Source organism: Cajanus cajan, chromosome 5 (assembly GCF_000230855.2).
Source record: "Cajanus cajan strain Asha chromosome 5, NIPB_CcT2T_4, whole genome shotgun sequence".
Taxonomy (NCBI): Eukaryota; Viridiplantae; Streptophyta; class Magnoliopsida; order Fabales; family Fabaceae; genus Cajanus; species Cajanus cajan.
Window position 1 is genome coordinate 55,995,129 of NC_138521.1, and position 72,089 is coordinate 56,067,217.

The window sequence follows — 72,089 nt, forward strand, 5'->3', positions numbered from 1 at the left end:
CAAAAATAGAGTTTAAAAAATAATAAAGTTGTGTTACAAGTGTCTTGATTGCTAAAGAGAAAAAACCAAAAAATAAAAAGGGAGGTATACAAAGAATGATTAGAAAAGAATAAAGTAGCGAAAAAAATGAGTGGAGGAAGAGAGGTAAAGAAAGAAGATTAGTTTTTGAAAATATTTTTTTAATGAAAAAATCAACTAAAAGGATATTTAAGTAAACTTTTGAAAAAAAAAAATAATAAGAAAGGAGGTGTATCTATTAAGGGGGTGTATATAACATTAGCTTTTCACAAAATTCTTATGATTATAACGAATTTTTTGGCTTAGATCATAAAACTCGCAAACTTTATGGTCTTAATCTGTAGAGACATTTTATGTTAATTATTTTTTACATTTTATGTCGACTTGGGATACGACATAAATTCTGACGACATAAAATATTCATATATTTTATGACGAGCGTTTACCATGCGACATAAGATATTACACTTTCCATATTGGTGGTTAATGTCTGTCATAATATGGGTACCAAATGTGATGATTTATATCACATTGACACCGACATTTTGACACCCACATTTTATGACGAATGTGATTACATGTAATATAGAAAGTACATATTTTATGGTGGATTTGATCATACCTATCATAGAATGTGTTTTTTTGTTTAATATCCTGTCCATTCTTTTTTATTTAAATTTCCATGCTTGTACAACAGATAATACAAATCCAAACAGCTTAATACAACATATATTGTTGTTTAGTTCAATAGAAATCTATATAAGATACAATACCTATCATTTAAATTAAAATAATATACAAATTAAACTATATAACAATGCAAGAAAGATAATAATAAAGTTAAAGTTAACAATAATTATCATTAATTAATAACAATGTACACAAATATCTACCAAGAAGATAAAACTAAAACATAAATATCTAACCAATGTACACAAATAAAACTAAAAAATGTACAAAAACATAAATCAACTTTCAAATTGACTCAAGAAAAGCAGATGTCCATCTTTTGTGGATATCTACCAAGTCTTCATGGGAAAATGGAGTAGGATTTTGAATACTTACAAAAAATTCAAAATAGAGATAAGTTAAATATTAGTCAATCATTAAATAATTAAATAATCATTTAAAGTAATTATTTTGATATGAAAATATATTACCTCTTTCAATGAGTCCCTAATGTTGCCAATAACAATTGTGAGCATGTGCTTGATCACACAATAGTCTCACTCATGGTTACCCAATTAAATCATATAATTAAATTAAATAAATATTGTGTAAGGTTACCTAAAATAATATAAGTTTATACGAGTACCAAAATTAATCTAAATATATGAATAACTAAGATAATATAAATTTATGGGTACTTAAAATAATTTAAATTAATGAATATATACATAACTTAATATAAATTTATCGGCACATGAAATAAATATTTCTATGTTAAATAAATCCAAATTATGTTATTGATTTATTTAATTATGTACATTATGTACATATATAACATTTTAAAATTTTATTAAGTTACTCAAACATACTCTAAAAGAGCAATATAAAAGTGCATTATATCTACTAAATAGTCTCTCAAATGAGTCCCAAAATAGCTCATTACTTAGCACCAAAACAACCACACCAATTACCAAAACAACTATATTATAAGCACAAAAAAAAACCCACAACTACTCCACAATAGTCACAAGCCAACCCCCACAACAGAGTAGAATTAATACACATATCACTTTTAAACCATCCCCAAAATTAGATAGAACCAACCAAAAATAAAACTTTAAAAAGCGTGCAAACAACGAAGGTTAGATAATAAAGGTTATTACATAGGAGATGGTGGCAAATAATGAGCAAGATGGTGTCAAACATTACCTTGGAGCATTGTCAGAAGTTGTTGGCGTAAGAGCAAATGCATCACACCTTGGTCGTTGCAGAGAATGAAGAAAATAGTGCTTTGTTCTCAGAGAGATGAACAATGTGACTTGGGCGTTGACAACATTATTAACAAGTTTTTTTTATGATGATTGTGGCTCTACCCATCATAGCAATAACACATTCTATGATGAGTGTAGTTATACCTATCACAAAAAGGTTGGGGTCAACTTGTTAACAACTTATGCATCTTATATATTTATGAAGTCTAAGGAGGACTCATGTGCAAAAAATAAATATATGCAGTAATATTTTTCATAGGACAAATAACCAAAAGGTGTCAATGAGTATTGCATCGGGAAAATTAGTGAAAGCTTAATTTAAAACTTATAATGAATTATATAGTTGTATACATTTCTAAATGGTACTAGGTTAAGTAAACTTATTTATTTGACTATGCATCCAAATTTAGATGTAAATTTAGGTTTTTATGACGACCTTGTTCTCGCTCCTTTGTATGGATCCAAATTCCAAAAATCCATATACGTTAGAATTCCTACTCACACATAATTCATTGACTTTTTACATTGAAAGGGTCATTGTATAGTACTTTGACACCACACAAGCACTCATAGAAACCTGTTTTTTTTCTTTCTTGACAATATGTGCTATGTTGGAGGCAAATATGTCTATTTTTCCTTAGATTGTAGATTCAATTGATCTTGTATGCCCATGAGTTGTAAATCTAGATGATAATTGAGACCATCTTTGTCTTGCCTTGAATTTTGAGAAGCATGCTAATTACACTGTTACATATATTTTTCTCAACATGCATGACATCAATTCAATGTCTAATAATAACATCAATTATTTTCCAGTACGGTAAATCAAATAATAACAACCTCTTATTCCATATGTTTCTCTCTTTGGGTTATTTTTCAATTTTTTCAAGTTTCACAATATTTAAGTTCATTCGTTCATAAATTTGCTCACTAATAGGAACAATGTCATATTCCTAACATCCATTAAAAACTTTCTTAACCTTCAACGTGGATGGTTAGATTTAAGAAGTATTTGATGACTAAGGTAAACTATCTTATTCCAATTATATAGTTGATGGTAACAAGAGCCTCTTCACATATAAGGCAAGCTTTTTGCCCATTAACAATATACCCACACAAGTTTCCATATGCTAAAAAGTGATTGTGTAGGACAATATGGTATGCACCTTTAAAGACTCACCTGAATACTCATCAAACACATCAATTCCCTCCTCCTAACACATCTTTAAGTCTTCAACTAATGGATTTAGATAGACATCAATGTCATTTCCTTGTTGCCTTGGATCAAAAATCATCATAGATAACATGTATTTGCACTTCATGCATAACCAAGCAAGTAAGTTCTAAATAACCAACAAAACAATTATGAACTATGCTTAGAACTTAAGTTACCAAATTAATTAATTCCATTAGTAGCTACTCCAAGCCCAATATTTCTCGACTTGTTGCCAAAATTAAGAAACATGAAATCAATTATTTTTCATTACAACACTACAAGAAAATTGTCATATAGTAACACATGTCCTATAGTGGCACAATACGTTTTACTAAAAAGTACTTTTACCCACACACTAAATATAATTTATGTTGGTATATTGTTAAAATGTGTTGGTATAAGCTATAGTAATATATAAAATATGCTGTTAAATTACATTCAAAATCAACACTTAAATTGTGTATGACTATATGTCAAATAGATATATATTTACATATATTATACCTATAATAACACTTTTTATATGTCACTAAATGCTACATTTTTTAGTGTAAGTAATATGTCTGATGCTTGAGTTGTCCATCACACTTCCTCTCATCTTTCTACCATCTCATCATCTTTGCATTATCTACATTAACAAACAAACACTTCAATCTTAGAAAAATTGGCAAAGACCATAAAACTTTGTCGGAGGACCCTTAGTGCTCACAACACAATCAAAATCACCATATTTTCTTTTATATTGTGACACCCCACACCTTGGACACTGATACAACCCTTCAAACTCACCTTGATATAACATACAATCATTTGGGTTTGCATGTATCTTCTTATACTCCAAACCAATGGGACAAAATACATGTTTTTCCTTGTAGTTACAACTTGGCAACGTGTTACCTTCTAGAAGTATTTATTTCAACAACTCTAAGAATTATGTGAAGCTTTTATCATTCCACCAATTTCTTACCTTCATATTGAACAATGTCAATAGTGTTGAAAATCTTGTGAATTTTGTGTGATTTGGATATAAGGTTTCTTTGAATCATTTTAGAGTTTCATACATATATACTAGCTTGAAAGATTCAAGATCCACATCATGAATCATCTCCTCAAGTCAATCATCCATATCCACCTCTTGTGCAAAAGTTTGGCTTTGAATTTCAATCAACACACTTGGAATGTCAACATTTTCACCATGCCATATCCAACGTGTATAATTCTTAAGAAACTCATCTCATAAAAGATGTTCCCTTATAACATCAAGTTTTAGTCAAGTCTCATTCAAACAATTAACACAAGAACAAAAAAAACTTTTCATCCATATCATTAACATTCCTAATTACATATGTAATAAAACATTCCACTCTATTTTCATACTTTTCACTTATGTGTGTTGCATATATCCAACTTCACTGATATTATTTAAAGTTTTAAAAATATAATTTATTATAAAATATATTTATAATTAAAAATATATTTATCTTATATAATGTACATGTTAAGACTAAAAGTTAAGATGTTAGTAAAGAATAATAATAAATGTAACGATGCTTTTCTATTGATAATAAACAATACAGCGTAACAATAAATTCAATGAAAAATGTGATAGTGTAAAACTATAATATTCAATTAATGTAATAAAATGTATAAATTAATTTTTAATGAAACTTTGTGTTTTCTTTTTTAATGTAATGTATGCATACATTTTAGAATATTCATATATAGCGAACTTTATTTATTGTTTTGATTTAAGCCCATAGACTAGGAGGACTTGTGTGGCTCACCATTTTAACACTCATTGTTGCATTTGTTGCACAAGGAACTCTCAATCTCTTTTCTTGTTGGTTCATAGTATACTACAAAAAATGTTATTTAGTGACCAACCAAATTTGTTGTTATTTTATCCATGTCGATCGCTATTAGTCTTAGTGACTGAAAACATTCAATCTTTAAAAGCCTTGTCACTAATGCTATCAAAGTACGAATTTGTATTTATCGTTACATAACGATCGAATGAGTGCGTCACTAAGGAGGAACTTTTAGTCACTAAAATATTTATATAGACAATTTTTGGTGTGTGCGTGAATTTGGTGTGTGTGATTTTTTTTTGATAAGTGACATTTGCTTTAATCTTGAAGTATAAATTGAAGCACTTATCTTATTTTTCTTTAACTTGAGACATTGATTTGATCAAAATTTATCTTAATTTGTAGCTAGAAAGTTAACTATAGTCACTCATGGTTTTAGGTAATTTACAAGCTTTTTTTTATGTTATTTTGTAGTTGAGAAGGAAAATGATGAAAAATATTGAAAGAAGTGAATGGAAACCTTGGTGAAACATCAAGAGAGAAAAAAAATATTTGGCTAAGTTTTCGTACTAAGCATGGAAACTCACATTGAGCTTCAACCTTCTGAAGACAAATTCAAATTTTCATGCTAAGCATGAGATCCACACTTAACGCCATAACTCTAAAGGTCTGTTTTTTTGTTGTTTCTTATCTCACGCTAAATGTGAAAATCTACACTTAGCATCAGATGTGCTAACATGTCATTATTGAGAAGAGACAAAAGGGTTTGTGACCTAAACTGGGAGATCTTGAGATATATCATTGGAGAATATTTCTTGGAGTGTGTCTAGTAGCTAGAAAGCTCTCATGGATTCAATATCAAACTTCTTCCTTCTTCATCATTTTTGTTGTGTGTCATGTCAATGTGTAGCTAATTTCTCTCTTGTTAAGGTTTGATGTAACCATATATATTCTCATGTTAACATTCTAAGTTATTAATTTCAGTTGTTATTCAATATTATTCCTCTATCTTCTTTGTTTAATGCTTGTTATGGTTTGATCTCTCTTAACTTGATTTTGTGGGTTTAAAATGATTGAAAAATGCTTATGAACCTTTGAATTGAAGTAGAGCAGTTAATGACACTTATCTCTAATAATAAAGTAAATATTATTAGTCATTCATAAACTCTTGTTCTTAAAGTTGGATTTTTGGTTAAGTTATGCAAGAAATTGATAACTTAATCAAGAAACTTAGACTCCATTTTGTAAGGAATTAAAGTTTGAGTATTTTTGTGAGTTGAATGATAATTTCTCAACTTATAACTAACTGTATTGAAGCTTGTTTGTAAGTATGAGAAGATAATTTGGTAAAATTAAATCCCAACATATTTCTTTATTGTGTTAAAATTAGTTTTTACACTCCAAGTATTTGTAAAAATACCCAAATATTTTTTTTTATAAAATTTATCTTTATTTAAGCACTTTATCTTCAACAATCAATCAATATTTTCATTCTCAATAATTTAGTTTAGTATAATTAGATATTTTTGCCAAATATTACGAAAGTTCTTTAAGGGATAAGAATGTCAAAATGCATCGAATCATATAAATACTCGCAAATACATGCATGTAAGACGGGTAAATACCCACTTATATAAAAATGAGTATGGGACGGGTAAATACTCGCTTATATAAGTGCAAGTATGGATATACCCAGATATTTAGCTATTTTAGAAACATTTTACATTAGTTAAACTTGTAATCAATATCAAAGGTACGTGACACTTTTCTACATCAGTTATAATTTTAATAAAAGTAGAAAGTGTTCATTATTTTATATAAGTGAGATTAGTTAAGATCAATATGTACAATATCTTTGTTATACGAAAGAGATTAGTATGTACAATATGTTATTATATCAAAATAAAAATTTCAAAAAATAAATAAGGTAAGGAAGGAAAAATGGTACCAGAAGGGTCGCGTATGGATCGTGTTTCTTTATTCAATTCAACGGCTTCTGACATGCATTAATTGGATTGACAATGAAGAACCAGACAGAATCCCCACGTGTCATAGCTTGGATTTTTAATTTTTGAAATATTAAAACATGTATCTAAACAAGATATATGCTCCCTCCCAATTATTCAAAAGATTGAAAAAGGAAAAGAGAGAAAGAGAGAGGTGACCAACCAATAGCAGAAGGAAAGCGACGGGGTGTCCGGAAGAAAGATGTCGGCCATTTGTGTCGCCACTGACAGTATTGTAGTCAAAATCTTTTGCTTCTAAATTTCAAAGTTTGCAGCACACACAACACTCCAATTGATTTCCTTACACAGACAAAAATCCCACCACCATATATGTATCATGAACGTGGCCTACCAAATATTGATAGTTGATGTGCTTCGACACTTATATTATCCAATTTGATTTTACTCATTGACATCAAGTTATTACCGAAAATACTGTGATATTTCTATATAAGTCGATTTGATAAGAAAAAATTCTACTACCTATTATCAAACTAAAAAAAAATTATACATGGCCCCATTCGCTTTTCCATCAATGAAGTCACTCACACGCTTTAACAAGCAGCACACATTCAAATCAACTCCTTTTATTTCAGGACCGACATGTTCAATCTTTTTGTTCATCCTCCTGCATCGATCTTATGACTGTTGACTCATAAACACTGGACCAGTAGGTACACACTTCCACTAGTTGTGTGTTCTTATTTAATTTAATTACTGATACCATGAGCAGCGTAAGATAAATATTTAGACCAACTTTAGTGCATCAGATGTATCTCCTATTTGTTAGAAGAAATAAATTGAGATCGTAAGATAATTTCATCAAAAAATGTAATAAGTATAATGTATATCATTAGCTATATATACTATATAGTATCTCTTATGATAGTTTTACTAAAATGTTAACATGAATGCACCAAGACCAAGTACAGGATCCAAAGCTTTCCCTCCAGGCATATCTTGAATCGAGTCCTTTTAATTTTGTATACAAAATTTTTGTTCTATTTATTCTTGTATATAATTTGACATTATCGAAACTTTCTGTACATACTGCCAACCTAACTACCTAAGTTATACGTTCTACAGTATGAAATGATATGATATGTGAAGAATAGCATATCATAAAGTTAAGAAGATACAAGTAATGATATGATATGTGAAGAATATGGTAAGCGAAAAGCATTTTCCTATTTTTATCAACTCAACAAGAATATATATATATATATATATATATATACGCCCAATATATCATATATGTTCTATGCATGCTTTAAAGTTTCCTTTGGGAATTTTGAGGGATATTCTGTCGGAAGATTACTGGCCCTACCTCCATTCCCTTTTGCGTGTAAGAGAGAGATTGAGAAAACGTGTGTATATTTTTAAAATTTTCAGCCAACAACACCTTATTATAAAATAAAGGAAGTGGGAAATAAAATGAAGAACAAATAACAATTATAAAAAATAATAAGTTAATTTTAGTTTTGACTTGATCAAGCCAAAACTTATAAATAAAATCCGTCAAAACATCACACATATATAATTATTATAAAAAAATATTATATACAATAACATATAAAAAAATATCATTATAAATATAATATATATATATATATATATATATATATGCAAGGACGGATACACTTGTATCCTAGTGGGGGCACTTCACTAACATTTTTCTATATTTTATTAATTTTAATATATATATATATATATATATATATTATATTAAGATTTAAATGTGTTTTTATTCTCTTAATTATAAAATTATTGTTTTTAATTTCTATAATTTTTTTAAAAAAAAATTTAGTCTCTCAAGTCATCAATAACATATATAAAAATGACATATCAAGATAGTAATGTAGTTTCAATTGGATTTGATATGATGTTTTTACGGATAAAGATATCAATAGATAGATTTTAGACAATATTTGATAGATTCCTTGACAAAATTTGAGTATAAAAATTGAAACAAGATTTTCTAAAATTTACAAGGATTAAAAAGACCAATTTTTAATTTGAGGGACTAAAGACAAATTTACCTTAAATTTAAGATATTAAAAACATATTTAAGTCTATTATAAATTTATAATAATGTACTCACACTTGTCATGTTAAAAACTAAGTGCTCTCACTCTTTTCTATATTTTTATTTTGTTAAAAAAGTCAAAGTTAATATATTAAGTTTTTGAAAAAAATAAATCTTAAAATAAGTGTCATGTTAGTTTTTCAATATAATATTAATTATCTTTTATTTTTCATTTATACCCTTCATAATATTTTTTAGAAAGTGAATATTGTATTGTATTATTTATAATAAAAAAGATTAATTATAAGTTTTTTATTTCTAGTTTGTATGAAACAATCTAAAATGATACTTATTATAAAATAAAGGGAGTACTAGTTATAGTTAAATCAAGCCAGTAAAGGAATTAAGGAGTGATAATTGATCTAAATTCATATTATACTATTTTTAAAATGAAAAAAGGTTAAAATTTTGATACGAGATATAGAAAGAGATATTTTTGAAAGTTTTAAAAATGAGAAAATCATTCAATGTTTTTAAAATATAAAATCTCATAGAAAATAATTTAATGTATATTTATATTTCAAAAAAAAATGTAAAATTATATATTTAATACTATAAATTTATGTATTAATATTGCCCTACTATTTAAAATTTCTGGATCCGTCACTGTATATATGTATATATATTTGATATATAATTATATAAAAATTTAATATTAATTTTAAATAAAATTTAACATATTTTATATGTTAATATAACATATATTTACACTTTTTTTAATAATATATTAATATATATAATATTTATTATATAGATAAAAATAATTTTTAGTAATAATTTTTGTCTCATCATAGACTACGTATCACTACAATTTTCTTGTCGTGAGTGTTGGTGAATTTCTTATTGTTTTCATATGTGATGTTAACTGTATTTTCTAATTAAATTATAATATTTTATTTCTAGTGTTTGACCGATACATTACTAAAAGCGGGATTAATTTATATTTCAATGTCCTAAGGAGGACAATATACGTGGGTGCGGGTGAAATTTCTTTTTGTTTTCATTTTTGATGTTAGCTTTATTTGTTTAATTAGATTATAACATTTTATTTTTAGTGTTTGATTTTTGTTATACAAGAACACCTTTTAAACCAGCGACAGTCAAAGGTCTAAGAGCTTCCAAAAATTTACAATTTTTAATTTATATATATATATATATATATATATATATATATATATATATATTATGTTTTCAACAAACTAATTTATAAGATAATTTTATCAAATTTATTCTTTCACTCAAGTTATTATGTTTTCAACAAACTAATTTATAAGATAATTTTATCAAATTTATTCTTTCACTCAAGTTTGACGTGATAACGAGATATTTGAATAATATATATATATATATATATATATATATATATATATATATATATATATATATATATATTATGTTTTCAACAAACTAATTTATAAGATAATTTTATCAAATTTATTCTTTCACTCAAGTTTGACGTGATAACGAGATATTTGAATAATATACCATTCTAATTTTGTTATCATTGAACACCAAAAAAGAATTTTTCACTTTCACTTTTTGTTGTTTTTCCTATTTCTCTTTTATTTATTCTATCTAATATCTAATATATCCTATTTTGGAGGTAGACGTTAATGGATACTATTACCCTTGATTTAGTAGTAGTCACTTGAAAGAAAGAGAGACAGAGAGAGAGGAGTGGGGTGGCCACCTACCATGATTGCAACTTCAAAAACTAAACAGTGGACATGTTTAATCAAGTAAAAATCCTATGTGGTAGATGATGACTCAAATTGTAAATTACATTATTATTTCTTCCCACCGGTTATTATATATAATGGAACCACTGGTCTTTTGGTCTGATTATAGTCTTTTTTTTTTGTTCGTCCTTGGAGTATCCAGGGCCGACAGCAGTGACTAATCTCCTCGCTACGTTGGAGGCACCTCAAAAGGTGGGATAGTTTGAGGTGGGATAGCTGGCCCCAAGATTTAACGCGGCTGCATACACAAGACAGGATTCGAACCCCTGACCTTACTTAAACGTGGATCAACCCCTACCGCTGAACTCCTGACCTTGCTTAAGCTGGCCCCAAGATTTAACGGGTCTGATTATAGTCTTAAATTTCGCAATAGATAAATAAAGAATAAAGATTAGCAGATATATACTTTTACTTTAGATAATTTTTAGTATTATTTGTTTGAGTATATTTTAAAAAGAGAAAAGTAAGTGAGAAAAAATTGTGAGAATAATAAAAAATTTAATTGTTTAGTAAAAGAGAAAAGTAGGAGAAGAAAGAAAAAAATTATAAGACCATATTTAAATATAATTTCTTTACTAATCAAATAAAATAAAATCTCTAAAAGGTAAAATGATATACTATCTTTTTATTTAAATTATTTAAATATAGTATTAGAGGTAAATATATTTTTAAACACACTTGCCTTTTTCTTTTTATTTTTTCATATCTGTCTCTTAAATTAAATAACCTAAAAACTTACAGTTATTTTTCATTGATCTATTCTATTTTTTTTACTACACTTCTTTCCTCTAAGATTCTTTTACCACCCAGAGAAAACATTAGTAAAAGAAAATCAGTTTGATAAGTAATATTTTTAAAATATAATAGATATTAATGAAACTTTAGAGTGCAGAAAACAGTGTGCGATAAAATAAATTTTAAGCTTGGTGGAGTCGGCATTTCCTGCTGCTATATTATTCCATTAAAGCACGATGAGATACATGACTACGCGCTTTCCAACTTTTAGGTCGCAACAGAGAGATCTTCTTTTTCATGTCTCAACCTACTTTATGTCTCCTTCTTGACTCTTGTTGCTAGTTTTGGTTCCCTTGAACAACAGTATAATCATGCGTATACTATTAATAGAATACGCAAAAAAGAAAAGCTAGCAAGCAAAGCTTTGATACAAACACTCTCACATCACAAAAGTAAAAAAGGTAAATAAAACATAAAGAAACTTCCGATGGGAATGCGCCCAGTGCAGTGCAGGACGAATTCTCACTCACAAGTCACAAAGTTTATCCAAATGCATACATACTAAAACACACATATATAGATATAGACACATGGTCTCATAACAAAGTAGCCCTATATATCAGGTCGTTCTCAATTTAACTAATTTTCATTAATTATCCAGATTCTAACTACTTATGTCTGATGCGAACCCCATTTCCTAATCCATTATATTACTTTAATTAATATTATAATAATTATTTAGAGTACGTCCATAAACTTCTCCTTATAAGTTTATAAGTACTCTCGTATTAACTTCTCCAATACATAACTATAATTTACGAAGAATTTATTTTTCTTTTTCTTTTGTTATGAATTTATAGAGGATCAAAAGTTCCACAAATTTTCTCCAGCACAATATTCGAAGGAGTCATCGAAGTGTGGAGTCATTCTGGGAGGGGATAGCAGCATTCCCTCAGCCATGTCATGCAGCAAACTTGGCATGGAGAATATGGCTTCCTCGTCCAGAAACTGAGTTTCAAACGAAGGAACAGACTCAACTGCTGCGTTAGTTGTGGATGCATTAACATTGTTGTGGTTGCTGGCTTCAGGCTTCATGAGTTCGGCTGCAGCAATGGCAGCGGTGCGGATGTCCTCAGGGGATTTGGAGGCGGGAACCGGGTACCTGCCAACCCAGTCAGGGAAGTTGAGAACTGCTTCGCCGCCTTTCAGAGCCAGCGCCGCCACGTCGTAGGCCGCAGCCGCCATCTCCGGCGTCCGGAACGTCCCCAGCCATATGCGGTTTGTCTTACGTGGCTCACGGATTTCGGTTACCCATTTTCCTCCGCGGCACCGGATTCCGTGGTACATTGGGTGCCTCTTCGACGATGACGATGATGATGCCATGCGATCAGAACAAGGCTTTTGGCACGTGGGGAAATGAAAATGGGAAAAAGAAAAGGAAGCACTAGGCAAAGTAGGCGGGTCTAGCTAGGAAAGGAATGGAATTTGGATTTGTTGCTTCCTAGTTTAATTGAGACTTGAGAGTAATAGGGTCAACTATATTTATAGTATCACATACATTATATCCACATCATGAGACAGTTTGGTGGTATGTTTTAAGATGACTATCTAACTTGATTCTGTTCTTGTTTAAATACATGGAGAAATTAAGGAAGAGGTAAGCATAAGACAATGTTGTAGGATGCAGTGAAACCGTGGGAATTTCGCGGGGTAACTGAGTAGTAATGATTTTCTTCGTACTTGAAAACGGTGGCGCATAGCTGGGCTCCATTTTTAAGGTTTTGGAGAAAAGGCAGTGGGAAGCAAGAATTATGTAGTTAGCTAGAAAGAATGACAATGACTATTTGACAACCCAATAACAGGAAATGTGAATTTTTGTGGCACATATAAAGCACTAGTGTAGATGATGCGCACGACACACTGGATAGCCGCAGCTAGCAATGCTAGTTATTTAATTTCATCAAGACCTTAATGTCACATCTTTATTTATTTCATTTTCCCCAATATATAACTCGTGTCATTCACTCGGTCGGCTAGCTGTATGTATATGTAGGGTTCCTCTCACCTCACCTGTCTTAATTTGTAAATCAGCAGGAAAATCAATATTCACATATGTCATGACTGATTGCTATTGTCACCCAAATAAGTACTCACTAAAGTCTGTTGATAAGCGGGGGTTTAGGTTCTAACTATGTTTATTACTTTAGTAAAAGAATATCACTAAAGAAAATAAAGTATTATTGACAACTTATTTCTTAACCGAAGCCATTGAAATATTATTCACCTTCTAAGATTGAAATACAAAAAAATTAACAGAATTTGGTTAGAAATAATTGTAACACTATACTATGACTTAGTGTTGTATGTTGGGTGAGTTTTAGAGGGACTCTTACTTGAGATTTAGTTGACTCTAAGGAAAGAAAATATATAAGTTTTTTTCTAAATATTGAGCTTGATAAACTCAACTTCCTAGGGAGATAAGAGAGAAAATAGAATGAGAAACTCTATAATTTTGAAACTTTTTTTCTTTCTTATAGATTTCCTGGAGGCGTGAGAGGTTTCTTTGATCCTTAGTGTAGTGATTCAGACATTCGAAGGCTGAGAATCTTAGTTTGGGTGGTTGCGAAGTTTGTGGAAACTTGAAATTCTTCCTCCTCCTCTTCTTTAGTTTTGGTTGGCTTTGAGTTGAGGTAAGAGAAGCTAGGAACTTTGATTTTTTGTGAATTGATGATCTATATGTTGATTGATTTCACATGGAAACGTTGCTGGGCCGGTGTGATCCAGATTAAATGATTGGGGTTAGGGTTTATTACTTGTAAAGCATGTTTGAGATGAAATTGTTGAATGGACCAAATTGGTGGTTATATGTTGGATTATGGTGCAAAATGAGTTATGGATGATGCATATATGTTATTTAATGCCTTGCATGTTGGTATTTCCTGTGTTTCAAGTGGATTGAAGCAAATTTTGAAGTTTGCAATAATAAATTTCTAATGTCGCATCGGACATAGTTCTAATCAAAGATCTCTGTCTCAATCACTCCAAGCATAGGATCGATGGAACTAGGCGTGATGAGAGAGACTTGTTTCGGGTAAGGATGGTGTCGGGTGTGATTTGAATGACACTAAATGTGAGAGCATTAGAAAGTCTTTGACTTGGTAATGTTAGGCCCCAAATTGGTTGGCTCTAAACATGAACAAGGTAGAGACTCTCTACCTAAACGACATTGGACGCAAGTGAGGTGACGTTGGGTGTCAGTCAGATAGAGACTCTTTGCTAGATGTGAGGTCGAACATGGATTTTACGGCGCCAAGCATGAGGTCCTAAGGGTTCCTACCTTAGTCACACCAAGCACAGGTTGATTGACATTGAGCGTGGACGAGATAAAGAGCTCGCTACCTCAATGGCACTGAGCGCAAGGTGAGTTGTGTCAGGTGTGGATTTTGTTGATGATACGTGTTTTTTGAGGGGTGATTTGGTGAACATGAATATAATACTTATGTCTATTGGATGTTGTATGATGTAGGGTGATGATAATAAGCGTTGATATGTTATTTATGATTTATGTTATAAATTGCATGGTTAAAGTGTTGAACAAGCATTGATATGTTATTATTGAATGAATTGTTAAGCATTAATATGCTATACTTGGATGTATTGTTAAGCATTGATATGCTATTCTTAGTTTAGGTGTTAAACCTTGGTATGTTATACATGATTGGTGTGATTTGATCTTTATATGCATTAACCTGGGTAATGTATATGATGTATATATGTTGAGATGTTGATGCTAAAAATGTTGTGGGCATTAAAGTATATATGTTGATTGACTTAGGATTAAAGGAGAGGATATTGTTTAGAAAGTTGAAAGGCCCATATAGGAAATATTGTTTTGGGGCTCTAGGAGTCCAATTGTTGAAAACTCTCCTTGAGTGTATACGAAAATCTTGGACTAGATTTTGTTAAGTCTCCTCTTAATCCTTAATCAATGTGGAGTAAAGTATTAAGTCAAGGACTATTACCCTTAACTGGTTACTCGAAAGCTTGTGTCGTTCCATACAAATAGTTAGTGGGTTAACTCCATAAGTAACTTGGTAATACATGTCAAGGTCATGATATGCCTATATTCAGCTATACTAATTTTGACGATGGATCCAGATTTTCCTGGTGTAACTGTTGACACTTGAGAAATCATAGGTAAGGATTGGTATCCCATTTTAGTAGTCGATCCAACATGTGCATTGGACATGAAAGTGATCTGGTTGATTCGGTAGGATCAAGCCAATTAGACTACTCACGTGCATTAGGAGATCTCCATAAATGAATACATGATGACACATTAGATATGTTTGCATATGATGTGGGATAATGCTCATATGCATGGTGTGAATACATTGATGTGTGGTATTATTGTGATGAATGTTGAATTTTCTTGGGCATTTAACTTTTAAACATGTTGGTGTTGTGTTGTTTGGAGAATGTTGTAGACTATGCGGTGTGTTTTGGGTTGGTTTACATATTGATGAGTAGTATAAATATTCCTTCATATACTTGTATGTTTTTGAAATCTAACTTACCTTTGTATATTTTTCATGTGGTTTGAACTGCGATGATCATGATTTTTCATAGGAATAGGACAAGGTTAGCTGGAGAGAGCTTTTGGAATTGTAGTGAGGATTGTTATTGGCGATGTAGTTGACGACTACTTTTGTTGGTCTGTATAGACATTGCTTAACTGAAAATTTAAGGTTTTATATTTTGTACTTACTTGATTATACTGTACATATACCTATATAGTTATTTTAGTTATATCTACATATATACCTTTTGTGTACATATCCTGATATTGTGAGTATATAATCTTAAGTGGTAGTTGTAATTTCGTTACTTGTAGTTGTGATCCGTAATTTGATAATCATGATGAGTCGTTACAATAATAATGTTTTGTTTAAGAGAAATATCTTTAAAAAAAGTTTAAGAGAAATATAAACTAAATAAACAATAAAATAAAGAATAAATAAAAATCTTTGTAAAATCAAATTTTAAATAAATAATCAAATTTTTTATTTAATCAATTAAATCAAAATTTAATCGATCAATTAATTAATAAAAATAAACGATTTTCATTATGTGTATGCATAGGCACTTGCACTTCTTGACTAATGAATTTTTATATATTTTGAGTATAGTTTAAATATGACAGATTAACATAAATGTGTGCTCACATGTTTAACATAAATTAAATCTCGTATTTGATCATTTTTGTGTGCAAAAATTCTTTAAACCAATAATAATCATTATATCATAAGTGCAATTAGTCACTAATTCAGTAAATTAAATTTACTCGTTACTATAGAACAAGAAATAAAGTTTTCTTCTATGAAATAACTAATAACCAATTGTGTTCCATTCATAATTGATTATAGTGCTATATATGAAACGTGATTACTGTGCAATTTTTGCACATATCAACGATGAAATAATATATATATATATATATATATATATATATATATATATATATATATATATATATATATATATGAGGGGAGTTATAATTACACCGTGTAACTTTTACTAAGTATTACACCACTCAATAACTTTATATTAATTGTGAATTTTGTAAATCCAACCGTTAGATTGAAAGTTCATATTATTTTATTCGCGTATATCAAATTTTGTTAAAATTGAAGAACAACTTGAAGATAATCAAAATATTTATATTTTAGTGTATTTTAAAATAAATATATTACGTCAATTTTGTTTTATAAAAATGAAGTATCAAATAATTTTGGATTAATATAAATTTTTGTATATATGATCTAAGAGATGTAAACTTCCAATCTAACGGTTAGATTTACAAAATTCACATTTAATATAAAGTTATTAAACGGTGTAATACTTAGTAAAAGTTATACCAGTATTATTATAACTCCCTCTATATATATGCCCTCATATTTTTATTTTGTTATTATTTTTTTAATAATTATAACATTAATATAAAATATTCACTATCAGAAATAATGACTAATTTAACGTGTATTCTTATCTATTTCGACTCAATTGAATAACCTAACTTTTTTTATATCTATTTATTCTTCTCTCCTATTTCTTTGCTATTATTCTTCTAACAAACAAGTAATACAAGAAACGAGAGGGTACAGCAAAAAAATTTATCACTAAAAGAAAATAAATGATCATTGACAATTTATCTTTTGACTGAAGCCGTTCAAATTTTGAAATATTTTTAGTTTCAAACCGTCAGAATGGATACAAATAGAGAATAAAGAGGAACTATTAAAACAGTCAGAATGGATTGTGGTTAGACTTTTGCCACCACTTATACTCGTCGCTACTACAGACATTAAAATTTTAAACAAGTTTGAATTTTTAGCCCACTATATCAAGCGGGCAGGACGGATTAATTCACCTACTTTTCTGTAGCTCAGGAGCGAGTTGACCTACTTTTTAACCCCTACAAATCACCGCTAAACATTTAAAATTTCATCGCAATGGATAAATATTCTTTGTTAAAATGAATGTCCTTAAATAATTTGTAAGGGAATATCAATTCCATAAAAAAAATTAGGGACATGGTGGATTCTATAACATTTTGTGACGTGGCACTGAATTAAAGCATCTTCAATAGAAACAACTTATTTGAGTTGTTTTATGCATTAAAAAATGAAAAAAGTGATTTCTAGTATGTCATGTTAACATTAAGCAACTCAAACACAAATTTACTCTAATAGTAAAAAATTTTAAGAAATTCAACTTTTAAATTTTTTTTCCTAATCATTTATGAACCAAATTTAAATTTTTATTAAAAAGGACAATTGTACTATAATGAAAAAAATAAATTATGAAAAAAAATACACAATAAGTAGATATTAAAAATAAAATAAAGCAATAGTAAATACATAAATATTATATGAAATTAATTTTCATCATTATTATTTCTGAAATGTTCTCAAATATGTTCAATAAGATCTACTTGAAGTTGGCGGTGTATTCATTTGTCATGAACGTCTGCTCTCCTTTGAATGTATGTTGTTCTAAAATTGGGATGAACACCTATAAATATTTCAGATCTTGACATGTCATCATCTATATCATCATAATCAATATAATTTTGATAGGTGTCTCACTCGTCCTTGACAATAATGTTATGCAATATGATATATGCATAAATTATATTTTTCATTATTGTGGCATCCCAAAAACGTGTCAAACCTTGTATGATTGCGAATCGAGATTGAAGCACTCCAAATGAACATTCTACATCCTTTCTCATTAATTCTTGTCGTTGGGCAAATAATTTCCTTTTTTCCCCTTGTGGCATGGAGATGATCTTGACAAATGTAGCAAAGTCTAGATATATGCCATCTAGAAACATATAGTATTGTGGTGCTGACCAATAAGGTGGTAGATTTTGAGAATTTTCAGTAAAATAAGATGGTGGATACATAACATATTGCGGAAGAATTTGAGAATTTGCACTCGTTGGTGGTGGTTGGTTTTGGAAAGAATTTAAATTTTTTTTTATAATTGTATTGGTTAGGATCCATTTTTAAGAGCAAAACAAGCAAGATAAAATCAAGAAAGAGAATAAAAGAAGTAGAAGAGAGTTAAAGAGGTCCAAATTTTTTAATTGAGTTGATGAATATTTATAGTGATATTTTTCTTTTTTAAAAAATAAAAAATACCCGGCGGCTACTTCAAAGTTCCAACGGTACTTTTATTTTATTTTATTTATTTATTTTTCTTTAACCCCAACGTCTCTTTTTCTTCCAACGGTGCTTTTTCCTTTTTCTTCAAACGATTCTTTTTCCTTTTTCCTTCGTTGTTGTATCTTCTCTCCAACGCAGGGAACTTGGACCCCTCCATCACCATGGTGTCGATGTTCATCACGCCGAGGAACCTCCCGGACAGTCGCCAGATCTAGAAGGCGCTAAAGCACAGCGCGGCAAGGTCGGCGGAGGAGTGCATGTTGCTGATGAGGAACCTCACGGTGCCGACGAGGTGGTCGCGGAAGGTGCTGACGAGGTGGTCACGGTGACTCCGCAAATCTCTTTCCCACCAAAATCTGGTAAAGAACAGTTGTTTGAGGAAACAACTCTCTATATCCTTCAAGTAACTCTTGTTGCCACGTTAGAGTCCTCCAATAATAAGAAACGGGTGCTTAAAACAAACAATGGGAGAAGCAACTCTCATTGGAGTTACTCTAACTAACAATAAATGTGAAAAGATTCAATTTTAAGGAAATATTATTTACTTTAATCATAAAAGTGTAATTTTTTGTGATACCTAATGAAATAATGTACTTAACAATCACATTTAATATAAACAACTTTTTATTTTTCAAATGTAATTGCTAAAATATTTCATACATGAAAAAAATATATTGAATTAATGACACTACAACTATAAAAAATATTACATATAGTGATATACAAAAATATCATTATAGTTATAATATATGTAGATATATATCTATTTGACATAGAGTTGCACACAATTTTAATATTGATTTTAAATGAGATTTAACAACATATTTTATGTGTCACTATAACTTCTATCCACAATTTTTAATAATATATTAACATATATTATATTTATTATATGAGTATAAATATATAGTTTTTAGTGACAAGTATTGTCATTGTAGAGTATGTCGTTACATGAAAATTTTCTTATAATATATAACCTATAATCAAAACATGAAAAATATCAAAATTAAAGTGCTCCAAAATAACATAATACATGCATCTCATGAATTCAAGTGTTGGAGAAGAAATGAAAAAATATAATCCAAAAGAGGAATATGGGAGGGTCATAAGACATCAAAACATCTTCTAGCTATTGGTCATGACTTTAGCCCTATAACTACTATACGAAGAGGCTTCCAAAGGGTCTTTCTTCTTTGAACTAAAGATGCAAATGTCTAGTTGACGTTAGGGGTCCTTCATGAGTAAGAAAAGACATTATGCGATTCCTGGGTGTATATAGAAAGTTGCTTTCTACATTTCTTCGATAGGCATATCAAGTTCCCTAAACATGTTCAGGATATAGTCTTGCCAGAAAAAAGAAGAAAGAAAGATGCCAAGAATTATGGAAAGAATTTTATGATGATAAAATCTTTATACTAGGCTGAGTAATTAAGAAAAGCACATTTAACAAGTTCTGTTGAGTTTGATGTGTTCCTCTAGAGAAAGATGGACATAACAAATACAATCAAAAGTGCAAAAATTAAGATTAGAATAAGTAGGTTTGTGACTAAATACCTAGAGAAAGGAGAATCATTATTTAATGATAGAAAAGACAAACATCGGAGGTAAATAATAGTAGAGAGAGCTTCACCCTAAAATTGAGCTAGTACGAAAGATTTATATATATATATATATATATATATATATATATATATATATATATATATATATATATATATATATATATAGAGGAGAGATCTATTTACTCCAACAATAAATTTATATAAATTTACTATATTCAATAATTCATATTTTAAAATATAATAGATAGATATATAAATAAATAAAAATAGATTTATTTATTTCAAGAATAAATTTTAATTTAAGGTTTAAGATTTTATAAATAGTAAACTTACTGTACTTAATAACTTATGTTTTATATCAAATTTTAATAAGTCAATCATTGAATTAAAAGTTTTCTAATATATAAATCAAGTCTACAATTTCTTTTAAAATTTGAAAATCATATAATACTTTATTATATAGATTCAAATCAACGTATAAAATATTTTCTGATTATGTGTTAATTTGAATTAATAAAATGAAATATCAAATGATTTTTAAATTTTTTAATAAATTTTGCAAATTTATGTGTTTTTGACACTAACTAATTTCTTATGTACATCAATTCTATCTAATTATAATTAATCATATTATTTTTCATGAGAAATTCAATTAATGCTCACCAAAGCAGCAAAATTTTGATTTATAATTGAATTAATATTAAGAGTTTTCAAAAAAAAATTATAAATTTTTTTACTAATTAAATTTTAGATTTAATTAACATTTCCACTAATAAACTATTCAAAACAATTTAATTAATCGAGTAGAAAAATTAAGTGTTTCACTAACATTTTTGGAAGGTTAGCAAAAGCTCGTGGCTTTTAATTAGGGAGGATGAAAAGGTGTCAACACTAACTGAAGAATGGCAAGTTCCTTAAATTGGATGGACAAAGTTAAATTGTGATACGGCTTTCTCATCGAATGGGCCTCCATGCCACATGCGGCGGAGTACTGGGAGACACTATGAGAAATTACGTAATGAGTTTTATTGAAAATTGGGCTTTACATATAAAACATGGATCGTGGATTCAAAAACTGTTGTTTCATCATATATACACCTCTTTTTTTCTATAAGTACACCTCCTTTTAAAAAAAAATTAAAATTTTAAAATATTCTTAATTTTTTGGTTTAAATTTTTTAATTTTACATCCACAACATTTAATTTAGTACTTTTTTTTCACACATTTTTCCTCTCTTTTTTAATTTTTACATGCACCCCCTTATTTTTCCTTCATCCCACCTATTTTGGTAACATGTAAAAATTGAAAGAGAAAAAAAAAGTGTGTGAATAAAAAGAAGAAAGTAACAAATTGAAAGTTGAAAGTGTAAAATTAAATTTATTTTAAAAAAATTATAATTTTATAATTTTTTGTTAAAAAGGAAGTGTACTTATAAGAAAAAAGGAGGTGTATATATCATGAGCCAAAAATGTTAGAATCCCAAACTACAACTGTAGCCTATTAGCCTAAACAATCTCAGGTTAAGGAACGGATGAATATCAACTTAATTGTTGATTATATATTTTTTATGATTTAAATATATTTTTAATCCATATAAAATAGGTGAGTTTTGATTTTGATATTATAATTTTTTTTTATTTTTCAACCTCCTAAAATTTATAAATATTGTTTTTGATTATTATAAAATGAGTAAATTTTGATTTTGATTTTAATAAAATATTTTTCTTTGATTTTTATTTTTCTAAAATTTAAATTTACTATTTTTAATCTATAATAGTTATTTTAAGTTAGATAAATAACATCTATTTTAAGGATTTATAAATTCTTTGAGATATCAAATATTGTACAATATATTGTAGGTAACATTTAAGATAGTTACTTAACCTTTTAATAAATAAAAATAGTCAAAAATTGATCACATAAAAATTAGGAACTAAAAACAATAATTTTAATTTTATAGAGATAAAAAAAATATATTTACGTCTTTTTGATTAACTAGTAGTGAAGTATTAAAGTAATATGTACAAAATTTTAGATTTAAACTTCGATATTATCATTATAATTTTGATAAATAAAAAATATTTAAATAACTATAATTAAAAGATATTGTACCGTCCCGACCTATTTCCGATACGATTCATAGGAGTGGTTGCTTAAGCCCTTTCGCCTTTCAGGTTCAGGGCTGGAAGACTAGTGTACCGTCTAGGTAAAAACCCGACTAGTGTACCGTCTAGGTGAAAACCCGACTAGTATACCGTCTAGGTAAAAACCCGACTAGTATACCGTCTAGGTAAAATCCCGACTAGACCCTCTACTCGTCTAATACCCGACTGGACCGTCACAGGGTGTGGCAACTCGGTTCTAACCCCAATTACATGCACCCGCGAGGGGATTCGCCATTTTCCCGACAGGTCCCCTTGTAAAGGCATTCTCGGTAAAATACCGACTTGACTAACAACCACTCACCCCCATGGCTTCAGGATAAGAGCGGTTAAGGAGAATCCCGAAAATCGCGGGGCCCACGAAGCCCATAAACACAAAAGTATAAAACCCAAAACCCTAGAGCTAGGACGACAGATTTACACTTTTGAATGCTCTGACTTTGCGGTTTGACCTAGGAAAAAACCCTAGTGCACCCCGTGGTCGGAACATTTTGGCGCCCACCGTGGGGCTACGGTGAAACTTTCCCTACGCCCCAAGAAATACAAAAAACCTACGCCCTACTATGGCAAGAGGCGGAGCACTCAACCAATCGTCAAACCTCTCCGATGACAGACAGTTCCACTTCCAACCTCCAAACCCAACGGAAACGGCGCGCCCGCCACCAACGCCAACGCCGGCCCCGTCAAGTCCCAACTCTACAACCCCAACCATCAAGTTTACCAGCCGCAATCGCGCTACCACGGCCGGTGCCGCTCCCACTGCAACCTCTGTTGCTGTTGCCGCTTCTGGACCATCCTGATGGTGCTCGGCGTGGTGCTCCTCGCCGCCATTGTCAGCGCCGCACTGTACGTACTGTACCGTCCCCACCGCCCTGAATTCTCCGTGACGAACCTCCGCATTGCGAGGATGAACCTGACGACGCCGTCGGACTCGCCCTCGCACCTCAACACGCTCTTCAACCTCACACTCATCGCCAAGAACCCCAACAACCACATCGTCTTCTTCTACGACCCATTCTCCGTAACAGTGTTCTCGAACCCCGTCCCCGTGGAAAACGGCTCCATGACGGCGTTCTCCTCGGGCAAGAACTACCAGACGAGCCTCCGCGCGGTGCTCTCGGGGTCGCAGGATCTGGACACTGACTCCTTGAGTAGTGTGAGATCGGGTCTGAAGATGAAGAAGGGTTTCCCCGTTCAGATTCAGACGGACACCAAGGTGAAGATGAAGATGGACTCGCTCAACAGCAAGAAGGTCGGAATCAGAGTCACCTGCAACGGAATCAGAGGCACCGTTCCCGCCGACAATCACGAGGTTGCATCCGTCGTCGACTCCGAGTGGAGTACGAGGAACTGTTGGAGGGCATGCGCGAGCATTGATCAGCGACTTGAAAGAGAAGGCGTGGTCAAAGTTTTTAATGAGGTCCAAATATAAGTCAAACTAAAAAGTCAAAACTTCTAAACACAAGCACGTGCGGAGGGGCTTTGCTGGAAATCCGTCTCGATCTTAGAATTGGATTCGGTGATGAAAGCTCAGATGAAAGAAGAAAATGTAGAGATTGGGACAAGGTTTTGAGTCTGAGACTCGCAGAATTTAACACCAACATCAGACGCGACCATTAGACTAAAAATTCGATCCTTCTTTGCTCTGTAATGAGGTACCATCAAATAATAAAAATCATTATTTTCAAATTGATTCTGACTTGTAGGCAAACTCGTGATTGATCGGTTAAATTCCGACTGGGCGAGTATAAATAACTCGAAGAACTCGTGATTGTCGGCAATAGTCCGGCTGGGCGAGTATAAATAACTCGATTGATGAAACTCGTGATTGTCGGCAATAGTTCGGCTGGGCGAGTATAAATAACTCGAAGAACTCGTGATTGTCGGCAATAGTTCGGCTGGGCGAGTATAAATAACTCGATTGATGAAACTCGTGATTGATCGGTTAAACACCGACTGGGCGAGTATAAATAACTCGAAGAACTCGTGATTGTCGGCAATAGTTCGTCTAGGTGAAAACCCGACTAGTGTACCGTCTAGGTGAAAACCCGACTAGTATACCGTCTAGGTAAAAACCCGACTAGTATACCGTCTAGGTAAAATCCCGACTAGACCCTCTACTCGTCTAATACCCGACTGGACCGTCACAGGGTGTGGCAACTCGGTTCTAACCCAAATTACATGCACCCGCGAGGGGATTCGCCGTTTTCCCGATAGGTCCCCTTGTAAAGGCATTCTCGGTAAAATACCGACTTGACTAACAACCACTCACCCCCATGGCTTCAGGATAAGAGCGGTTAAGGAGAATCCCGAAAATCGCGGGGCCCACGAAGCCCATAAATACAAAAGTATAAAACCCAAAACCCTAGAGCTAGGACGACAGATTTACACTTTTGAATGATCTGGCTTTGCGGTTTGACCTAGGAAAAAACCCTAGTGCACCCCGTGGCCGGAACAGATATATATTTTTTAAATGGTCATGTAATCACCCATTAACTTTCAATATTTATCATTTATGTTTGGTTCAAATTTATTGTTTTCATTATTATTCATAAAACCAATAGTTTTCTTACATATGCGTAAGCATTTGTAAGCAACTATATTAACCAAGAAGTTTTTTTATTTATTGTTATAACTAGATTAGTTACCTGTCACAGGTCTATATTATTTAATAATATTGTGATTTAATATGTAAACTTTTTTTTTTTTATCATGATAGTTGTTATAAAAGTTTTATTAATTTTTATAGTGTATAAGTTAATGAAATCATGTTTGATTAAATAAACAATAATTTTTTTCCCTTTTACAATAACCTCAAATACATTTTTTAAAGAATATTTTGATTTTACTTTTTTCTCAATTTCATGAAAGAAGTCATTAAGAACAAAATAAATGAGACTTGATTTTTTTACACACAAAAACCAATTAGGTTAAAGTAATATAGCCCAATAATGAAAATATGGATAATAAAAAATAATACAAATTTAAATTTTAACTCCCATACACATTCAGGAAAAAATTTGTTACTTTTAATGACTTATGTTATGAATTTTTAAGATATATATATATATATATATATATATATATATATATTCAATTTTAAATATTTTATGTAAATATTTGTTAATGTTACGTTATAAAAACTTTATAAAAAATATTTAACAAAACATTATTATTGTGAGTCTTTTAGAACTGTTAATGTTTTTAAATTATATATTGTTGGGGTTGTTAAGTTGTTTAGTATTGAGAAACTTTGGGATTGAGTAATTCTTCATGAGTTTTGTGTTAGAAAAGAAATGTCTCTAAGAATATGTCAAGTTAGACTTATAGGAGAAAAGTATTTAAAACCTTTCTTAATTAGAAATGAGGTTCATTACCTCATTACCTCATTTCTTCATAGGAGTTAGAGAGAGTATTGAGAAGAGCTCTAAGAATTTTGAAACTATTCTTTCTTCTTCACAAATTCTTAAGTAGAGATTCAGACTTGAAGAGTGAGAAATTTGTTTTGAGTGTTATTGTGGAAACTTTGTGAAGTTTCCTTTTTCTTCTTATTCTTTTTTTTCCTTCTTCCCTTTGGACTCTTGGATCGTGAGACTGTAAGTGAAACTAGAACTCAACTTCTAATTGATCTATGTTGTGCATGTTGCTTATTATTATTATTTTTTTAATTTTCATGGCTATGTATTTCTGAGACAAAAGATTTGGTAGTTTTGGAAGGGGGGGGGGGGGCGTTGGTGAAATATTAAGAATTTGACAATCTATTTGGTGTGTTATTGTTGTTGCATGTATATATCTTTTTATTCGTTTTCTAAGTTGCATGTTGTTACAATTGGAAGATTCTGAGGTTAAAAGCATATATTATTGTATAAGTTGAGAAAATTTTAGAGATTGGGTGGTGTTCATTAATATTGGGTTGTTCTTCAATTATGGAGGAGTTTCTAGGTTTGTGAGGCCAAGCATCAGTTTCATGCTTAACATGACGACTTGGGTGTGTTTCTGAAAGCTTGAGGCTAAGTGTGAGCTTTATGCTTAGCGTGAAGACTTGGGTGTGCCTCTGGAAGATTGAGGCTAAGCGTGGGTTTTATGCTTAGTGTTAGAAATTGCAAATTTCTTATATGACTCTCTAGGAACTTGAGGCTTAGCGTGATATGTATGATAAACACTTGTTGTTTGAGTTATTTTATGACTAAATGATGATGAATAGGTTGTATGGACGATGTTGTATGATAATAAAATCTATCTGTTGAAAAGTGATATGTTATATACTGATGATTATATTGTAAGTTGCTAATTGAAAGTTGAGTTCAGTTGAGTTGTAGGTTGTGAAATTGTGTAGTTGTGTTAAATATGTTATATGCAAGATGTTGTTGAGTTGCTGGGATGATGAATATTGCAAATGTTTTTGGCATTTAGGCATAATATTGTTGAGTTGTGTTTATCAACCTAGGATTAGAGGAGAAATCATTTTAAATTTACATATCTCATTGTGTGGATATTGGATTGTGGTGCTCTAAGAGTCCAATTTATTGAAAATCATTTTTAGAAAGTTGCTTGAAGAAAATAATTGAGTCTCCCCCTTATAACCTTAGTTGATATTGTGTGTGGTAAGGTCGAGACATGTGTATAAAGCAATCACAGTACAATTAATAACTTTTAAAATATTGCAATGCATTCAACTAAACTAAAAAAAATCCAAATATATCAAAATTTGTCATACTAAAATTAAAACAAAATATTCAAATATATTTTATTTTTAAAATTCTAAATAAAACCTTTAATTACTAATTATTTACAATATACTTATTAAAAATGTTATCCTCTTTAGGGCAAATAATATTGCAGAAATATAGTAATGATTAGTGTTCTTACCGGGGATCTGATGTAGAGATGATCCGCTGGGTAAGATCGGTGAGTCTTGTGAGACCCGTGGCTGATACATATACACACTTCCCCTCACAACTCTCACTAGGAATTCTCTCTTCCCCTCTCAAGGCTCTCACTTCTCCTTTTCTTTCTCTTACTTGTGGTGATACTTGGAATCTGAAGGTGCTGATCAAGCTTAGTCAAGGACTAGCTGAAGATTTCCTCCTTTCTTCATTCAAGTTTCCCTTCTTCTCCGTTCTCCGCAGTCCCGAAGCTCGGATTCTTCACCGAGGTAAGGGAAGCTAGTCCTTTGACTTGTTTGGCTGAAAACGAATTCTAGGAACTCTTTGATTGTTTGATGTTTGATGATTTTGAGCTGAGATTGAAGGACATGGGGTTTTCGGGGTTTTGATCACAAATTTGGGATTTTTGATGATTCGTGGTTGCATGTTGAAAAAGAAGGGGTTTTTGTGTTGATTGACGAAAGTATAGTTCTTTGGAGGGTTTGCATGTGTTTGGGCTGTTGGATTGTTGCAGGTTGTTGTTCAAAAATGGTGGAGGGTTTGTGGTTGCTGTCACTAACGGCTGAGCCGTTTTGAACGGCTGAGCCCCTTGGGAGTTTCGTGACAGGGGAGGGTTTCTGGAACCAAACCGCTGAGCGGTTTTAAGGCGCTGAGCGCTTTGGGGGCAGAGAGCTCCCTGGAACCGAACTGCTGAGCGGATTTAAAGCGCTGAGCGCATTGGGGGCAGAGAGCTAGAGGAGAATTTCTGGAGGCAAAGCGCTGAGCGCTTTGGAGGCGCTGAGCGCCTTTGTACTTTCAGAATTAGACCTTGTAGTCTTCAGGAAAGTTGTAGCCTTGGATGTTAGCTTTCCAATGGCGCTGAAATCACTCAAAAAGGAGTTTTAGAACTCTAGATATGGCTGTTTTAGTGAAGAGAGGTTGAGCTGTCACCTTTTTTTATAGCTGTTGCGGTTTTCATCATTTTTAACAAGGTAGATGAAGGAATTTGGACTTGGTGTCTTAATGAGAGTTGTAGGAAATTTGATTATCTTTCATATGAGATAAGGATGAGCATGGTAGGAGTAGTATAACTCCCGATGCGCTGTTTGTTGTGATGGTCGTCATTTCACATTTGGTGATTTTGGTTAAGTTAAAAGTTGTTTTAGGTGCTTAGGTGTACTCTTGTTGTTTGGGTGAGTAATTTGTCAAGATAGATGAGTTGTAAATAAGATGGTTGGGTCGTATTAGGTGTTGATCATGTTGTTTTAAGCTGTTAGTGACAAATGATTATTGAGCTGTATGATAATGTTGATGTGCTGCGCTGAGCGCGACCCTTGTCGCGCTGGGCGTAAGACTCCTTGGGAGTCTCTGCCTTGTGGGCGCTGGGCGCAATTGGTATTGCGCCAGGCGTGAGTGAGCCTTGGGCTCTCTGGCTGGGTCCCGCCGGGCACGGGCATGCTTGCGCTGGGCGCGCTGGCCCCCCCTGGTGCTCTCTGGTTGCACTGCGCTGGGCGAAACCACGAGTGCGCCGGGCGCGGAGATGAGAAATTTCTATATGTTGGTTGATGTTGTTTTATGCTTAGTTGAGTTGAAATAGATGAATATAATGTGATGACTAATGGATGTTGTTGGTTGATTGATGTTGAGTTGTAAAGTTGAGTTGTGTTGCAAGTTGTGTTGAGTTGTAAAGTTGAGTTGTGTTGCAAGTTGAGGTTGAGTTGTACAGTTGAGATGTGTTGCAATTTGATATTGAGTTGTACAGTTGTATTGTGTTGCAAGTTGATATGTTGAGTTGCAAAAGTTGTGTTGTGTTGAATGTTGATACGAATTGCTGTAGGCCATAAAGGCTGAGTTGTTGTAGGCCATAATGGCTGAGTTGTTGTAGGCCGAAAGGCTGAGTTGTTGTAGGCCGAAAGGCTGAGTTGTTGTAGGCCATAATGGCTGAGTTGCTGTAGGAGATCTCCGAGTTGATATGCGTGACGACGCATTAATTGCCAATTGATGGTTTGTTGTACAATCGATGAAATGTTGACTGGTGATGTGTTGATAGTTGTAGTTGTTTATATTACTTAAATTTTGTTGCATGTTGATCTTTTTATACTAGCTTACCCTTTGTGTTTCCATGTGGTTGGACTGCTATGATCGTATTATGTACGGGAGCAGAGCAGGGATAGGATGGGTGGCTAGTGGCGAGTCTGCAGCTGGCAGGCAGTGTTGACCTTTGTGGATGTTTTGTTGATTTTAGCTACTTGGTGTTGCCATTGATAATGTATTTTGTTTTTGTACACTCTAACTCTAGTCGGATAGGGACTTTGTATATATTTATATTCTAGATCCTATATTTATATACTTGTCCTTTCTGTCTGGCGTTTCCGGTGTATAGTGGTGTGTGTAGTGACCAGCCGGGTCGTTACAAGTCTCCTTTGCTGGTACGTTGGTTGCTCCAAGATGGGGGTGGTACCTGCAAAAGAGACTCTGATGCTCAAGTTTGTGTTTGTGGGCGTATGAGTCTCGTATAAGTAATGCACGTACCTTTGTGTGAATTAGGGTTTCGTTGGGCCTTGGGCCCGAGATCAGTTATGACCTATTCGGGTAACAGATCTCGTCTTAACCGAGGTCTCCCAGCGCGTGTCCGAGGTACGTATCCGAGGTCGTTCTGCGCTGTGATGCCGAGCTGAAGCTCGGCTTCGCGGTACGGATACAATTAGTAATTATTAAAATATTTTTTATCTAAATTTTACCTTTTATTTTAATATATTTGTTTAGTAAAAAATTATTTTATAATATTGTGGAAATCTATGATGATTAATAATTTATTTTATAATATTTTCTTTGACATATTTATTTTTTAATTATTTTCAGTAGTAGTTTATTTTATAATATTGCAAAAATTTAATAATAATTAGTAATTATTAAAATATTTTTATCCAAATTTTTCCTTCTATTTTGATATATTTATTTATTTTATAATTATTTTTGAGTAGTAGTTTTGGTATATTTGATTTTTTAAAATTATTTTCAGTAGTAATTTATTTTATAATAATATTTTTATATATATAAAAGTATCTAGAGAGTTATTAGAGGGAACAAATATTTAGGATAAATTTATTGGAGAGAAGTTCACTGAAGAAAATTATTAAAGGAAATTTTATTGATGGAATTATTGGAGAGAATTTCAAAGGAAGGAAGTAATTCCTTTATATATATATATATATATATATATATATATATATATATATATATATATATATATATATATGATAATTAATAAACTTAACTTTACAAAGTTTTACTATTTTTTTAATATTTTTTACAGCAATTATTTTTATTTTTTGGTGTGAAATGAAAGGGAAAATAAAATTAAAAACTAAAAATGAATTTATGCAAAATTAAAATATAATTAACAAAAGGTTTCTAAAATTTTAAAAGCTAAAATTGGATTTACTTTAAAAATATACTTTTACATTAATATAGGTTAAAGAAAATTGAATTTGAGGCACCGAAAGGAAGCGAAATATTGACCTGGTCGTGACATTACCATAGGTGCAGTCTGAATGGAATTTTGATTTCTCTCTTTTTAGACCAAAACAAGGATTACTTGTAGAAAAACAAGAAGTTGGACGATACATTATACTGCTTTTCAACTGAAATTAATTAATCTATGACTCTTAAATATTAATTCACACTCAATATTATTATATAGAGAAAAAGTATTAATTTGATATTTAATATACCATTATTGGAGCATGATTCCTGAATCCTGACAAAAGATTGGGTGTATGTGTAATTTTTAAGTAATGAATCAATGGATTTCACTTATTTAGTTATTATATATATAAGTATTTTCTTAAGATAAACTTTATTGATAAAAATAAATATCTTGACTTAGAAAATGATTTATTTAAAAATTATACTGTGATGATTATATGGTTCGGGTTCCTACGGTTGTTTCGCAATAATATTATCGTAAAAAAATTGAGTTTGATCAAGCGTGTTGCTGTTTCTATGCTAAATTTTATATAATTACATAAATTAAAAGAATTTTTAAAAATTCTTCGATTAATCTTTTATTTTTTAAAATACTTTTAAATAAGATAATTGTTTGTGTTTAATACATAAAAAAATAATTTTAAGATATTATAATAAGTTGTTATTATAATAAATATTGTCAATTCTAATTTTTTTAAATGACTTAAATTTAATCATTTGATTGAATAAAGTTATATATATATATATATATATATATATATATATATATATCTTAATTTATTTAATGATAATTTTTCTATAATTAATAAGCTTTAGTCTGACTATAATTAATAATGTGAAAATATATAGTCATCTATGAGAACTCAAGACATGAATGTTTGAATCTTCAAGGTTCAAACAAATAATTGGAGGTTACTTTCATAGATTTTGTTTTTATATAGAAACTACTTATACCATAACAATATATAGATATCAAGGGCCTTCCCTGATTAGAAATGTATTAGAATTTTTTTATTTAAATTATTACAATGTCTCAAAATTAATTAATTATTATTGGAATAAAAAGATATTAAAAATTGAAAAATAAATGAATAATTCATTGAAAATAAAGACAGCAAATTAATATTTTTAAACTTTTATATTCTTTGGCAAGTCGTTTTACGAAAATATATTCAGTAGTCCATGTAGTTTATCAATTTTCTTTTGATGTATTAAAAAGTGTGTTTTTAACATATTCCTTATTCAAAATTAATAAATAAGAAAGATTATTATTAATATGAAAATGAATTAAAAATATTAGTATAAGATTAAAAAATTTATTTTATATTATAAAGACTAAAAAATGTAAGTAAAATTACATAGATTAAAAAAATATTTTAACTTTCATTTTCTTTGTTTTATCATGAATATTTTTAATAACTAGTTTCCAAAATTAGAGATTAATCTCCCTTGTAAGGACCGACTCCTACTTGTCCATGAAACATTTTCGCACTGAAACACAGAATTCCACTGTTTAAATGACAACTGATGTACGATGAAAAGATTACAGAAGTCGAAAGCTCATTAATATGTACAGACTATATATTTAGATTGTTCAATTTCATGGACAGAAGTTTCGATAGAAATATTAGCAACGAAATAACCGACAGTAGAAACGGTCATCGCACACATCTAGTAAATTATATACCAATCGGATCAAATGGACGTGAAGAGTATACTATTTTAACCATATATCGCGTGATTATATTTAAAGTGGGGATAGGATTTCCACATTTTCGTTTTTCATTTCCAATAACACCTTCGTAAAACCCAAAAAGAATAAAAAAGTAAAGTTGCAAATGTTTTTCTACATCTTGAAATCCTCTACCACGCTGATTTACGAGTGCATGGAGAGCCATGGGTTAATTGTTACATAACTCAACGTCATTCTGATCTTAATTAATTTCTATATTATATAGTTGAGTATTATTAATTTTTTTTATAAATTAAAAATTTGATTACCATATCACATAAAAATTGTTTGAGACTACAAACATGTGACTATCTAAAAATTTCTCGATGTTTTGACCTAGTAAGAGCTGTTAATGTATGTCATATTGGTCATGTCCACAAATAGTGTGCCACGTATAAAATTAGAAGCCTAATAAAGTCTAGGTTCAAAGACTTTTCCTCTTTATTAACTCTTTCAAAGAATCACGCGTTAAACAAAAAGTAGAGTCTGTGATTAGATAGTCAGGTCAACCACAAAAGTCTTATTTTCTTAATTCTTATGGAAGGGGAACCAGCAAAGAATCATGGAGCACTGGCCTTGCTGTTATTTCATTCCATATATATCTACTAAGTGTCAATTTTTGATGCAAAATAACGCACACACTAAAGAGGATGATGCACATTACTCGATGTAAACTAACGCACACGCAAGGAATAATTTTTCGGTAGAACCTAAATGAGGTCAGTTATAACACCCCACAATGATTAATTAAGTATCTGCATAAGTTACAGGTGCTCTAGCATAAGCAAAAATTAAGAAAATGTATCAAACCAAAATTAAAAGACTACATCAATAGCAGTATATGTATGGCACCTTAAATTATTTTGTGATTGCAAACGTACCTTAGTTTTGGTGATAAACCACACATCAAACTACAAAACCTTACATGGTAAGCACATGGACTACATACCACTAAGAGCACTAATCAAAATAAAATTGGATGTGAATAAGAATATACGAAAAATGTTGACAATTTAAATGTTAGAATTATGAGTGGAGATAACGTCGTGAGTGAGATGTGAATGGAATAAAGAATGGTCATTTGAAAAAAATGATAACTAAACAAAATAAAAGGATTTTGATGAAGGTGTGCTCCCAACATACTATAGTATTCTCTAATATATTCATTTTAATACATTATTTAATATTAATTAAAATTTATTAATTACTACAAAATTATGAATAAAATTTATTAAAATAGTAAGACCTATACAATTTTCTAATTTCTAATAAATGTCTACTACTAATAAAATGTCTCTTAGCGCGATTGTATCTATCATTTCACTATTTTTAATAACATTTTAGATAAAAATGCGTTTTCAATACTAAGTGTGAGTCCTTGACAAAAATCCATAAATGTTCTTAGTTTGTCGTTCAACCTACTTAAAGAACCAGCTTAAAATGCTTTAAAAACGTGTATTAAATGTACAGAAAATGAGTTCTCACAGCTTAAAAGGTTAAGGTAAAATGTGCCCCGCAAAAATATAATTGGAATGAATTTTAACACTTCAAAATGTTTTTACATTAATTTTTAAAATTAAGAAAAACAACAATATATTTATAAATTTAATTTTTAGGTTTTTAAAAGTAAATTCTCAACTTTTGATATTGACTATTTTCATTATCACCATATCAATATTATTTACCACCAGAAAGTATCAATACTCGCACCACTATTATAAGTAGTAGGACATTGTAAATACCAACACTAACATTAATACCAATATCACCATTACTATTGTCTATTATCATCATTGATATTTATATTATTTTCATCATCGTAGATATTATCATTTTAATTGTGATCATCATTATTATTGATATTATTTATTGTGTATAATATTATTAATATTGTCATTGTCATCATTCTTCATTGCCATTATAATATCGTTGTCTCCGTGCAAATAATTTCTAAAAACATGAAAATATATTCTGCTTGTTCATACATGTGGCTCTTTACAGCTTTCCCCAACAACAAACTCTCACCCTCTGAATGTTTGCTTCGTCCTTGCGCATGACGCCCGTTATAGTGTTGATATGGGAAGACATTAAATGATCGAAACAAAGTCGTATACGAAGGTTGCTATGGCCTTGTCATTCCCACTGTCCTTACTTTGACCAGCACTGTATTTCATTTATTTTTATCTTTTTTCATTAACCAAAACATAAATGTCTGGCCTGAATCATATGTCGATTAAAGGAACAAGACAAATCTTTGATTTTTCAGTCCCATTTCAATGTGTTTAGATATTCGTTAATATAATTGATTTAGAATCAACTTATATTTGTAAAATTGATTTTGAATAAATATAAGTAAAAAATAACATGACTTTTATTTAGATGACAAAAATTTGGTTTTCATATTAAATGTTGTTTGAAAATTTGATCCTAAAATTGACTTTGAGTGTATACTTATAAATTTGGGTAGATAAAACTCTAGAATTTATTTTATTTGATGGAGAAATTATTAATAGTTGTTTTTAAATAGATGTGAATTTTCACATTTTGAAATCAATTCTACTAATAATCAAACATGTTACAAACGTGATTCTGATATTTTGAATGTAATGAAATTGATTTCATACACATTTGATGTATTTGATGTAGAACCAAACATACCTCAATGTCAATGATGTTGTCAAAATAGTTCAATTGTTAAGTTTATATATTGTCTATTAATATTTTATGAGTTTACTTTAAATTAAATCTATATAAAATTTAAGAGGCAATTTTTAAATTGGTCGCATATTTGAGTTTGCTTAATTTAGAGTATATGTATTGACAGTAAAATACATTGAATCTAACTTATTCATTATTTTTTCTTTTTAAATACGTTAATATAGCATTTTATTTTTATTTTTGGAATGAGAAAACAATAAAAAATAATGGTACAACGATTTGTTCTTGTAGCATGTGGAACATACATACTGGTATGGAGGGTTGGATAATCAAGAAAGCGAGAATGATACCTAGAGTTTCTGCCTGTAAGTTAAGGGGAAGCAGAAGAATTAATTTGGGTAAGAAGAGACTGTGGAAGGAGGGAAGGGTTTATATTTGAAGAAGATAAGAGATTGGAAATGATGTAGGCGTTGATGTCCTGAAGTGTTTATGCAATTCAGAATCGTTCAATTTTTTTTATTCATAAAATTAAAATTGATACATGGAAATAGATTTGAGTTAGACTTAGGGGAGTGTATTGGTTTAGGATTTCGTAAGATTTTAAAAGACTTTTTTTTTAGTAAAAAAGTCTCTTGGTATTCAATCAGGATTTTATGTCACTTAAAAACAATCCAGTGGTATTCAATCTGGATTTTCAAGATTTTTTAAAGAGTCTATTAAAATCCACTTGTATTCATTTGAGATTTTTTACAACTTAAAAACAATCCATTGGTATTCAAAAATATAAGGATTTTAAAGGATTGTTATATGAGAGGGATTTTAAAGGACTTTCTAGTGTTATCTATAAATACCAGATTCATAAAACAATCCCATCCAGACCTATCGGATTTTGAAGGATTGTTTGAAGTGATTTTTCAAGTGTTTCAAGAATTTTCAAGTAAGTTTTTCATTTTTTTTTCTATGCTTCTGTTTTCTCCATTTTTTCTCTACTAATAATACTACATTATTGTTCATTGCTCATGTATAATATTGTAGTACTGTTCTCGTCTCATTCTCCTATTTTGTGAAACTCTGATATGTAAATGATAGTGTCATTGACTTGCTCTATTTTTCTGTTCGTTCTCTTTAATTAACTTGCTTTATTTATTCTATGTAGTTGAATTTGTTCCTTTATATAACACAAAAAAATGCTTGAAATTTCAAATTTTAAGTGGTAATTTTTTTTTATAACACACGTCAAGAAAAGAAAAAGGTGAAAGATGAAATTGATATCATAATCTCTATAATATATATGTGTATATATATATATATATATATATAAGATGAATTTGTTAGGGTTTTTGTGAGTAGAATGAGATGAAAATGGATCTTAGTTGGGGGAAGAACCCTCTCAACATAAAAACTGTGAACTCTCTCCTTCCCTTGAATTTGTTACTCTTATCCCTCATCCTTTTATGACTCAATAATTATTTTATTTTTTTTACTATGAATTTTTCTTTTTTATTTTTATATTGTGAAATTAAGATTTTTTTATATTTTAAAAAAAAGAAAATTAACATAAGACATTGCAGTATCTAATTTTTTAGGGTTTAGGATTTATGCCTTCATTAACTTATTTTTAAAAAAAGAAAAAATTGTTAAAATATTTGTTAAAATAATTTACATTTATAAATATCGTTAAAAATTATTATACAATATATAACTAAAATAATATATATATATATATATATATATATATATATATTCTCTATATCTAAATACTTCCGTTTATATAAAAAAAAAATTATATATCTAAATATTTTCTCAGTATCGAATATACTAATTTCTTTTTTATATAAAAAATTATCTTATGTTTCTATATTTCCGTTTTTACATATTTTTTTTTATAATGACTGAGGTATTTGATCCATTTGGATAACCAAGATATATTTGATCTTGTATGATTGGTGTGCTTCTAAAAATAATAATATAATTTTATTGATTTTGTCTCTTATCCATAATTATTTATATAACTAGTTTTCAACATATATTGTGTTAGTAATTCAAATGGGAGATTCACCAGGAAATAATAAGGAAAAAGGAAAAGAGAAAGAAAACTATGAAGCTTGGACCAAGGAGGATTCCGATGAATTGTTATAATTGATAGTGGATGTTATAAAAAGATGATAGGATATTATGGAGAATTATCATTATTATTTATCTAGACATTATTTTTTTTTTAATTTTTGTCTTTGACTCTTTTTAAATTTGAATGTATGCATTTTTTTTAAAATCTTATCAAATGTCAAAACTTCACAAAATCCCACAGAATCCATTAAAATCCTGATTTAAAAGTCTTGCAGAATCCATTAAAATCTTGATTTTAAGTCTTATGGAATCCTGCAAAATCTTAAAAGTCATGAAAATCCTGCAAAGTCTTTTAAAATCCGCAGGATTTTTTTTAGCTAAAAAAGTCCTTCAAAATCCTAATCCAATACACCCCTCTTAGACTCTCGATAAAATAAACTTTTATTAACATATATTGCTTCCTTTCCATCCCATTTTAATCCTATTATTTTTTAGCTTTTTCTTTTCATTGATCATAATATATACTGTACAGAGATGATTGTGGTGCAATTTGATTTGTTTCTTGACTTAAAAGTCACTTAAATTAAATAAAAAATTAAGTGTGGTTCCATTTGAATATATTATAAATTAAATTTGATTTAAATCAAACTAATATTTTATGATTTGATTTAATTCAGCTTTTATGATTTTAAATTTTATTATTTAAAAGTATATAATATATATAATATATTATTTGTTTAAGAAAATAAAATTAAAAACATACATGCAAATTTTTAATAAAATTTAAAATTATTTAACATTAACTTTTATCTAATTATTATAGTGAAAATATTTTTTAATAAAAATTTAGTTTTTCTATTAAATATTTTTTCAACTTAGTAGCTTATAATTTTATAAAACATCTTTTAAATCAAATATATTACAACATGCATTTGAGGGGAATTTTTTTTTAATAACTTACAATTATATAAAAACACCTTTTAAATCAAATATATTTTAACATTTATTTGAGAAAAAAAATCTTTTAGTAGTTTATAATTTTATAAAACACCTTATATGCCTTTTGTCCCTATTGTATACCTATATTGTATATTTGAAAGGAAAAAAAAATCTACATAGCGCGATTCAGTTTGGTTTAAACATGTTTCACATTCTTAGACCAAAAATTAAATCATGAAGTTAGAAAAATAAAAAAGTTGAACACCATCACTAATTTTCAATTTTTTTAATCCAATTTGAGTTTCATGGGTAAATTTTTTATTTTTCATTTGAGTTGGTTAGTTTAGAACACACCCAATAATATTTATCACATATTATTTTATCTCTCTTTTTATTATTTCTTGTTTTTATCTATTTTTTTCTCTCCACCCCAATACACCATAGGGTATTACATTTTTCTATTATTCAAAATCATTAGTTTGTTATATTGTTGATGTAACGAATATATATAGTTTGGATTCCGAAGAGAAGCCATATAATTTAACCAAAATTTCAGTTATAGGAAAAATATCTGAACTATAAAAACAACAATGAGAAAGAACAAGATGAGACCGATCATAATTTGATTTTAGTGTGGAGGAGCTATGACCAGAAAGAACAGGAGGTTACCTACCAATTATAATGTCATCTTTTTCCCTTCTTTTTCTTCACTTATAAAAGGATTATATTATTTTTCATTAAAAAAATTATTACATTCAATTCAATTTTTTTATTCCCTCTCACGCATTCACTAACAAAAAATGTAATATTAATGATAAATCAATTTACATGTAATTTTTAAAATTATATCATAAAAAAATTGTAACATTAGTATTATCGGAGAAGAAAATAATCATTTAAATATTTAAGTCTTCACCTATCATTTCACACACAAATTTTCAAGGTATTAAAAATAGTTAATATCAAATAAAATTTTGATTTTAATTATAAAGATTCACCATATGATCGTACTTAATATATTACAATACTATGTAGCAAAAAATAATAAGCTAATTAACTACTCTAAGGTTTTCATGCAACAATATCTAATCAAATTTTGATTTTAATTATAACGATTCACCATATGATCGTACTTAATATATTACAATACTATGTAGCAAAAAATAATAAGCTAATCAACTACTCTAAGGTTTTCATGCAACAATATCTAATCATTTATATGCAACAAATATATGTATAAAGTGTTGAAAACCTAAAACAGTCCTTACTTATAAGACTAGAAAATATAAAGTCTCTTATGAGATTACATATAAATGTTATACATATATACCATCCACATCACTATACAAATGCACTAAAAGCATAAAATTATATCATCGATCAAATGACTCTATTCAACACAATACTATATCAAAACAATATCACCAAAACCTGGTCATCTCCACCATGATCGTCCACCACGCATAGCCTTACAACATAATCTTGTCATGCTCCTATATCAAGTATGATTAATATTGCAGTCCAACAATATGAAAAAGTAAGGATAAATTTGTGAAAGAAAACAACTTAATCAACAAAATAGGGAATAACAACTTCAACCAATACAATCAACTTAGAATAACATAATAAATTTCCATTAAACATAATCACATATTCAACATTAGCAACAACTTATGATTTCAATTTCAACTTTCAACATTGAATACCACTTACAACATGAACAACATTGAGTTATGAATTCATAACTTATACAACATAAAGCAACAACTTATCCTTTGGGCAACATTCTCAACATGTCAATATAGCATGTGAACAACACAAACATATCAACACATCACATGTACAACACATCAACAATATATGCGTCATCACACATTTAACTAATAGATATCTTACAATGTAGGTGAATAGTCTAAGTGGCTTGACCGATCAAACCAACAATTCGATCTTTTTAATCAAGCTAGATTAACATCCAATTTGGACAAAAATCCACATGTTTTTTGGATGTTGTTACTTAAATTAGAAAGTCTAGTATTCTTATTAGAGTGTAGAACAACTTGAGTATAAACCTATCACAACATTAACTAGCATAACTAAGTCACCTATGAGATTAGTCTACCAATTACCCTCCACATACTATGCTCTTCAAGTATACTTAGTTAGGGATTTTTGGTCCCCTGACCTTTTACTTTACTCTAATTTGGTCACTTTATACATGTATGTCTCAATCTTGTCCACGTGCAGATCAATATTGATCGCTTTATAATCAATATGACTCTACATGGTCCCTACACTATGGTCACTTGTAGATCGTATGACTCGACCTTGCTCCCATACCGTGTTAACTAAAGTCCTAGAGGAGACTCTATTATTTATTTCAAGAGTTAACTTCTCAAGAAAAGTTTTCAACAACTAGACTCGTAGAGCACCACAACACAATATTTTCACAATGAAAACTTTTAAAAGCAACATATTCTCTAGTTTTAAGTCAATCAATTCATCACAACTTAACGCCTGAAGCATTTTCAACACAACCACCTCAACATTTCAACATACAACTCAACTTGCAACTTTTCAATAGTTTAATCAACTTAAATTTATAAACAACTTTCAACTTTAACAACTTAAAACATGATACAACTTAAACAAATTACATCAACAAGCAACTCACAACAATAGGCAACTTATAACAATCGATAACTTACAACCTAAACAACTCAATACAACATACAACTTTCAACTTGATCAACTTGAATAATCATCATACATCACCATAGATCAATATATAATGAATTACATTCAATCTTCATCATATCATATAGACCAACTCAATAAGAAAAGTTGAGGAAATTATAAGTTGAAAAGGGAAATAGAAGCTTTAAGCGCCTTAGAGCTCGCTTGGAATGACAAATTTTCATGGAGCACCCAACAACTAGCTCAAAATGACAAAAATTCGCTCGGAACATCCAACAACTAGTTCGAAGCTACTAAAATCCACTCAAAGCACCCAATAACTCGCTTGGAGCGACCAAAATTCACTCTAAGCAACCTAAGTCAAAGACTTCCTCAAAATGGTCACACTTGCTCGCTTTAGGTGAGTCGATTCTCGCTTTGAGCAACACTACCCAAAAACATTCATACACCAAGAATAAGAACAACAACTCAAACATTTAACTTAACAACTCCAAATTTTCTCATCCCACACCAGAACTTCATGCATGCAACTTCAAAATCAACATCTACTATCATCATATATCTTAGAATTTGAAGAAAATGAAACATGTAACAAAACACACTTACAAGATCATCAATTCCCCCATTCCTTACCAAGAACACCAAGAACAAAGGATAACAAAGCTCTATCTTCTATGTCAACTTCAATGCTCACCAAAGCATAAATCCACACAACTAAACATCATACACAACTTAGGAAATTAAACAACATTCAATTCACAAACTTTCCTTACCTTGATTGCTCTAAAAACAAGGAAGAAGGGAAAAAAATTCAGGAACCTCAAACTCTTGTACAAGGACTTCTCTCTGAGATTCTCAGTTCCTCAACTTGAATCTCATCTGCTTCTACCACACCAACTAATGATTAGGGGAAAGAATGGATCTTCCAATAGAATCAAATTGAAAATCGGACTCTGTTGGCCCTAAAGCACATTTATTTAACTATTCTATAAAATTCTAGAGTTATGAACTTATGAATTTCATTAATCAAAATTCACCTTATATACCTCATCCCTCCGTGGGCCAAATCTCACACATTTAAGTTATATCCTCTATAACTTAAGTTTAGAATTATCAATTTTAACTTTCACCACACATAAGTTACAAATAATAAAACAACACAAAATATATATATTACCTAATTACATTTATTACAATAAACATAATTAAGAAAGCATGGTGTTTCTCAATTTGGACAAAGTAGTATTTGTGCCAAATTTCTTAGATAATGTTAAAACGTGGAGAACAAGTGAAAACCAAATGGGCCCCACTTTGCATAATTTGACCCGTTTTGAAATTTTTTTTTGAATCAATCCACCTTGCATAATCAATTTAGTTATTCAGTCTATTTTTACAAAGTGGATGGCCTTGATTTGGTTCGATTTTCTTAATTAAAAATCAATCCATATATAAATATAAAATGAATAACTATACCGTACAGAATCGATCGCCAATTTCAAAAAAATTAACCTATATTTTAAAAGAATTAAACTAATTTATTTTATAAAAAATTAACCTTTATAAAATAGATGGATTCAACTAAATTTAGATTTTTTTTAAAAGTCTAATCCATGAAGACCCTTAAATAGACACTACAACAAAATTTGTTATTAACGACAATTATTTAATGGCAATAATTTAATTGCCACCATATATAAAAATATTAATGGCTAATATATAATAGCCACTAAAAATATATTTATATTACACTAAAGTTTACTATTAGCGACAATTATTTATTAGAAAAAACTTAAGTCTCGCATCGATTAGAGATAAGATAATTAAATAGTATATAAGTGAGTAATAACTATCACCTTACAGGTTCATTTTATAGGGTTGACTCCTAATTTACTATTCTAAATTGGTATCAAATCACCAATTATTACCAAATTCAATAGTGTTATAAAACAATTAGAGAGCAACTTTTACCTTATAAATCTCACATTTCTTAAGAGACAAGACAATTAAAAAAATATAAATAAAAGACAACTCTCATCTTACAAATCCCACATCGAGTAGAGATAAAAAAAAAGTATATAAGTTATGAATTTAGAAAAGGAAATTATAGAAATAAATTATTTAAAGTAAAGGAGACTTTTAAAAAAAATAACTTTTAATAACCTTTAAAATGCCTACTAGAATTGTCACTAAAAAAAATAAGTTTTTTCGATAATTTAGTAGATTTTTACCAGCATTTTATATAAATGTCGGTAATAGTATTAGTGACACTGGATACACCAGCTTTTATTTAAATACTAGTAAAAAAAATTAATGATTATTTATATGGCCATTAAATAATAAATTAATTGCCACAAAAAATTAATTTTTGTGTAGTGAGATATAGACATTCAAATGCCATATGTCACATTTCCATAAACGGAATAAAGCCTAAGTATCAGATTCTAAAATCTTCATAATTACAATATGCCTTTTTCGGCTTAAATTTAAAGGGATGCAACGTTTGGGCGAAATGGCAACTGTTTTTGAATTCCAATTTATGCGGCTGGATTTTGCACAGCTGGGTTTAATTCCTATTGATAAATGCCGACTTGGCATTTCACATGAATATTCCCCAAAACTTCAATTAAAAATCAAGTGTAGCTACTGCCATTTATTGAGAATGGGGCCTCTCCCAAAATTATTCCAAACTTAAATATTTTTTTGTTTCTGCTAGCCCTATCTGAAAACACTCCTCCTGATATAGCCCCTTCAGATAATTAATATAGGGAGGAATTTTGTTCATCTTAATATTAAGGGAAAAAAAAATCTCATTCACCTTTTAAATCACTTTTCTCATGTGTACCCATCTGACGCAATATTTGATCCATTCAGTGTTTTATTTTTGGTGCCAGCTCAGTGCGCTTGGGCCTCCGCCACCACCTTGCACCCCAATTCTGTGTTGCAGTCCCAATAGTGATTTATCATATATATGGTATTGGTCATAAAAAGAGGGTTGAAAAGGAAGGGGAAAAAATCGTAGCGTTTGATCCGGTAAATGGAGGCTGTAGCATTAGTTAGTGGTGTGTCGACCCGAAGTGTTTGTAGCCGTGTGCAATACTCCAAAGGAAAAATATTTTGGGAACCTCCAAATTCATTCCTTATAAATGGAACATTCCAAGTTTACTAGCCCAAGTGCCAAAACCCTCCCCCCTTTATATAAACCCCACTTGCAAAGTGCAACAATTCGCCACGAGCATGCACGCACTCTAATACTTGTAAACTGCAATTCCTTCTCTCTCCCTCTCTCTTGTCTATAGTGAAACGATGCTCAAGATATCCCCAACCTCTAGTTTCTGTGAAAGGAATGAGGGTGACCAAAATAGGCAAGTACAAGTAGAAGAGGAGCCCAACATGTTCACCACTTTGATCCCCGAATCCCCAACATGTGAATCCCATAATAACACCACCCATTTGTCCCTAGCTGTCAACGAAGCCAAATGCATATTCAACATATCCTTCTCCATGGTCCTAACAGGCCTCTTACTCTATTCCCGCTCCATGATCTCCATGCTCTTCCTCGGCCACCTCGGAGACCTCGCTCTCGCAGGTGGCTCCTTAGCCATCGGTTTCGCCAACATCACCGGCTATTCCATTCTCTCTGGCCTCGCCATGGGCATGGAACCCATCTGCGCTCAAGCCTTCGGAGCTAAACGCTTCAAACTCCTCGGTCTCACCATGCAGAGAGCCGTGCTCCTCCTCCTCCTAACTTCACTCCTCATCTCATTCTTCTGGCTCAACATGAACAAAATATTGCTCCTTTGTGGCCAACAACAAGACATAGCCAATGAAGCACAAAGTTACATAATTTACTCTCTCCCTGATCTTATATTACAATCGCTGCTTCACCCTCTTCGAATCTACCTCCGAAGCCAATCCATAACACTCCCTCTCACGTGCTGCGCCGCCTTATCTATCCTCCTCCACGTGCCCATCAATTACCTCCTCGTATCCGTGCTCAACCTCGGAATCAAAGGCATCGCGTTAAGCGCGGTCCTCACAAATTTCAACCTCGTGGCGTCCTTGGTTGTTTATATAATCCTCTCGGGCACGCACAAGAAAACGTGGCCGGGTTTTTCCTCGGGGTGCTTCAAGGGGTGGAGAACGCTCGTGAATCTCGCGGTTCCGAGTTGCGTTTCGGTGTGTCTGGAATGGTGGTGGTACGAGATTATGATATTGCTATGCGGGGTGTTGGTGAATCCCCATGCAAGTGTTGCGTCTATGGGGGTTTTGATTCAAACCACCGCTTTGATATACATTTTCCCGAGTTCGCTGAGTTTTGGAGTGTCAACGCGGGTTGGAAACGAGTTGGGCGCGGGGAATCCACGCGGAGCGAAACTCGCGGCGGTTGTGGGCCTCTGTTTTAGTTTCGTATTGGGGGTCTCTGCTTTGGCGTTCGCGGTTTCCGTGAGGAAGGTTTGGGCCTCCATGTTCACACGGGACGCGGAGATCATTGGTTTGACGTGTGCCGTGTTGCCCATCATTGGGCTTTGCGAGCTCGGGAACTGTCCCCAGACGACGGTTTGCGGCGTCTTGAGGGGAACCGCGAGGCCCAAATTGGGAGCCCACATAAATTTAGGTTGTTTCTATCTGGTGGGTATGCCCGTCGCGGTGTGGTTGGGGTTCTTTGCGGGGTTTGACTTCAAAGGGTTGTGGCTTGGGATGTTGGCGGCGCAAGGGTCTTGTATGATCACAATGATGTTCGTGTTGGCACGTACCAATTGGGATGCTCAAGCACTAAGGGCTAAGGAGCTCACGTTTTCTGAACCTAATGAGGCGAAATTTTGCAACCTCGTGGAAGAGGAAGAGGTTGAGAAATGCTTTTTCGGATCATGTGCCACCCAACAAGCCTCTCATTTCGTTGTTTGATTTTTGTCCCTCCACGCACAAAAAATTTCCCCAAGGATTTTTAGTTTTATTTTTATAGTCAAGATTCAGAAGATTAATTATTCATTCTATACACTTGATTATTTCTTTGTTGAAAAAACTAAATTAAGGAAAGGACAGAACAATGTTCGTTAGAGCTCACAAAGTGAAAACAGTTCTGCTCTGATCAACTGTAAACGCGTATATTCATTCAATGCAGTGGATTCTTTTTTGTCGCCTATGATTAAGCTGATTTTGCATGCATGTACAAGCTACTTTCTGTTCTAATCAGCTCCACATCACGATCTTTGCACGTTTTGTATTCAGGGGACAATAGATATTTTAATATTTTTTATCCAAATACTCGAATAAGACTTTGTTTATAGAGATTTGTCCATTTTTATTCGAAAAAACAACCTATCAGTGTTTATTTAGGTATTTAAAACATTAATATTACTTAAATATTCACATATTTATCATACATTGAAGAGAAACAATAGCAGAAATCATGTTTAACAGTTCAAAATAATTATAATGTAAACAAATATATTAACTACATTATGTTCCATCTTACTAAACAACCATATAAAATGAAACAAAAAATAGTGAATTTTTAACAATTTGATCAGTTTGGCTTCCACATTTGTATGCCTTTGTTATATTTTCTAAGTTAGACTTGCATATCACGTAAGAGGATGACTTAATAAACCAATGACAAGTTAAATTGGGTCATGCTTCTTTTCTTGAAGTATCGAACTTTATAAAAAAAAGAATTACGATCTAGATGTAGTTGATTTACCAAGTTATAAAATTGTCTAATTTGGACAAAATTGTTTATAAAAAAAAATACTCACGGCCTATAATAAAGTATATATATGCGTTCAAGAAAGAAGTTAATGGTGACTACATAAATATAATAAATAATTAAAAATATAGATTTTGAATTGGTCTGAGAACTTCACTGCCTTCTCCTTTTTTAGATGTATCTAGTGGCTGATGGGGGATATATAAAGACAATCCGATATTCTAGTCACAATCACAATAATTGACATTGCTGAAATGTGTGTGTACTTCATATGATAACATTCTCAAGTGGGCGCCTTAAAAGGAATATGTAGGCCCAAAGCGTTTTCTGAAAATATTCTCGTTTCGAGATCATTCTATTGTGTGGTTTCTCCTAATTGAGGTGTGATCACCCACTTCAGGTGTAGCCAATTCACCTTGCAATCAGTTCCTTTATTGTGAATTTTGGCTCGTTTACTCCACTTAAGCCTTCGGACATGAATCATATTCATGGTTGAAATGGTCTCAACAATTTTCTAGATCGGGGATATTTAACGCACTCTAGAACATATTTAGCTAAAATAATCTTAACTAAAATGATTTCATCCCATTCTCTTTTGTATTTAAGTGTGTACGTGTTTATAAAAATATTTAATAAATAAAAAAAATATTTATTGAAAATAAGATTTATTAAGTTTAACTTATTGAACTTTAGTAGTTTATGAATTAAAATTAAGTAGATTTTTTGTTTCTTGTCAAACACATCTAAACTTATTTTTGCCCCCAGCCATTTATGTTTAGCATGAATTAATGATTCTAATGTTACTAAAAATAGTTATTCTTGATAATAAGATAGAAACTAGCAAGTGTCATATGCATCGCATGGGTACTTTTTAATTTAAGTAAATTTAAAAAATAAAAATGAAATTATAAATAAAGATACACACATATCTATAGTCTAATAATTGAATCTTTAATCACATACCTATAATTACGCCATGCATATTGGTAGAGTAAATCGTATAGGAACTCAATAAGCATTATTTTTTACATATTTTTCAAAATTATAGAAAGTATTTTTATATTTTTTGAAAACTATGTGAATCTTTTTGCAATTTTTTAAACTATAAAGCTCCTCCTTTTATTTCTCTTAAAAAATTATATGAGTAAGCTGACCTACTTTAGAAAATTCATACATGCAATTTTTTGTGCAATAACCAAATGATTTTAATTTTGCTTCATTGTGCTATATTCTAGCATGCATGTCAATTCTTAATAGAATATGATTTTTCAAATAATCATTCTAAGTCAAAAGTTTTATTAAAAAATCCACATCATTTAATAATAAAAAAATATTCTTTAGTAATAGTAAGTCATATATATACAACCCAATAAAAGCAAAGCGAGAATAAAATAACCATTTACACTCTCTAAACGGGTTGAGGTCAAGTGTCGGGTTATTGGCAACAATACTTGACCAGCCACACTTTGATCAGTATTCTTATGTCGATTGTTTTCTTTGTTTTATGTTAAATAAAATCTCGTATTAAAAAGTCTCAAGTTTTACTTTGAAGAAAAGAAAATTACGTGCTTAGAATATTTGGTGTATTAATCAGCTAAACTATCGTAGTCTAACGCGTATTAATTGCATGTGAATTATCTGCAAGTAGGTTTCACATCGAGAGAAAGCATAAACTCAACATGCATGCATGGAATATTAGATATATATAATCTCTTAATTAGAATCTTGACCCATAGTTAAATCCAATTTCCCGTCTCTCTTGATTTTACACTTCAACTTAAATTTGTATTCTTAAGACAAACGAATTGTAATTACTACTTAGCATCTGGTCGATGAGAAAACACGTTGCACATATCCATATAGTGCATGTACAACTCTAACACTAGCTAGGATTTTAATTGATATGCATAAGACCATACGTTGACCGTGCAGGTTAGGATTGAAGCTTGTCATAAAATACACGTGCAATATAACATTGCAAGAAAATAATCAAATAGGCTAGAACATTGAGAAAATTATTCAAAGAAAGTGACAAGCAGAGGCACACACCAAACTGATAGGGATTTTGGATATTGGAGGTGATGAAAGGCTGTGGAAATTTGAAAACGCAAAACATGTATCTGTGGTATATCCGTGTGTGTATATGTATATATTATAATATTCCTATTATGAATAACTAACGTATGGGAGTCCCGTGAAAGTGTGACGTACATGATAGTTCATCACCAAACTATCATACGTACCTCAACTACTAACTTCAATTTTTCGCCACTCTTCCCCCATAACCTTTTCTATTTCTATACGCTACCATACTTGATGCTTTTACGTTTTCCATTGCGCAAGTCCCTCCTGAAAATTGTTTCAAAATCAAATATTTTATGAGCTATACGTACTCTTATAGTAAGTCAGATTCGTCCAAATTCGATGAATGGAGTGAGTAGGGATGATAATTGAATGAGAATAATATGAAGTTCACTATCTTTGTTTCCGTATTTATTTTTGTACTCTATAATCATCTTCATTCTTATATTTGATGAGTATGAAATTTGTGTTCTCATCCTTATATATTCTTATCAGGTATTATGTATAGTAGTACACATTTCGTACTAGTCCAAAAATTAATTAATATTTTAAAAAAATAAAAAAAAAACAAGAATTTTAACAGAATTATAATTACAAAATTACATTAATTAAGTATTATTCGACATACATTTTTTTTGTAGTAATAGGAAAGATTACAAAAGATGATCGCAATCAGGATTAAATCAACATACATTTAAAATAGAGTAAGAATTTTATCAAGTAATTTTTTAAAAAAATAAATTAAGTTTCTAAAAATTTAAAGCAAGTATAAGTAAGTGACGAATTTGTATACATATCCCTGTCCCCGTACCTAATTTAATAAATTGGACATTACCCGTAACGACCCATATCTAATCAAATCGGATATTTCTCATCAAAGTTGAAGTGGGTTTAAATATTACCCACAGCTACAAGTTTACTTATCATCCCTAAAAATAAGGCTTCATGTAGCATAGGGAGCCATGCACGTCCGTACCTAAGGGACCTAGATAAATGCATGAATTTAAAACATGAAAAAAAAACATATTATTATATATGCAATATTAATTTTATGGTTGTTTTTCATTAAAAAAACTAATTTTTAAATTTTTTTAGGTATTTTGACCCATAAAACAAAAAATAAACTAATTAATGATTTAGACTAGGGATCATTTTTAAGATCGGGCACACCCCCAGATTTTGATTAACTCAAAATTGGATTGGGGGTTTCATAAAGGATTTTGATATAACCCAAGACTAAATTCTTGACTAAAGGGAAGGAATTGGGTATGGCCTTGGACCTTGGCTTACCAATCAAAGAGTGACCAAACCTACAATCTCGAATAATCGAGAATGAGGTGAGGGAATGAAGAATGAGGACCAAAATTTCCAACCTTAGAAGGAAAGGAATTGGCAAAAATAGTTAACTTTAGTCTTTAACTCACATTAGTAGGTAAGTTACTAGCTTTTTGTTGTTATTTTATAATGGAAAATAAGGTTGGGAATCATTAAGAAAAACAAGTGACAAGTGGTTAAGATTCAAGATAGAAGAAATTTTGGCTAAGTTTCCACGTTTAGTTTTAACTTGACAAAGAGATATTTGAGCAAATTCAAGTTTCATATTGAGCATGAAAACTGACACTTAATGTGGGAGCTCACACTTAACATCATATGTGTTGACATATCATTATTGAGATGAGACAAAAGGTTTTATGACCTAAGTGTCGGATATTCAAGGATAATCATTAGAGAACCTTTCTTGGAGAGTGTGTGATAGTTGGAGAGTTCTTTAACCTTCAAGATCAAGCTTCCTCTTTTCTTCATCATTTGTAGTATTCTACATGTCTATGTATAGGTAAACTCTCTCCTATTGGGGTTCACTATAACTTAACACATTCTCATGTATACTTTTTAAGTTATTAATCTCAGTTGTTATTCAGTTTTATTGCTCTATCTTCTTTACTTAATGCTCGTTAGGGTTTGATCTTTCTTAACTTGAACCTTGGGTTTTAAAGTAATTGGAAAATACTTGTGAACCTTTAAACTGAAGTAGAGCAACTGATAGTGCTTTCGCTAGGAATATTAGAGTAAATGTCATTAGTCTTTCTTAAACTCTTGTTCTTAAAGTTAGTTTTTCAGTTAAGTTATTCAAGGAATTGAACAATTTATCAAGAAGCTTAAATTCCAACTTTTAAGGAATTTAGAGTTGGTTATACTTGTGAGTGATTGATAAATTTTGAATTATAACTAGTTTAAGCTTGTTTGTAAACATAAGAGAAAGGTTCGAAGAAGTTAAACTCCAACCTCTTGTATTATTGTGTTAAAATTAGTTTTTGCATTCTAAGTGTTTGTAAAAATTCTAAAAAGATTTCTCATTACATCTATCTTATTCGAGTACTTTATTTCTTGCAACCAATCTATATTTTCATTCCCAATAGTTCAATTTAGTATAATTAGTAATTTTTTCAAGTATTGTGTAAGTTCTTTGAGAGACAATACTCATCTTTATCATTGAATTACTTATACAATTTGATACATTTGTCAAGAAGAAAACAATATGTAACTACCATTACTGTGTATATATATACGAGCACGCATAAATGGTAGGATTGAAACAAGGCCTTACAACAATTGTTGAGTCTTAGCTAGGTTATCTTCAGATGGGGTATTCTAGAAATTCAAGAAATTTGAAATTATTAGAATTTGAACTATTTTGATTTTAATATCCATCATTCATTAAATATTTTGTTTGAATAAATCAATTCAAAATTCTTAAATTTTAAATTCTTAATTTGAATAAAATAATTTAATTTATACGATAAGAAGAATTTGATTTTAAATAAATAAATATTCAAATTTTAAAATTAATCTTTATAAAATAAATAGTATTCAATTTTAAAAGATATTATTTAATAATTTTAAAAAAATGAATATTCTATAATTACAAAAAACTATTGACATTTTTTATTAATAAAAAGATATATATATATATATATATATATATATATATGTGTGTGTGTGTGTGTGTGTGAGAGAGAGAGAGAGAGAGAGATAAAAAAGAAAAAATATATGAAAATTTTCAAATTCTTACATTTTTGAAAATTTTATTATTTAAAATTTTTATAAATACTTAAATTTCAATTTTTTTAAAAAAATTTCTTCATCCATACAAAATGTGAATCATTTAAAAAGATATCATGAGAGGTGAATTCAATTTTTCTAATATTTTATATATCTTAGTAATTGCGGAGAAATCGAAGTACATGAAACATACTGTAGCTTAATCAGTGTCAATTTATGATCACAAGCTTCTTTCATCTATTTAATTCTATATCTTTTTTTGTTTTTTGTTTTGGTACAGTGAAGAAGAAAGAAGAAGACAGGGAGACTAACTCCCTGTTTGATTAAGTGGTGGCTAAATTTCAAAAAAAAAATTGTTTTTTTCATGGTGAAAGAGAAACTACCAAATTTTGCTTCGATGTTTTCATGTAAATATCGCATCAGGTGTGTGTATATATATAAATTTAAATTGACGAATAATCATAAAGTTATTTTATACATTGATTTGAACTAATGAAATGAAATATTAAATAATTTTTAAATTTTTTAAAAATTTGCAGATTTATGTATTAAGAACTTTAACGGTTAGATTATTAAAATTTGATGTAAAATATGAATTATTGAACTAATAAAACGAAATATTAAATAATTTTTAAATTTTTTAAAAATTTACAGATATAATTTATGTATTAAGAATTTTAAATTTAACGATTGGATTGTTGAAATTTGATGTAAAATATGAATTACTGAATTAGAGTAAATGAATCCCTCCTATATATATATCATATATGTGTGTGTATATGTATGTGTGTATGTATGTATTTATAGATTTTCTGTTAAAAGAGTTGTCACCTTGCTAAATGGAGGTGAAAAATCTAAAATTTATTTTAAATGTATGCATGAGTTTACAAACTTCTAAAAAAAAATTAAAAATATGTCACTCTATTATATACATTTAAGTTCATATTATATGTCAATTTAAATTAATGAAATAAAATATCAAATAATTTTTATTTTTTTAAATTTGTAAATTTAATCTATATATTAAAAACTTTTAATTTAATGATTTAATAGTTAAAATATAATATAGAATATGAATTATTAAATAAAGTAAGTAGATTTTATTCCCTTTGTGTGGGAGATCCACTTATTCTAAGAGTAAGTTTACATAAATTGACTCTTAATGTATAGATTATGTCTATAAATTTTTTAAAGAATTAATATTTATCTGATATTTCGTTATATAAATTAAAATCCACATGTAAAATATTTTTATGATTATCTATAAATTTGAATTTATCAAATAGAATATTAAATAAATTTCAATTTTTTAAAAGATCTGCAGACTTTATCTATGTATTAAGAACTTTTAATTTAACGATTAGATAATTAAACTTTGATGTAAAACATGGATTATTATTTGAATAAATCAAAGTAAATTTACTTATAGAGTTAGTAGATCCATCCTATATACTATATATACAGAGAGATAGCAAAAGAGAGAATAAGGATCAAATTACTCTGAGAGTACTTCTTGATAAAATTATCTTACTCAATAACTATATTGAATTTCAACGATTTAATCATTAAATTAAAAAAAATTTAATGCATAGATCAAGTCTATAAATTATAAAAAAAATTAAAAATTATTTAATATTTTGTTTCATTAATTTAAATTGATAAGTAGTTATAAAAATATTTTATATATTAATTTGAATATATATAAAGAAGTAATATATAATTTATTAAAAATTTGTAAACTTAATTTATATATTAAAAAATTGTAATTTAATAATTAAATCATTAATTATCTATCAATTTGAAGTTTTATAATTATCTTCATTTTAAATTAATGAAATAAATTATCATATAATTTTTAAATTTTTAAAAAATTTACAAAAAATTAATTAATATATTTCATTGTCCGTTATGGAAGTCAATATCCATGCAGGTCTGTTGCTGCTAGTGTACTGTACACAATAAATTAACTAACTAAATGGATAGCGACAATTTTGGATAAGTTTGACTATTCGTTATTAATGTGGATCAATAACATTTGCACGACACCAATATGAATTATGAATGTATTCGCCATCACCCTTTTCTAGGAATGCAACCATACTTCTAGTTAGCTATTACTACTCCAGATTTTTTTAATTAAAAATAATTTATAATATATTTTATATTTAAATATATTTTTAACCTCTTAAATTTAGTATAAATTTATTTATGATCCTTTAAATTTAAAAATTATTATTTTTTATTCTTATAATATTTAAAAAATTTATTTTAATCTTTTAAATTATCAATAACATATTTGAAAGTAATAAATTAAAATAGTTTTTTAATATTAATTAAATTTAATGTAATATTTTTACTAATAAAGACATTAATAAATAAATTTTAAGTAATAATATTTGTCAAATTTTCTAACAAAATTTAAGTATAAAAATTAAAACAAATTTTTTGAAATTATAGAAATTAAAAAAATTAAATATAAATTTAAGAACTAAAAATAAATTTACTTTAAATTTAAGGGTCTAAAATCAAATTTTAAAAGATTAAAAATATATTTAAATATGTATTTTATTCTGCTACTTATTTTTATTAAAATAATCGAAAGTAATATAATTTAACGTTGGAATTTAATTTCAAAATGAGTCATACCTTGCGATCATTCTTTATATTAAACACATAATAACACACATATTTTGAAAATTACTGGTAAGAAGAGTCTACGATTTTTCAAATAAACATTTATCACCCGTGAGAGAGTTTTACAAGGAAAGAAATCGTGAAAAATTCAAAAATCCTATTATTTTATCTGTGTGAACATATCAATCTTCTATGAATTTGAAGAATTTAGAAACATTCCAACAAAAGAAAATTAATTAAGAAAACTCAACATGGTTGAACGTGTTATCTTCCTTAAGTTGTCTTGATTTTTTCTTTGATTTTGTTGCTTCACATCACAACTGTCCAAGGGTCTAAACACATCTTCGCTGCTTAGCATTTGTTTGTTTCTCATTCGATCAATTTGAAGAATTTTAAACATAAACACTAATTAATGGGTCGATCTTTTAGTTTTTTCTTGCTCTTCCATTTTGTTTCTTGACTTACTTACCGTACAATAACACACAATACCATTGTTTCTTTCTAGTTTGTTCGTTCCAACCAAAATAATGCTTTTAAATATAACAATGTTTTATAAAATGTAAAATCAATGTTTTTATCTGCCGCTACTTTGAGAAAAGAAATTTATATATCATAATATGACAAGAAAATTTATATCCATTAGGACCATTACCGACTAAAATTGCTTATTTACGTTTTAATTTTGTCTATTATTGTCCAAGAAAAATTATATATTTTGGAATATGAATAGATTACAGCTCAGGGATTAAAATTTTCAATGAAGATTAATTATCTATATCAATCTGCAATGCCGGCAACTTTGACACTAATGAATCTGAGTGGAATAGCTCAAGCCAATAAGAAAAGGTTTAATTCTAACAGAAGAAATTTTAATCCACCGAATTAGGGTTGTCGTCATTCTCATTCTAGAAGTGGCGGAGGGACAGAAATTCAATTTTCACTTTTTCAAAGGAAACGGATAGAAGAATACAGTAGTCTGTTACTACTAGAATTTGTATAAACGACTTATTTGATATCTTCTCCACAAATGTTATAATTAGTTAGGTGCAATTAATAAAAGTGTTATCATTGCTGATTTGAAGGTAATAGTAGACGAGGACGAAGTATGAAACTGGTCCTGGAGGCGAAACTTGTTTCAATGGGATGGTGAATTATTATAACAATTAGAAGCTGACATTGATTTCTTGCACCTGCAACTGGGAGTCAATGATCATTGGGTCTGGTCAACTTCGAAAGATGGTGAATATTCTGTGAGGTCAGTTTATAATGTCATTGTGAATAATGATATATTCGGTGAATTTCCTCTATATAATTACCTATGGTTCAAGTTTCTTCCTTCAAAAGTGTCTGGCTTTGCTTAGCGATCTATGCTTAATAAATTACCAACAAAACAAAACTTAATTAAAAGAGGGATTCTACAAGCTGGAGATGGATTTTGTATTTGGTGTGGCCATGATCTGGAGATAGTGTCTCATTTATTTTTTGAATGCCCTTTTGCTTATTGCATAAGGATGTTGTGTTTAAATTGGTTTGGTATAAAGTTTGTGCTCCATAATTCTTGTCACCTTCACTTAGCATAGTTTGTGAGTTTACCTATTTACTCTAGTGTGGATCGGTTAAGATGGTCAACTGTGTGGATGACTGTTTTATGGTCTCTTTGGATTGCTATGAATGAGGCTATCTTCTCTGATAAGGCTAAGGACCTTTCTTCCCAGTACCCCTGTTCATCTTGGGTTGGTTCCCCCGCTATCTGTCTAAATTTTTTGGACATATACTCAGTTTTTGAGCATTTGAGTACGTAGGGTGAGATTCTTTAGCTGTAAGCTACGAGCAATATTATACTTGTGGGATATTACATACTGTCATCATCAAAGGTATTTCAAACATTGTCCTTGTGTGAAATCTGTGGTAAATCACTTAGTAATTGTTTATTAGATGTATCTTCTGTTAGTGTGGCTGTACACTGTGTTTTTTAGTTGCTACAAGTATTCTTTGACCTATTGTATTTGTATATGAGTTAGAATACCCCTTGTACTTCTTTTTAATAAATCTCTTTTGCTTATAAAAAAAAGTATATATTTTGAATTATAATGATACGATGTTATGTAATACCATTCATTGGATAAGTTGACTAAATATCTTTAGTGAGCTCTTTAATTTTTTTTAATTACATTTTTTTTACAAATTTAAATCCAATACCTTATTTAAAAAATTTGAAATCATTTTCACTCAAACTAGCATGTTGGTTGAGTTATATAATAAATTGATAACCAAAATGAAAACAAACCTATATGCATCATAAAGATTAAATAGTTATTTAAGTCAAGTTTTTATATAAAAAAAAATCTTCAAACACTACAAATACATTAGTGGGAAACAAAAACCTACAACAAATGTACGGCTGAAAATAGAATAAAAAATTTAAACCCCTAAACATAAAACTTGGTAGATGGTTGGAAGTCATGCGATATTGATATAATCATCTCTTACAAATTATAAAACAAATATAACAAATAAAAATCAGAAAAAACAAAATAAAAAACAAACAAGAGTAGCTAAACAAATAGTAGAGATTGAACGTGAAATAAATATTAAAAAAAAAAGATCAGAAGAATGGAGTATTAAATGAAGTAAACATAAATTATTTTTAATTTTGTTTAAAAATGTAAATTATGACAGACTTAAAAAAACTAAAAATATAAATAAACATAGTGATTTTGAGTTTTGTTCAAAAATTTACATACGGTAAAAGTGAAAATTAAATAAAAGATAAGAAGTGTAAAATGTAAATAGTTAGACTAGAACACCAATAAGATTGACAAGATGGATTAAACAATTCGGACTTCAAAGTCCATTAACCCAATAGACCCCTCCGTTTGTACGATACTACGTCCAACCATTATGACAAACTGGGCTTGCCAACAAACTGAAGCCTAATAGCCCAATAGCGCCTGTTTAGATCGTGGGAAATGCTATTCACGTGGTATTTTTACTCTTTGCACTGCTCACTTTTTTTATATGAAATTTTTACATACTGGTTCGATGATTTACATCAAGTCCTCAGACTACCCTCTTTAGAATGGAGACAATCCGCATCAGAAAAACCAATCAAATCAAGCCTAGATGAAGGCTTGATATGCAAACTATAGTTTATAGTGCCTTTTAAATATCTTAAAATTCGTTTAATTCCCTTACAGTGATCCAAAGTGAGATTACATATGTATTGGCTCAGTTTATTGACTGAATAAGATATATCTAGCCTGATGTTAGTTAAAAATTGGAGGGCTCCAATTGCTTTTCTAAATAATGTAGGATTTTGCATCAATTCTCCTTTTGCAGAAAAGTTTATTCCTATATCCTTTGGAGTGGGACATGGAGAGACATGTTATATGCTGAGCCTTTTTAACAAAACTGAAATGCATTTGTTCTGCATTAAATATAATCCAATAGATTTTTTTGAACTTGAATCCCAAGGAAGTAGTGAAGAGAGCCATAATCCTTTAGAGCAAAGATAGTATTAACTTGCTTGATGAAGACATTTAGAAATTCTGAGTTGCTCCTAGTAATAATAATATCATCTACATAGAAGGGTAAAAATGTTAAATGATTTTCTTTAAGAAAAAATAAAGATGAGTCACTTTTAGTATTGTGAAATTTTCACTCATTGAGTGCATTTTTAAACCATGCCCTTGGGACCTATTTTAAGTCATAAATTGTTCTAGTTAGCTTACCCTTAAAGGTCAAGAGCCAACCTACCTTGTTAGGTTACTTTATTATTGACCAATCTCATCATAAGAGGGTAATCGACTGTGTCTTACTAATTATAATAACTCAAATAAATTAAGGAAAATTATAACTGCCTAGGCCCATGGTTGACCTCCTTCTAAGGCCTGTGACTGATCAACTTGAGGCAAATCCTCTTAATAACTATTGTACCTTCATAAGTCTATGATCAATCAACCATGTTTAATAACTCATATGCCAACCGGTCTACTCATAAAAGGTCACCAACCAAGCTATTGTGCTAGTTACAATGATTCAATTAAAATAACAGATAAAGGATATAAAACCACTATTTTTATAAGATAAGTATATATGATGTATGCAAAACTTGAGCATCATGTATGTACCAAAAAAAGATTGGGATCAGGATCATGAGGCATGTAAAAAAATTAAGGCCATGAAGCCTTAGTGCTAAGTTAAAAAGGAGGAGTATTCTCAAATGGGGGCAGGTATTCATCCTAAAAGAAAAAAAAACACATCAAAAGAAAAAGAGAAAGAGAAAGACAGAGAGAGAGAGAGAGAACTATTGAGTGTTCTAATGATAAGATTATCTTTGTGGCTGAAACAATTAGTTTATAGACATAATTGGCTCTATCTGGATCAATAAATCCATCAAGTTGGTGGATGAAAAATGATTCCTTGAAATATCCATTCAAGAAAGCATTATTAATGTCCATCTACCTTATCTACCAGTTGAAATGAGCATATGAGGTCAACATGGTTCTAATTGTTGACTTTAGTCATAGGACTAAAAATTTGTTGGCACTTGAGATTTTTCACTATCATAATTAAATATTTTAAAGTTTGTGTAATTTTTTGTTTTAGTTGTAAGTTTAGTTAAAAGTTGTTGATGTTAAAAAAAAAAACAAGTTGTACAAGCAAATGAGGTTTTCTTATTAACTTAATCATAATTTGTTGTTTGTTTTACTCAATCAGGGGTTAGTTAGTTTTAGTATTCAAACACTTGATATAAACACTTTCAAGTGTGCAAAAACTAAGTTTATAACTCAAATATATCGAATCAATTTTTACCCTATTTTGTATGTGTGAAGTTGTATATTTTCTTATTTCAATATGTTATTTTTATGCTTAGCTATACACCTCTATTTTCATGTTGTTTTCAACATGATATCTAGAGCTTTATTGATCTTTAAAGACCTGTGTGAGAAAAAAAAAAAAAAAAAAGAAACCACAGAAAAGTTCCATATAAAAAACCTTCAAACATAAAAATGACTTCTGGTAGTAATTTTTTTACCCCTAGCTTCAATATTTATAAGTAAAAACTATCACTTGTGAGTTGTGAAAATGAGGACTTATCTTAGAGCTCAAAGTTTGTGAGTTACAATGGAAAATAGAAGTAATCCACCTTTATTATCAAAAAACTCAATAGTAGCTCAAATAAGGAGACACAATAATAAAGTGGCTAAAGAAGGAAGAGCTCTTGTCATTATACAAGCAACACTACATGATGTATTTATGAAGATTCTAACTCTTGAAACTACAAAAGAGACATGGGTTAAGCTACAAGAGAAGTTTTAAGGGAGTGAAAAAACAAAAAGAATATAGGTGCTAAACTTAAAGAGATAGTTTGAAGTGATAAGGATGAAAGAAATTGATCCTATTAAAGATTTTATTGACAGAATTTTGAAGGTTGTTACCCAAATCAGATTACTTAGTGAAAAACTTAATGATCAAAGAGTTATGGAGAAAACCTTGGTGCGTCTCCCGGAGAGGTTTGGATCTAAAATATTATCTCTTAAAGAAAATAAAGATTTTTCTCAAATATCAATTGTAGAGCTTGTGAATGTTTTGCAAGCCACTAAACAAAGAATATCTTTAAGGATGGAAGAAAATATTGAAGGTGATTTTGTGGTATACACAAAGGGCAAAATACAGGAAGAAAACAACCAAGCAAAAGGTTGGAAAAATAAGTTTCCATTATGTCATCACTGTAAGAACAACAACCATATTAAAACAATTTGTTGGTTTAGACCAAGCATTAAATGTAGGGCCTATAATCAATTTTGTCATGTGGAGAAGGCTTGTAAAAATAAAGCAAACCCATAAGAACATCAAGTCCAAAATGTAGAACATGAAGAACAACATGAGGAAATTTTATTTGCGAGGCATGACTCATATATAGCAGATGCACAAATCATATGACTCATAATGTTGCAATTTTCAAGGAATTAAATTAGTCTCAAATCTCCAAAGCCACCATAAGCAAATGATGTTTAATTGTTAGCTTAGTCATAATTTGTTGTTTGTTTTATCCAATTAGGCGTTAGTTAGTTTTAGTATTTAAGAACTTGTTAGAAGCACTTTCAAGAGTGCAAAAACTAAGTTCATAACTCAAATATATCATATTAGTTTTTGCCCCCCTTTTGTATGTGTGATGTTGTAGATTTTCTTATTTTAATCTGTAATTTTTGTGATTAGTTATACACCTCCATTTTCATGTCCTGTCTTCAACAAAATTTCATCATAATCTAGTCTAGCAATTTGTTGGAATCTCTTGGCAACTACTTTGGCCTTCCTTTTTCCTTTGTGCCATTGACCTTGTATTTTTTCTTGAATACCCACTTAGATTTAATAACATGTTATTGACCCTAAAAGGGAGCTTGTGACCAAGTTCTATTAGAAATTAAGGCATTGGACTCACTCTCTATTGCTCCTTTCCATTTACGCATTTGGACTACTTCATCAAATATGTCTAGTTCTTTCTCTCTCAAGTGCTTCTCTTTTGCTCTGAATAGGGAACCTTAGGCTTGTAAATTCCTTATTTTCTCCTTGTGCACATTTCATGTATTGGTTAGTTGCATTGAAGTACAACTTGCATCTATTTGTTAATTTTTGTCACTATCAGCATTAATACCTTGTGTTGTCTTCAATCATTGCTCTAGTGGTTGAAATTGCTAGTTCATTCTCCGTAATTTGGTTCCTAGCATAATTTGAGTTGACACGTGATGTGTAAGTTGATTGAAGGTGGTTGTTGTAATTGTTTTATTGTGAGTTGTTGCTACTTTCTTCTAAAATGATCTCATATTATTCACCAGTGGTGAAATCACATGTTAGATTCAATGGAAAGAAAATTGCAACTAATTCAGTCAAAGTTTCTACATTTTTCATTATGCTGAGAAAACATCACAAAATTGAAAACAACTCTCATTGAAAATCACATGTCTCGATGTAAAATTTCTTCCATGATTTTAGGCACTTGTATCCCTTATGTGAACCACTATATTTGATAAACATGCACTTTTTTGGTGATATTGTAGCTGAATGTTATATGGCCTAAGACATGGATAACAAGCACAATCAAATTGTTTCAAGGCATTGTAGTTTGGTCCATTTTCTTACAACAGAGGATAAGAACTTTGATTATTGATTGTAAAAGTATGTAATTTATTTGTCATCCCTCAATTTCCCAATCGTAGCTTAAGAGAACACTCTCCCAAAGAGACTGATAGAAAACTTGTTTACAAAACAAGCTTGAAAAGGCAAGAGATACTGTCAATTCTTGCGGGATAATGCTAAGATGGGTGAGGTGCTATGTGTAAATTTGAGGTGCTCTGCTACATTGAAAATGCTTTATTATAAAATACTTAACAATTTAATTAAAAAAATTATCAAGCATTTTATATTTTTACCATCATGCCATTTTAACTTCAGAAATCTCGTCAATATGTTTTCTATAATTTTAGTCATTAATTAAAGAAAATATTACACACACTTCACATTTTAAGATATTAAATCATTTGTACTTATTTCTTTGTTTCACATAAAAAATATTACTAAGAGAAAAAGTTTACATGTGCACACACCGAAACTTAAAAATTAAACAAAGAATCAGTTGAGAAATCTTATTTACGTGAAAATTTGTGCAATATTTTCATAATTAAGAAAGAGTGGATCATAGAAAAGAGAACGAGAGAGAGAGAGAGATAGATATGAGTGATGCGATAAAGAATAAATAGCCTTTTTCAAATCAGATGAAATATTTTCAAGCTAGTAAGAAAGATCATTTATGTCACTATTGACACTCTTTACCATGTATATCATAATACAAAAATAAATAAAAATGAATAGAAAACTTTATCATAAATAAAACTTCAATATTCAACATAGAATGTATCACATTTTAATTTAAACAAAAGAAAATTGAAATCGAAATGAAATTTTAATGAAAACGGACAATTGTCTTAAAACATAACAATAGAAAGAAAATTTCTAATTAAACCCAGATGTCACATCCTATTAAAGCATAATTCGTTCATGTGGACTGAGCCTCATCATCAACATTTTCAACATCATGTTGAAAATTACATGCAACAAAATAAAAGAAGAATAACACAAAATAAGGGGAGTGAAAAATACCTCACTCTGGCTCATATCATACAGATTCACGGCGTAAGATGCAGTCAGATAGCTAAATACAAACAAGATACAAGATATAAACATAACAATACTATAAACATACTACAATTGCCCAAAATATAATAAGCTAATATAATAGTTCATTCATGTGCACTATTTAATGGACATAGACTAAATTAATCATGCATGTGGCCTCAATCAAAAATAATCACATGGTGCATTGCCTCTAGCAAGACAGAGAGTAGCCTAGAATATATGTCAAGTCACACCCTCAACGTACTCTCACTAAGAGGATATACAACCAAGGTCTAGTCAAGACAAAGAAGCCTTGCTAGCTCTACACTTAGTACACAATGGGCTGAATCAAGGTTTCACAAATCTGGTTATCCCCAAGAACTGATCTCCAAGTTATTACACAAGGAAGCCTTCCATGGCAGTGTATCCTATATCATACCCTTCAAAAACATTTATGCAAATGATGCATCTCAAACAATATTTTATGGAAGGATACATTTTCATATCATGTCACATCATACATTCATTGTTATCATAATATAAATTCATTATTAGAAGAGTCCAAGGAATTCACAAAGAAAAGTCACAAACATAGAGCATGCCTGGCAACCCATGTTCTATGCCCAATACGGGACCTCCATAGAACCATGTTACCCTCTGTCGAAACTGTGCTCGGCATGACTAAGTTCACGCCTGGCAGAAGCATCACAATGAAGTCTCTACAGCTTCCATGCTCGAAAAGGATTACCTCACACCTAGCGTGAGCGACCTCGAGAGCAATCTTTGCTCTTGGCCGCAACGGTGCTCAACAAGTCCAAGGAGGTGCTTAAACTCCCTCTTAACCCCCACAATTAATAACAGTTAACCCAGTTTACAAATTCCTCCCCTCAAAATAATTAAATAATTTAATAATAAAATTTTATAATATATTCATGTAAGTATAAAATAATTATCAAAATTAACCCAAATATTTATTTAAAAAAATACAATAATTAATAATTAATAAAAATATAATTAATATAAAAGTCGAGTTATTACGGTCACAATATTAATACATACCCCTATGTGTTTATTTGGCTATGAATCTATAATTAATTATATGGTCCGTACACAATTGTATCAAAAGGAAAAAAGAAAATACTCGCATCACAGCTAAGCACAAAAACACACCGACAGACAGAGAAAAATCGATTCTGAGGTAGAGATCAACACTCACAAGACGAAGCTGAATAACTTTTTTCTGTCTCCAAAGAAAATTTGCAACTTGAAATTTTATGAGTTCTAACCCTAAACTTTGGAAACCCACTACCATTCCGTAAAACCTTTCATGCAAGTAGCATTTGCCATTTTGATACATGTACAAATTGGATAGAAATGAACATCCCAAGACGAAAACAAATGATTGTACAAATAAAGAAATAGTAAGAGAAGGGGGAAAACATGTAATAAGATAACTAATATAAAGAGAGAAAAAAAATAAAAGAAAAATAATACCATAGAAATCGAAAAAATTAAACTGAACCACCCATTGCTAAAGTAACCAGCCTATTGGTTTTTCAAGTCAATTTTTTACACCTAACCATTGAATAGCTTTTTAACTTTCTCATTCCTCCTGTGAAATGATTCAACGCTTTATCAAGGGTTCAAGTAGATGTAAAGCAAAAATAATGTGAACCAAACATTATAGTAAATTATAAAGCCTTGTAATGAGGAAAAATAAATAATTTCTTATAAGGCAAAAGCAGCCCATAACTAGACAACACCCTGAATGCATTCTAAATCGGTGTGAAGCATTTTCGTTGTCATTCTAAAAGCCTTAATCAAAAGTTTCCCATTTTGTTGTCATCACAACCGAGTCAAAATGTTTTAATGGTTGCTGCTTCTTATGATTTCGCTCTGCTGCACTATTTCCCCTCCTCCCTCGCACGTGATCGCCAGAATGCACCTTGCTCTCACGTGCCATGTTTACTTCATTCTTTAGGGAAACGGATTTTGCCTTTGCCATCAACATATCTAAAGTCTCAATGTGTTTCTGAACTCTCCTGACCTACACACATTTTTTTTTCCAAAACGTACAACGTTAATGACATAAACATAAATTCATATAATTTTCAGTTTTTAAAATCAACAGTTACCTGTTCTCTTCTCTGCAATTTCAGTTCACCTTCTCCGAATATTTCATCCAATGTAATCAATGTTCTCATCAAATTTTCGGTCAGAGTTTCAATATCTAACTCTACTATAGCCCCACCTTCGGAAGCAGCAGCCTCCAAAGTTGCAACCTATTCAATTTCATTGAATTAACTCCATTAATTAGTCGTAAAAATAGTACGAAAGTTTGTGAATTGTTTGAAAAAATATTGTACCTTCTCAGCGAGTTTATCAACTTCCACCTTTATTTCTGCCAAAGATTTTGAAGTCTTCTCCCTCTTAGCAATTTTTAATGTCTCGAGTATCCTTCGTTCTCTACTCTCAAAATCAACAAGCAGCACCAATTTTGACCCATCTTTGACTCTTGCAACGTCAAGATATGACTTCGAGTTTCTCTCTTTTTTCTTGAAAATCAACTTCTGATCCTGAACATGCAATCCCGTTGGTTCTGTCAACATTTTCTTCAGTTCCCCTGCACCCCCAAAGAACCACCACAAGCCAATAATCCATCAGATCATAATCAAATTAGAGAAAATAGAACATGTTTGTCCTGATTACACTTTCATGCCATCACAAATTAACAATCACATATTAATATATGCATAAATTAGAGAAAATAGTGCATGCCTGCCCTTGTTAGACTTTCACCCGATCACAAATTAATATATACAGTAAATCTGTTGATTTTTCTTTGTTAATAATCATGCCCATTTCTGATTAGTAGAAACTCATCAAAATAATTCATGAAAAAAAAAATAAAAGAGAGAAAATTCTGAATGTGCACGTACCAAAACTTGCATGAGAGCTGATTTGAATTTGGTGATAGGATGAGCCATACTTTACATTGACTTTGATGGTGGATTTCGATGTAGAATTTTGATTGACATCCGAGTCACGTTTCTGCACAACCATTCCCCCTGGCCTTAATTCCAATTCAGCCACGTTTGTGTTGCCATGGCCACTGATGTCACTCCTTCTGCCCCTCGAAAACATGTCGCGGTTGTTGTTGTGACTGGATTCCAAGTTTTATGGGTGCAATGGAAGAGTGTGAAAAAAGGGTATCTAAAGAGGTTCCTCCCTTGGAGGGAAGGAAACCGAGGGAAGAAGAAAGAACCTTGACTTGCCCAAAGCCAAAAGCCTCTTCTTCATGATCATGGAAGAATAAAAGAGGAAAAGACAGTTGAAGGGTTAGTATAATTTAAAGAGGAGATAAAAGTGCAAACCTTGAAGTCAGTGATGTCAGCGAAAACTGGCGGTCGGTGGAAGAAAAAAACATGGGAAGGAGAAGAGAAGAGGAAAACCGAATGGGAAATGTCAAATATTAATAAGATAAGTAAAAGAAAGAAAAACAAAAATAGAAAAGAAAAAAAAATGGGCACCACAGTACTGTCAGAATCTGAAGAGAAGAGTATTAGATATGTGAAGAGAGAAAAAAAAGGTAAAATGAAATTTGATAACGTGCAGGAAGAGACAAAGAAGGGAAATCTCAATCTGTGGCTTCACCCGGGATTACTACTACAGTGTCTTTTTGTTCGTCAAATTTATTATTGTCTTGCACTGTTTTTCGCTATAAAAAGGTGGAAAATCGAAGAAATTAATGAAAACATTGAACCTATAGATTATGTGCTGTTGCCCTTCTGTTTCACATATTCCACATCAATTTATTTTGATTCTTATCCTATTTATTAGAATTTAAATGGAATCTATTGCCATAAATTTATTAATTTTATAATGCTCACTTTAAAAACTTAAATTATAATATATATTTTTAATTGATTGACAGTATTAAAATATCTGTAGACAGTTTGTTGTTATAATATATATATATATGTAAGCGTTGAGCTGATTTTAAGCAAAATTACGAATATCCCTACATAGTAACGGAGAGTAAGAGTCACCGATTAGTTTATACTTTATAGTAGAATTAGTAGTTTTTTTTTAAAAAAGAAAAAACATTCATTTATATTTATTAGATGCAAATTGGAACGATTATTTCTTTTTTAATATAAAACTCAATTTACATTATATCATATGTTACTTTTTTTAATTAAAATATCTCTAATTAAACTGTATTTTTTTTAATTTAGTAACATATATTAATAATAAATTTTAAAAAAAAATATGCACTCTAATCAATAAAAAGAAATATGAATACTATAGTAGAGAGAAATAATATACAATATGCACTTTAATCGATTAGAAGTTATATGAATACGAGATGTAGTGTAAAAGTAATTTTAGAAAGAAAAAAAAAATATATATATATAATAAAAAATTATTATTATAAATTAAATTAACTATTTTCTTAATCTTAATAAATTGAATAATTGAGTCATATATATATATATATATATATATAAAGGTAGTAGCTTTTAAGAAAATGGAAATTTTTATTTTTCAGATTTAGTTAATTATTTAATAGTAATATTTTAATTTTTTTGGAAATAATTACCATAAGAGAGGTTAGAATATAAGGAAACATGTTTTAATCACATGAAAATATCAAGAATTCTTTATTATCTCGTTTAATATATTATATAAAATTTTTATTAAAAAATTATATGAAATTTTTCATTAAATTTTTTAGGTAATATGCATAAATCTTATATTTGAACTTTGTTATTGTTATTGTAATTTTAATAGATAAAAATATAAATTTATTAAAAAAAATTGATTCAAAGGAGGGGAAGGAAAAAATAAAAAGATATTGTAATAAAGGAGGATGAAAAGGTTAGAACTTTTGTTTGGTTGAGAAAAGATAAGAGAAAATATCTTAATATAGGGAAAGAAAGTAACTCTTTTTTTATTTGATTCATAAATAAATGAGGGAGATTTTAAAAATTTATTTGTTTTTGTATCCTTATAATCAAGTTAAAAAAAATGTAAGGATATTTTAAACATTACACTCAAAAAAATTTAAAATCTTTCTCACTCCCCTCCAAATTCTCTATATATTAGAGGGAAACTAAAATTATATGAGAAGATATATTATTCTTATTCTTCTTATAAATTAAATCAAACAATAAAAAAATTTTAAAAAAAAATCTCTCCCCGCTACTTCACTCCAATCAAACATTATGTTAAAGTCAAAGCTAAATAAAATCTTGGTCATTTGTTTTACTCTTTTGCACAAACAATGCTAATTTAAAATTTTTGGTGACATGTTATCTCTCATATTTGTTGCATGTTATCAAATTGACCAAATTAATATAAATTGGATGTTAAATTTGTTTTAATAGGATTATTTTAAGACCAAAGTGAAACATTTTAAATTTAGAGAACTAAATTAAAACTAAAAATAAAAGTAAACTACCAAAATTTTATTGTAATCTAAAATCAAATAAAAAATCTTTAATTCTCAATAAATATGTATACAAAATCTTTAAAATGTTTATAACTAATTAAATATTTTAATCATTTATATAAATCATTATTTTTGTATTTGTGATACATAGAAATTATGATTTCTGGAAATCAAAACTTTTTTCCTTGTATATAAAACACACATTTACGGTCCATTCGGGAGCAATGAAATGGGGGAAGGAAGCTCAAGGAATTCCAACTTACACTGTTGTTTGCGACAGCGAAATACTGTGGATTTGAAAGTAATTTGGGTGTAGTCCACACCATTTTCACACATACTCACATAATTTGAAAGTTTGGTGGATAAAATTTTAAAATACAAAATTGTCCTCAACAATTTAAAACAAGCCTCGTCGCTAGAGAATTTACGTTCACTTACTATTCTTCCCATTTGTTTGTTTTTCTCATGGCCTCTCTTTTCCTCTGTATAGGCCACCATAATGAATTATGATAGCATAATCGATTATGATTACATGGTGCCCATTCATTTTTTTTAAAATTTTATTTCAGTGTGTATTTCAATTTTATTTTAATACGTAATTTTAAAATAAAATTCTGATTTTTATTTATACATTTATAATAATTCTAACTCGTGTTCATATTTATAAATAATATTTATGTATTTATTTTAATTAAAATATGTATAAAATTATTTTTTATTTCATATTATATATTGTTTTATTACTAGTTTTCAAAAAAATTATCAATATAATTGATTATGTAACGACCCGGCTGGTCACTACTCACTACTCAACAAAACCAGCGCCACTTAGAAGGAACAAGTATATATATATAAACATCTAAAATATATACACAAGGTCCAAATCTGGGGCTTGAACAAAACAGAATACAAAATACAGCCCAAAGTAGCCAAACTAGTGGCTAAAACATCTCAAAAGTCAGCTCTATCTGCCAGCTGCAGACCTGCCTCAATCACCAACCTAACCCTGCTTTGCTCTCATACAACGTATGATCATCGCAGTCCAAACACATGGAAACAACAAAGGGTAAGCTAGTGAAAAGAATCAGCATATATATATATATATATATATATAGCAAACAACTACAGCTATCAGCACATCATCAGCATACAGCTCATCAACTATACAACATAACCAGCAATATCACACAATGCGTCGTCACGCATATCAGCTCGGAGATCTCCTACAACAGCTCAGCCTTACGACTTACAACAGCTCAGCCTTACGGCCTACAACAGCTCAGCCTTACGACCTACAATAATTCATATCAGCATACAACACAGCACAACTTACAGCAATAACAGCTCACAGCACAACACAGCTCAGCAATATACATCTAATATAGCTCAACATCATGATTCAAAATTATCAACTATTCAGCACAGCATATTCATCAATTTCAGCTCAGCTCAACATAGAACAACATTTCACAACATCCAAAAGCATATAGTTAAACATCACCACCGCCCCTAGTGCACTCCAGGTCGCGCCCGGCGTGGCACAACTAGAGAGCACCAGGGGTCAGCGCGCCCGGTGCAAGAGTGCCCGTCCTCAACGTGACCCAGCCAGAGAGCCCAAGGCTCACACGCGCCTGGCGCAATACCAATTACGCCCAGCGCAATCCCAGGCAGAGACTCTAAGGAGTCTCACGCGCCCGGCGTGCCCTAACCCACGCCCAACGCGGGGAAGGCAGAGACCTCCCAAGGTCTCGCGCCCAGCGTAATTTGAATTGCACCCGGCACCCCCATGGCAGAGACTCCCAAGGAGTCTCCGCGCCCGGAGAGACAAAATCGCGCCCAGCGCAGCACCAGAAAACCCAAAACATGTCACAACTGATATCGCGCCCGGCGCGGTCCAAGTCACGTCAGGCGTGGGCCATCCAGAGGCTCACATTCTCAAGCTCGCCCGGCGCACACACCTTTGCACCTAGCAGGCTTGCCTAAATGGAGCCCCTGGTGGTTACGCGCCCGGCGCGAAGAATGGCGCCCGGCGGGGTACCCAGCAGCAACTCCCCAAGTTCGAAAATCTTGCCCAAAACCTGAAATTTTCACATTTCCAGCACATGCAATCCATTCAAGATGCCACATTTTCAACCAACAGCTCAAAAACACCACCTTTTTACACATGCAACCATAAAACAAGTGAAAGTCTCAAATTTTCATCAAAAACCCCAAAACCCCAACAAGACCCATCTTCATCAAAACTCAGCCAAACATCCAACTTCAACAACTAATGAGTTTCTTGAACTCATATACATCCAAAAACAGCGAAAAATCTAGCTTCCCTTACCTCGGTGCGAAAATCCGAGCTTCCGAGAAGAGAAACGGAGAAGAAGAGAGAAAGAATGAGAAGCTCCGCATGGCAGGGCTCCGAAAGAAACAATCACCTACTCAGCACCTTCAATCCAAAGTTACCACAAGGAAAAATGAGAGCACAGTCAGCAAAATGGAAGAAAAGAGTGTGAGTGAGGAGAAATGAGAGTGAGTGAGAATAGGGAGTCGGGGAGAGAAAAGGAAAAGGGGTCTCACAGATTATGCCTTTTTATTTAAGATTATATATTATTTTATTATAAATTTTCAGAAAACAATTGTCAACATAATCGATTATACAAATAGCTTAATCAATAATTTGCATGTTATTTTAACAAGTGATCTAAATATATACAAATGGAACTTTTTTGTAGCACTATATGTTTTTATTTGGATTAAATTTTTTTTAGTCTTAAACTTTTGTCAATTTTTTTTATTTTTAGTCTTTGAATAAATTATATTTGGTTTTAATCTTTGGATTGTTTTTCCCATGAATAAAAAAAAGTTTGATATGAGGAATTAAAATATTAGTGGGAGGAAAATTTCAAAAATTAAATGTGAAAATCGGTAAAAGTTTAGAAACTAAAATTAGTAAGATAATTCAAGATTAATATATATATATATATATATATATATATATATATATATATATATATAATGCTTTTTGCTTTTATGCATGTGGTGATGATTTATGATGTTTTACAATGTTTCAAGTTGTTATGTTGTGTTATTAGTTGTTTTATAGTGCTTTGAGAGTTAAGGAATCATTTAGGGCTAAGTTGTTTAAGATTGTTTAAGTTGAGATCAAATTTGATTCAGACCGAATAAAAGTATATAAGGTTTTTAAAAAAATATATATGAACTTCAGAGAGAAATTTTAGAGATATAAGCTCTAAAACCAAGAGAGACATTTTCATCTTCTGGCTTCACTAGGAGCGCCTAGATCTTCCTTTGGGGCTGGATTTGAGCTCGATGAGCTTGAATTGCAGAGAGAAGTTGGCCCTTGAGAATTTGAAAGTTCTTCCTTTCTTCTTCTATTCTTAGTTCTAAAAAGCAAATTAAGGTAAAGGAAGTTTGTTGTTAGACTAATCTAAGTTGTCTGTGTTGTAATTTGTGTTTCTTAGCCCATTGGTGGCAAATGAATTAAAGATTTAAGTTGTCGAAATTGATATAAAGATAG

General features: G+C 30.4%; 4 protein-coding genes across 4 annotated transcripts; 2 read left to right on the forward strand and 2 right to left on the reverse strand.

Annotated features, from left to right (window-relative positions):
* Nucleotides 1–11,719: 11,719 nt before the first annotated feature.
* Nucleotides 11,720–13,174, reverse strand: LOC109809448 (ethylene-responsive transcription factor ERF026). The gene has a single exon (XM_020372769.3). The coding sequence runs from the start codon at nucleotides 12,929–12,931 to the stop codon at nucleotides 12,413–12,415; it is 519 nt and encodes a 172-aa protein (XP_020228358.1). The 5' UTR covers nucleotides 12,932–13,174; the 3' UTR covers nucleotides 11,720–12,412.
* Nucleotides 13,175–14,951: 1,777 nt separating this feature from the next.
* Nucleotides 14,952–30,025, forward strand: LOC145958094 (uncharacterized). The gene is made up of 7 exons (XM_083074564.1): nucleotides 14,952–14,968; nucleotides 19,417–19,698; nucleotides 23,016–23,047; nucleotides 23,132–23,275; nucleotides 23,460–23,517; nucleotides 23,613–24,338; nucleotides 29,516–30,025. Exons 1-7 carry the CDS (start codon nucleotides 14,952–14,954, stop codon nucleotides 29,547–29,549), a joined length of 1,293 nt encoding a protein of 430 aa, XP_082930690.1. The 3' UTR covers nucleotides 29,550–30,025.
* Nucleotides 30,026–44,451: 14,426 nt separating this feature from the next.
* Nucleotides 44,452–46,590, forward strand: LOC109809459 (protein DETOXIFICATION 49). Its single transcript, XM_020372785.3, has one exon. The coding sequence runs from the start codon at nucleotides 44,751–44,753 to the stop codon at nucleotides 46,350–46,352; it is 1,602 nt and encodes a 533-aa protein (XP_020228374.1). The 5' UTR covers nucleotides 44,452–44,750; the 3' UTR covers nucleotides 46,353–46,590.
* An 18,185-nt stretch (nucleotides 46,591–64,775) lies between these two features.
* On the reverse strand, nucleotides 64,776–66,791 carry LOC109809116 (BAG family molecular chaperone regulator 1). Its single transcript, XM_020372346.3, has 5 exons — nucleotides 66,480–66,791; nucleotides 66,045–66,268; nucleotides 65,472–65,728; nucleotides 65,241–65,387; nucleotides 64,776–65,152 (listed from the first exon to the last, which is right to left on the reverse strand). The coding sequence occupies exons 1-5, from the start codon at nucleotides 66,530–66,532 to the stop codon at nucleotides 64,922–64,924; spliced, it is 912 nt and encodes a 303-aa protein (XP_020227935.1). The 5' UTR covers nucleotides 66,533–66,791; the 3' UTR covers nucleotides 64,776–64,921.
* Nucleotides 66,792–72,089: the final 5,298 nt, after the last annotated feature.

Bases quoted from the DNA above. Each gene is read 5' to 3' on its own strand.
- LOC109809116 (XM_020372346.3), bottom strand. From the start codon at position 66,532: ATGTTTTTTTCTTCCACCGACCGCCAGTTTTCGCTGACATCACTGACT. The intron at 65,729-66,044 runs GTACGTGCACAT...TTGGGGGTGCAG, and splicing joins CAGCTCTCATGCAAGTTTTG to GGGAACTGAAGAAAATGTTG. The intron at 65,388-65,471 runs GTACAATATTTT...GAAATTGAATAG, and splicing joins TTGATAAACTCGCTGAGAAG to GTTGCAACTTTGGAGGCTGC.
- LOC145958094 (XM_083074564.1), top strand. The intron at 23,048-23,131 runs GTAAAAACCCGA...TATACCGTCTAG, and splicing joins AAGACTAGTGTACCGTCTAG to GTAAAATCCCGACTAGACCC. The intron at 24,339-29,515 runs GTGGAGTACGAG...ATTGATGTTGAG, and splicing joins GCATCCGTCGTCGACTCCGA to TTGTAAAGTTGAGTTGTGTT.
- LOC109809448 (XM_020372769.3), bottom strand. From the start codon at position 12,931: ATGGCATCATCATCGTCATCGTCGAAGAGGCACCCAATGTACCACGGA.
- LOC109809459 (XM_020372785.3), top strand. From the start codon at position 44,751: ATGCTCAAGATATCCCCAACCTCTAGTTTCTGTGAAAGGAATGAGGGT.